This window comes from Adiantum capillus-veneris, chromosome 22, assembly GCF_014529385.1.
Source record: "Adiantum capillus-veneris isolate H3 chromosome 22, ASM1452938v2, whole genome shotgun sequence".
NCBI classification, from domain to species: Eukaryota; Viridiplantae; Streptophyta; class Polypodiopsida; order Polypodiales; family Pteridaceae; genus Adiantum; species Adiantum capillus-veneris.
This window is the reverse complement of record NC_140952.1, coordinates 45,030,838-45,102,926: the sequence shown is the minus strand read 5'-3', so window position 1 is coordinate 45,102,926 and position 72,089 is coordinate 45,030,838. Positions and strand designations below refer to the sequence as shown.

At 40.5% G+C, this 72,089-nt stretch overlaps 3 pseudogenes; all 3 read right to left on the bottom strand.

Annotated features, from left to right (window-relative positions):
* Positions 1–25,162: 25,162 nt before the first annotated feature.
* Positions 25,163–26,537, bottom strand: LOC147429251 (uncharacterized; annotated as a pseudogene).
* A 20,436-nt stretch (positions 26,538–46,973) lies between these two features.
* On the bottom strand, positions 46,974–48,284 carry LOC147429250 (uncharacterized; annotated as a pseudogene).
* A 353-nt stretch (positions 48,285–48,637) lies between these two features.
* LOC147429249 (uncharacterized) lies at positions 48,638–49,287 on the bottom strand (annotated as a pseudogene).
* Positions 49,288–72,089: the final 22,802 nt, after the last annotated feature.

The following is a 72,089-nucleotide window of genomic DNA, read 5'->3' as shown; positions in this document are numbered from 1 at the left end:
GAAAAGCTACATACTATTTAATTTTTGAAGAAATTTACTTTCACAACCAAGGGTATTTTATGAATTTTTAAAATTTGAGAGGTACTTGGGGAATTTCCACAAATTAGAGGGGTATTTTGGTAATTTTGCCAAAAACGTAAGGACATTTTTCAATGTTTGCGTTAGGTTTTAAGGTCTAAATTTAAAACCCGGACTTGCCAAACATTTTCCTTTACCAAAAAAGTTTTACGATCAAAATTTGAAGCATTTACCGGTATTAAAACTAAAACCCGGGCTTGCCAAAACCAATTTTGCTGACCAAAATAAATGAGGGCACCCTTCAATTTTTGAGCTTTCAAGGTCAAAAGTTGGGCTTAAATTTGAAGCATTTGCCCATATTTACACTAAGACCTATAAAATTTACACTAAACTTCTAAAATTTTTAAAGGCAAGCTCAAGACTTAGCCGAGATTTTACAATTTTAGCAGGGGAAAAGGGGTGACGGTTAAATTCTCTTTATTAATCTCATTCAAATTTGATAATCCTCTCTCTCTCTCTCTCTCTCTCTCTCTCTCTCTCTCTCTCTCTCTCTCTCTCTCAATTTGGTTCAAACTCTTTGTCTAAAATAAAAGCAAAGAAGCTCTTTCACTTAACTTTAAATAGGCCGGGTCAAACAACCGGGTCCAATGTTATTTGAACCAATTGAAATTGTAAAATCCGATTGGATTTGGAGCTTGCCTTTAAAAAAACCAGAAATTTACACAAGTTTTAGTGTCATTACTAGAAAAAGGTTCAAATTTTGACCTTAAAAACGAGAAAATATCAAGTTTGCCCTTATTTTCACCGGTTAGGAAAAATGTATTTTTCTAGCCTGTCTGAGCAATATATTGAATTTTATTTAAATATCACTATTGCTAGGTGGGACTCCGCTCTAACTAGCTGAGCCTAAATCCTGATAGTTTGCAGGCTTTTTTGAGGTTTGTCACAACGGCGTTTTGGGAAGTAGACTCACAAGTCAGTGCCATGAAATTTCTTGCAGCTTTTGGCGAGCACTAGCCACGCTGGCAAGCACGTTGAGGTGGCAAGATTCTGACAACAGACGACCTCCTGCGACGTTGGAGGAGCGCTCGAAAACTATCCCCAGCCATGCATGCATTGTAGACTAGTGACTCTCATAGCCAATTGTGTTGTGCAACATTGAGAGCTCCTACAAGAGAGAGGGGCTCCGCCCACAACTCATGGCTGACTCTGTTGTGCAAGTGTAAGAGTTCCTACAGAGAGAGGGGCCCTGCCCATGATAGAAAATGCCTGTGTCGGTTCCCTTGTGTCCCTAGTTGCAAGAAGAAACGCTCTACAGATGTGCACCCCAACATACAACTGGTGTTTTGTCTTTCTTGATTCACCAGGGAGTCCTCTCTCTCTCTCTTTCTCTCTTCATAGTTGTATTTGAAGCACCTACACAAAAACCTACATAGCTACAATCTAGGACTAGAGTTAGGGCCAACACCTTCCCTAGCATCTAGATATAGATGTTTAACATTTCTATGCCCTATTTAAATTGTCCTTGGATTGACGAAGTTGTTGGTTCATATTCTTGCTAGACACAACATCTGCTCGCGTGGTACCAACCATATACCTGCATTTGATAAAGGGAGGGGAAGGTGACAATGTCACAATGATACTATGATTGCCGCATTACCGACTAGTACCATCACAACGTGCCATACTTACCAGAGGACACTACTTAGCCGCGTTATCGACCAAGTTCCCCACGATAAGCATCAATCCGAAGAATGACCTTACACACGCACACACCCCTCGTGTAGCAAACTACCCACATCTAGCCGCGCAATGCGATTGTGAGCAGCTGCTCACACGATTACACACACAACCATTCACACACAACACACACACACACACACACACACACACACACAGTGAGTACCTATGAGTGGAGAAGAATGCAGGAATGAAATCCCAAGGGACCCCTTGGGCCCCTATATATACAAAACCGCGGCCCGTCGGGATGCTTGACAGCCCCGAAGTCGAGAGAAAAAAACAAGCGAGAGAGATCTGTGGAGAAAGATAGGAAAAAGAAATGGTTTGACCAGCATTTAAAGAACAAGGATATCAAGGTTGGGGATAAAGTCCTTATGTATGAAGTGCCTAACGAGAATAAAAAGTTTAAGTGTGCGAGAAAAGGACCATATAGAGTATGCAAAATCACCCCACAAGGTACCATTTGTGTGGAAACTCTTGATGGAGTTGAAACCATTGGATTCCTCAATGGGAGTACATTTAAAAGATACTATGATCCTTTAAGCCAAGAGGAGCTACATGCCATCCATAAAAAAAAGGCAGTCTCAAGACACAAGCAGAATTGAAAAAGATACAAGCTCAAGCTGAGGCTAAGGAGCGACAACAACGTATTAGTCACCAACAAGAGGCCAACCTTGGAGTTACACATGCATTTCAAGTTGAAATAGAGGATGATTGGTTGGAGTTTGACACACCTCTATGATAGCTTATTGAGTTAAATAGAACGTATGTGGAAAGTGCTATATAGCACCTTATTGGACACAGGTGCTAAATATAATCTGCTATCATATGGAGTGTAGTATCAGTTAGGAAATCCATATCTATTCGAGAGTACCATCCAAGTCAAGGGTATCAATAAGAAAAAAACTAATGTTTTTTGAACCTGACACATTCTGCCAGCTATGACAATGGGATCGTAGCTCAAGACTTTTTGGTCATGCTTGTTTGTTGGAACTATGAAAGGAAATATAAACATAGGACGCAAGTGGATGCTAGCAACCAAATGCACTACTGATTGGGGGACTTGGAGTGTCACAACATAGAAACCAACTCTTAGCCCTGCCACTCAAGCGATAGTCCCTTAGATATTGCCTCTTGAGGAAATACAACCCAAAACATTGCATGTCCAAGAGGTTGAACCATCTGTACCTATAGCCCATCTCTCTAGAGATTCAACTTTGGTAGCTGAAACAAAGCATGAGACACGCTCCAGACATTGCACAGCCTTATAAGTCTAGCATGCAGAGGTTTTGTCCCGAATTTCATAACATGCAGTCATGAGTGATGCAATGCATGTAGTCATGTGTGATACAACAATGGATTTCTATCCCATGTATATGATGCATATTAGAGCCGGCATGGCCAACTATTTGCTACCATTCAAGAAGCCATCAGGGGGTCTCTCTCTCTCTCTCTACCACAAAGGTTTGGGTGTGAATTTTTTCAAGGCAGGGCTTCTAGGCAACTGTGGCATTTGCTGTTGGCTGAATACTTGCTACAAGGCACCATTCGATAATATAAGGTAGCTTTGTGAGTGCAATTAAGATATACATCAAGCAAGTACTTTCATAATTTTAATTATGATGTATTGACAAGGTTAATTCTTTGTCAATGATCAACAAGGCCTTTAAGATTTTTAACATGCATGTCATGTGAGTGTCAGGAAATATCAAAAGGATTCAAACCCAAATACCCTTCCTTGATTCATTAATCAACTGCTATTATGATGAATTAGCATGTGAAGCAAGGATGTACTTTGCATAGTGGCTTCCCAAGGTTCATGAGCTATCAACATATAGACTTGAGTGCACTTTGTACATGTACATGAACGGCCTACGTGTCCATTTGAACCAAGCCAAAAGGGCTTACATGGTACATGTGACAGCTCTCAGATTTAAGCAAGGATAATAAAATCAAACTGAAATTCACTCTCAACCAAGCACGTGCTTCTAGATTTTGACCCAACTAGCACAAGATGGGTGGCAAGGCTAGACAATTTCAACCTATTAATTTGCTGTGTTTTTAACCTTTAATTTGGAATGTTCTCTTTCTTTGCAATACATAATGAGAAGCGATGATTCTACCCACTACTCATTGGCTTAAGATTAAGGGCAATGGCACATAATTTGGGGGCATGGGTAATAATGGGTTATAAGCTCACATTCTACTCAATAGTAATTGAGACTCGTATCTTTGCTTTTGTTCCTTTCATCTTAAGTCATTGATAGTCATTATATATCATTGGTTATATGCACAAGGTGCATACACTACAGACAATGATTTTTGTCTGTAGTAGATAGGCATGGCCTCAATACCAAACAACTAGCTCATGAGACAACATGATTATTAACAGTAGTTTTGTAAGCCCACATTGGGTAATTGTCCCCATATAATTTATCCTTAGCACTAAACATCTTGAACACATCTGTGTTGTTGTGCAGCCATGGCGAATGCCTATACCTGAATACCACCATCACACTGCTTAAACTGCCCAAGTAATGATGCAACAGCCCCAAATCTTTCATCTTGAAAGTAGCGTTCAAATCAGCCTTAAATTCAGCAATATGTCTCTCATTTGATCCAATGATCATCAAATCATCTACATGTGCTTTCTTATACCAAGCACAAGGAGATTGCTTCAAGCCATACAAAGCCTTCTTACATCTTCACACTTTGTTCTCTTGTCCTTTCTTGACAAAACCGCAAGGCTATGTTACATAAACTTCCTCAAATATGTCACCATTCAAGAAAGCAGTAACAATGTCTGATTGATGTACATCCCAATCAAATGCGCTGCCAATGCACATAGAAAATGCATAGTAGTCATACGACAAGTGGGCGCAAAAGTCTCTTCATAATCTATCCCTTTTTGCTATGCATAACCCTTTGCAACAAGTCTAGCCTTATGGCGATCAATCTCACCATCCGGCTTGCGTTTCAACTTGTAAACCCACTTCGTACCAATGGCCTTTTTGCCAGGAGGCAAATCACATAAAGTCCATGTGTCATTTTCTATAAGTGCATCATATTCTGATTGCATGGCAGACATCCAATTTTCTGAATTCTGTGCTTCATCAAAAGACAGAGGTTCCTCAACATCATGTAGGCTAGACACAACCAAAGCATAACAATCTGATGCCTAAGATGCATGGCGAGAGCCTAAACGAGTATGAATAGACAAAGGTGCATCCAATTTCCTGTCATGCAAAGTGTGCACCAGCCATTTTGGCATACCTTTAGCCTACTCATTTTCAGCCCTTTCTTCATCAAGTACATCATGTACATCTGCATCGTTAATAGGCTGATCTATAACATTTTCGGAATCCCCCAAAGGCTGTACATTTGCTTCATTGGAATTTACATTCAAACTTCCACCAATAAAAAGAGGCAATAAAGCGTCATAAAATATGTCCTGTGAGCTTACATTACTCTCTCTAGTACATGACAGCAAGGGCTGAACAGAATCTTCCACAAACACTACATCCCGTGAAACCAGTATACGCTTTGTTTGTGGATGATACAACCTGTAACCTTTGCTTTCAGCACTATAACCAACAAAAATACATTTGATAGCCTTATCATCCAATTTTCTACGTTGTGTTTGTGGCACCAAAGCATATGCCAAACAACCAAAAACACGCATGTGCTCAATAGAAGGCTTTCTATCATGCCATGCTTCATATGGAGTAATAGACTGCAAATCTTTTGTAGGACACCTGTTTAGTATATAAGTGGCACACATAATGGCCTCAAGCCAAAAAGAATGCGGCAAAGCTTGACTTTTGACCATAAATCATGCCATTTCCGTAAGTGACCTATTTTTCCTCTCAGCAACACCATTTTGCTGAGGTGTATAAGGTACTGTACATTGGTGTTTTATCCCATGACTAGCCAGAAATGCATCAAATTCATGAGACATATACACCTCGATCTGAACGGAGGGTGCCCATAGTACATTTCAATACATTTTCAGCCATAGCCAGAAATTGTTTGAAGCACATAAAAACTTTGGACTTTGCTTTAAGTGGAAATATCCATGCATGCCTAGAGTAATCATCAATGAAAGTCACGAAGTAAAGGTAATTGCCCAAGGACGGAGTTTGCATGCGCCCACAAACATCACTATGTACAAGCTGCAACCTGCATGTGGCCCGAACTAAACCATCCTTTGGAAACTTTGAACGATGTATCTTACCCAAAATACAGCCTTCACAAACATGTTTGATAGGTGCTTCAAGAGGCGACAAAGAAGCAACCATATCAGATTTCTGCCAACGCAGCAAACTAGCAAAATTTAGATGATCAAAATGTGCATGCCAAAGTTTTGCATTTGAAATAGCCCTTGAATCTGCAATTGCATTTGCAAAATTTTTTCCACACTTGTCATACAAAGTGAGCTTATACAACCCACGACACAAAAGGCCAGATGCAACAATCTCATCACAAAAACTGAGATCATGAACTATACATCTGTCATCCACAAATTTGACTACAAGTCCAAGTCTAGCAAGTGCAGATACAGACAAAATATTCTTCTTGCACCAAGGTACATAAAGTGCATCAACAAGTGTAAAAGAGCTACCATTTGTAGCAGCAAGTACAATCTTTCCAACTCCCTGAACCGGATAAGAGGCATTGTTGGCACAAGTGACTGAATTCCCATGAGGGACAGACTCAAGAGAGGTGAACAATTCATGATGTCGGGGGATATGTGTTCGCTATGTGAGCCAGGCAGGCGCCGGGCCTCTAGCTGTGGGAGGTGTGAAAGACAGAGAACAAGAACAATAGATGCAACTGAATCTGGAAATCATCGTAATTATCAATTAATTGATTAACGCTTGAGTACAACTTAATCTTTAGCCAAGGCGGGCTGTTAACAGCACCGTCACTTGGATCATCTGCTTACGAGGAGTTCAAGCTCCCGCTTTACAAAATTAACGGGGCCGTTAACGACACTGTGCCTCAACAAGATAATTAATCAAACTTCAAGCTGACGACGGTGATAGAGATTGCGTTCTCTCGCTTTATCCGCCTCATTTACCTTATTCTGCTCAGTGCCTCAATCTTTATGCTTCAATTATTGCCAAATTCTCTGCAAACTATCTCTATGTAGCATCTCTGATCGCCTCTGTCGTCCTTTTTATGCTTAATTGAGAGAAAGATTGAGAGAGATTTGCCAAAATCCCCCTCCCCCCCCCCCCCCCCCGTCTTTCTCATTCTTCAACTCCTTCACAGATCCTCAATTTTACTCCTTCACTTTCCCTTAAGGGATCTACCAAACTTTCCCCGATAGCTTAGGGGTTTATAGTCGACCAAGCTCTCCTTTGCTTAGCTTCGAGAACGAGATCAAAAGAGAGTTTGAGAGAGCTTTGCCTTGGTCAAGACTTGCTTCTTTCATGCCCTCAAAATCAAGAGAGAGATTCTCCTTGTGAAAACCGAGAGAGAAATCTTTGCTTGCTTACTCCTGAATTTGCTTGCTTTGGCTTCCGCCCTTGCTACTTCGACCTCAAGCAAGCTCCCTCTCTTCTCCTTCTCCAAGCTCTTTCCTTGCAGTGCTCTTCTTGCTCGTCCTCTTCCCACACAATGCTTCCTCCCTTCTCCTCTCTCGTTTTTTTGCCAACACTCGCATGCAAAAAGTGTCCCTAATAATAGCTCTCTTTTTCCCTAAGCAGTAGCGCCGGCATCACTACGCGAGAACGTCTATGATGACGTGGCTGTTGCAATTTTGACTAGCGCCGTTTACGGCGGGATCAACACCGAATATTTTCATGCCGCTATGCTGAGCAATTTTTGTCGCTTGCTGGATGTCACCCGAGCTTCACCGTGGCCAGCGCGAGCCCATCTCTTCTTCCCTGTGCCTCTCCTCACTGCCTGCACACGCCATGTATTTTTTCTTTTCCTTGGTTCACACTTTATTTTTACACTTAAGTGGGCGGCCTCCTCATGAGGTCATGGGCAGGCACCGGTTTTTGGGCGGCCAAGACCTTTTTGTCTCAACTAATTTCCAGTTCGGGCAGCCAGGTCCCCTCCTTAGACATACATAAAGGCACCTCATTTGGTACGCATGCCGGCCGAAGCATTTCCAACTACAAGTGAACATCAAAAACAAATTGCCAAACACGACATCTTCCCTCAACAATCATTGACTAACAATATCTTCATGAATTTTACTGTGTATACAAGCATCTCAAATAATGCCACATGGTTCAAAGATGCACGTATACGTGATCGCACTTGTTGGAAGGCATTCTCTTCACACTCGGTTGTTTATAGCTTGCATCAGCTTCCCAAATAATGCCAAAATTATCCAACTCAGCAGTGCCGGCAGCTGACACCGGCCTCAATCCATATCATCTCACCAACCTGAACTCTATCAGACGAGCTGTAAATTCCTGTAGACTTCTCAAGCTGCATAGAATGCACACAAACCCTGCTGATGCTGTAAAATTCCCAGACGGAACACCGACCGAGCGGATCAAACTGGTACGGAGCCGGGCCCCGACGAATCTTTAATGGCTAATATCTTGGCAACCGGAACTCCGATCGCTGATCTGTAAAGACCGATGTGCTGCACAAAGTGAGCAGTTGAGGCCCGTGCATTCATTTCATTTCTTTCACCTCAGTTGCAGTTTCCCAATACAGTACGGATCTGCAACTGACTTAAACTTCAAACTGCAATAACTTCTTCATCGTAGCTCCAATCGACGAGCGGTAAAGACAGACCGGTAGAGCACTTCAAGCAGTGCAATTCTAGGTCATAATCTTCCATCTATGCTTACTTTAATCATACTCATTTTTGGCATCATTAAGGCATCTGTTGGCCCTTTCAAGCCGCATCTGGCATACATTAATCATTACACTTGGCCTGTTAACAAGCGTTGATCACTGACCATTAATCAGGTAAGCTTTAAAGAAGATTGATATGTATTTTTCTAGCATCTTTCTTAGCATGGGAGCGAAGCTGCACGACAACGATGTGAGGTAATGTGCTTTGTAGCACCACTACCACACATGTGAATCTGCAGCAACTGACAAGCATGCATCATGGAAGCAAGATTGTAAGTGCACTCTGCGCTAAAAGCCCATTCTGCATCAACATCAACATCATAGTCTCCTTTTACAGAACACTCAACAATGGCTGCATTTGTAGTGGAACCAACATTTGCAATGGAATCACCCTCTTTCTTCTTAGCCTCTTTGGCCTTCAACTTAGGACACTGCTTGATCAAGTGCTCATTAGCTTTACAATAATGGCAATGCATCTTCCTTTTGCCCTTATCGCCAAAATTTCTAGACTAAATGCTACGAGCAGAAGCATTAGGAACATAAGTTTTGCCACTCGCAGCAGAACCATAAGAAGTGGCTACATTGTTGTTACCACCCTTTCTTTGAGAAGCAATAAAAGCCTGTTCAACTACACGCTGCCTAGTCCTGTTTTTTGTGGAAAGTGACTCTTGCAACAACAATGTGCATAATGCATCAAACTTGAAACTTCAGGATTTCCTTGGGTCATCAGTCTCCACGTACTAGAAAAAGTCTGGTATGAATGTGGTAAGGCATCAAGAACAGTCTGCACAAGGGAACTGTCTGAAATGACTTCACCTGCAGAAATAAGTTTCTCATTGATATCCTTAACACTAGCAAGGAAAGTGTCCATATCATCTTCTGCATGCAGAATCTTCGATTCCAGCTCTTTACGCAGCAAAGCAATTTTAGCCTCATTGCGGATTGCATAAAGACCATCCAAAATATCCCAAGCCTGTTTGTTGATTTTGCTGAATGGATGTGAGGAACAGTGGTGTGTTTCATAGAAAACGCAATCAATGTATGAGCCTGCACATCCTTTACATCCCAAGGAGATTGTTCTACCATAGGCAAAACAACTCTAATAGCAGCAATCCTTGCAGCAAGACCTGCAACATCCTCAACATCGCCTACATCGTTAAACCAAGACGTACATCAATGCCCTGCACAATATTCTAGACGCCCTTTGACGCAAGAACATGTTGCATCATGTAAGCCCACATAGGGTAATTATCCCCATCCAACCTGTCCTCAGCACAACAAACATCTTGAACACATCTGTGTTGTTGTCAGCCATGGTAAATGTTGCACCTGATGTGAAAACTACCGAAAAGAGGATAAATGAAGCGGGAACAATACGTGCTATATAGCACAAACCATAGAAGACTGTAAGGCACCTGTTATGCAGAAAACCGCACTGACAAAAACCCTGCACAAAATGACGAAATAGCATGTGGGTGGATGCATGAATAGGTGGACCAAAAACCTTGTCCTAGACAGAGGTTCTATAACCGGTACATAAAACCATCTATATTAGTTCAATTCGATATATTCTTTTGAACATATTTTTAATTAAATATAGAATTTCCACAGCTTTTTGTTAAATATAGAAGACGGCTCTGTACCTCTTAACTATGCACGTCAGCCAAGTCTTTACACCATTACTATTTCCACACCTCTCTTTCAAATATAGAAGACGGCTCTTTAGCTCTTAACTATGCACGTCAGCCAGCTCTTTGTCTTCTCGCTCTCTCGTTTTCCTATCTCTCTCTAACTCTCTGTGTAGGAGCACAGATTGCTGTTTTACTTTGTAGGCCTATCACACATCTATTGTTGTCATATACTGCTCTTGCTCTCTGTAGGACTATCATCTCGCTCAATCTCTTCCTCTCTAGCATGGAGCAAGAATCTCACACTGTATGTGACTGCTCTCAGCCTCACTGTGAAGTGTGTGCTAGGTATGCTATTGATGTGGTCAAGGAATATCATGCTAGGAGAAAGAGGGAGCAGCATGCTAAGAACAAGCTTGAGCAGGTAGTGATAGCCGTTTTTCGGCTCTCCATAATTTCCATAGTAAGCTACCTCACCCTACCAAAATCACACAAACACTATGGCTAACCCTACCATTTCACTGTAAATAGGCCTGTGTGAGTTAGGGGACTTTTCCCATATCTTCTTAAAAACCCTCAGCTAGCTAGTCACTGGGCTAGGTGAGCCAAAAAAATTTAAAAAATAAAAAAATAAAAGTATATTATGGCCTCTTTGTGTGTAAATATTTCATTGTATATATGGCCTAAATATAGGGATTTTTTATAATTATTTTGGTATTTTATTTAAATATTTCTACTTAGGTGTGTGTTTTATTAAACCTATGTACACCTTCTTTCATCCTCTTACACCATAATTTTATTTTTTTGCCAATATGTACATACTCTAACCTCATATTTTTCCTTTATACAAATCACTCCCACATTTTCACCCTCACCCTCGTGAAAATAAAAAATTGATTTCTACTCATTGGTTACTTTTATTATATTATTTACTTGCATACCTTTTCCTCTTTCACCCAAAATAATTCAAGGAGGGACCATATCATATGATTCCAAATCTTTCCATATCCATAACTCCACCATATTTTTATTATTATTTTTACTCATTATTCTAACACCATGTGCTCATTTAGCTAAAGTCCATGAATAGTCCATACACTAGTCCCACCATGTATATATTTCTTATTTCACCAATAATCCTCCTCCATGCATGGGTCAAGGGCAACTTGAATGCTTTGTATTATAATATGACAAAGGAGGGGCTCACTCTTGGATGCATTGTACAAATTCAACAAAGGAGGGGGCCACTAAAAGACTTTTGCAGGCATAAAAAACAGGCTTTTTGGTGAGAATTTTGGCACCTATCTCCACTCCGAATTTGGAGCGGTGGTCAATAGAGAAAATGTAAACCACGCTCTGAATAATCACCTCAAATTTTTTCATGATTTTTGGAGCTACCAGCGGTGAGCTATGATTTTTTGAGTGGACCCCAGTCTGCCCACTTTCTCACAAGTAGCCCTTAGTCTTCTCTCACCCTTCCACACACCTACTCACTCTTACACATCCCTCCCTCTCCTTCCCTCACTCAAACCTGCAATTTCCATGGCTTCTCCCACCCTCTTCACCATCACCCTTCTCTCTCATCCCTATAGTTCTTTTATAAACCTCTATATACATACACCCTCTCCATGTCTCTCTCTATTGCTTCCATGTTACAATTTCATTTACCTCTCCTAAAAATATCTAAAATTCAGCATCTTAACCATGATAACTTCTGCAAATTGAGGATTTTCATCAACAAATCCTCTTTTCATCGTGGTGGTCAACCGTGGCGGCGGCGTAAAGAAGTGAAGAAGAAGAAGAAGACCAGCGGTCATTTTTTCCACAATCTACACAAGGGTGAGTTCAAGCTTCTTCAAAGCTTCACCATCTCAATAATTCTCTTCCTTCATCAAATCAACTCACTCTACCCATTGTAAATGTAACATTAACTTTCTAGTGATTACTAACGACTAACATACTAACACAAAATAGCATTGACCTAACCATAAAAGACACCTCACCTCAAGACATGTACAAAGTAACTCTCTCTCTCTCTCTCTCTCTCTCTCTCTCTCTCTCTCTCTCTCTCTCTCTCTCCTTACTTACTTTCACCTTATCTACCATCAATAATGCTCTCTTTTGAGCCCACACCCATGACTCAAGCAGACAAAGAAGGCCCGCAATGTTTTGATATTCAAAAAAATCATAATCCTGATTTGTTAGCTTGTAAAGTAGGATTTTCAATAATCTTTATGAGGGGTCTCCAACCTATAAATAGACCCCTCTCCTTCTTGTAAAACAACCGCCAACATCTCACATAGGACCCCAACACTCTATGCGTGAGGAGAGACTTAGGTGTAGCAACCACTTGTGAGCTTCACTCTTGGTGTGAGAGAAGCCTTCGAGCTACACATTGCAAGTGAGAGAGTGTGAGTTCCACAAACCTCAAAACCACTATTGTATATGCTGCTTCATCATCAATAAATTGAGTTTTGGTGCATCAAAGGCGTGATTCGACGTTCAAATCTTCGTCCTTCCATTTGTGCAATACGGTTTGGTGAATTCAAGGTGACTTGTGTATTTGAGTTTTTATCGGTTGATCTTGATTTTAGAAAGTGTTTTAGTGTGTTTTTCATTGCCAGTTTTGTGTCCATTGTAAGAGGGTATTGTGGTGAGAGGTCTCCCACACCCTAAGACAGTGTGTGTGTGTTTTGGCAATGTTTTAGCAATCACTAAGCATTGGGTGAGTTTATACAAGTTCTACGATAGCATCATAACGAACCATCTCCATTTGCAAGTCACAAATAAGGTATTACGCAAGATCCTTTTCTCTCTCTCTTCCCTTTGCTCTAGCTCTCTCTGGTCCAGTTTGTGCGTGTCTTGGTGTGAGGTTGTTTGTGTGTGTTGTGTGGTGCATCTTCTTGGTTGTGCCAAAATCTCTCTTGCGTCCTAGTTCGCATACCATAACTAGGTGGTGCCCCTATCTTGTTTGGGTTTGGCTGTGGGTTTGTTGTTGTGTTGTGCTTGTGGTTGCCCCAGCCCCAATTGAGCAGCACGGGAGCCTTGAGGGGTGTTTAGAGGTGGCCTCTCTTGTTGCCCGCCCCGGACCGCCTCAATTTTGGTGCCCCCATGGAGGAGCGATTGTGTGCTTAGTGTTGTTGTATTCCATGAATGCTTGAATTTTAGCATAATCAAGTAGATTTCATGAATCATGAAAACATGTATGACCGAGTTTAATTTCAAGGAAACAAAAATTGATCTAGAATATGGTTCGGATTATGGATAACATAAGAAAGGAAAAAAACATTTTCACATAAAAGTCTAGAATTCATGTTGAAAGACCTTTTGTAGTTAGTTGATGATTGTCTGGAACTAATCTTTGTGTGGTTCTAGCATTGAGAGACTATGACACGCTATACCTTTGATGATATCCCAATCTTCTTTGGAAATCCAGAAGAAGATGTTGATGATTTTCTTGTTGATTTTAGAATGGTTTGTCATATCCTTGGTAAAAGGGATGACATTGAAAAAGGGGATTTTCTATTGCTATGCCTTAGAGGCAACGCTGAGCAATGGTTTTGGAGTATGTCTTCTCAGATTGAAGATGGATATACCCAAATTTCCAAAGCTTTGAAGGCCAGATTCTCTAAAGTTCCAACAACGGAGAAAGCATGGGCTTCACTACGGAGACTTCAACAACATGGTGAAGACTACTATGCTTATGAGGATATTTTTTCTCGTCAATGGGAAGGATGTGGATTTAGTTCTACATTTCTAGATTATGTAAAAATGGATCAATTTATTTCGGGTTTGTCTCCTTTCCTAAAGACTAAGGTTACTTGTAGTGGACCCTCTACCTTTGAAGAAGCGGTCACTATTGCCCGAAGGAAGTTTCACAAGTACTTCTACATCAAAAATGGTTTCCATCATGCTGGAAGAACCAACCATCATGAAAGTGTTTCTATCAAGGAGTCATCTCTTTTGCCATACTTGTCTCCTTCTACTCCGACAAATGTTGAAGAAGTTACTTACATGCTAGATGATTATTCAAGTGCTAAAGTGTGTGGCCAAGATTCAAATGTGGAATCTCTTTCTTCTACCTTTATCACAAGCATGAAAAAATCAACACAAGATATCTCAAATGGCATTGATGATTCAATAATGGATACATCCAACCTTTTGGCGGAGGATCAATTTCTAGTCCGAGCAGACGAAGCTTTTGTGCAACATGACTCTATGGAGAATGAAGACCTTGAAGGTAACCTTGATCTTATGGAATGTTCTGAGAGTGTATCTTGTCTAAAAGAAGAGAGTGAAGAAGAAGATGAAATCATAGGTGGAGAGATCATAGACCACATTGATCATAAAGAGATGATTGTGTACATGGAATGCCAACTCCAAAACAAATTAGAAGAGTGTGAGTTGAATCCATGTGAGGATAATCTTGAAGAAGTGTTTGAGGATGTTGAAAAGCATTGGTATGACCCATGTATGTTAAGCATGGAGGAACCTATAATGCAAGAAGCCAAAGTTTTCGCAAAATCAAACAGTAATCCATCAACCTTTGAGGTGGTACGATGTGAGGAGTTACAACCTTGCCAAAGGGGGGGCTTAGAAGGGGATGAAGAACATGGGAGAGTAGTAAAAGATAAAATCATCAAAGGAAACTATCAGAAGGGTATCATTCTCTCCAATGGTGTTTTAGTGGGTGGCTCTTCATTCATGGGACAATCTCTTAGCAAGGAAATCCAAGCTTTTGAAGCCCCAATCATCTTCATATTGGGTTTCACCTCTTCAAAGTCAACTTCTCCTCTCTTCACATATACCTTTCATCGAGGGCACCATACCTTTTTAAGTGGAGGAGGACATGAATACTTGGTGATGAACGGAGGTTTCCAAACCTTCTTCATTTGGTTCTTTGGTGTATGGAGGTCGCACATTGTGATGCTTCTGGTCTTCATCATAGATGAAAAACTTGTTGACTGCTACATGTGGATATCTCATCAATCAGTACCAAAATCTATTCTCTTCCAATGTGTTGGAAGCAATAGAAACCTTCGTCTATTATCTACTTATGTGGTAAACTATTTGCAATACCTTCCAATAGCAGCTGGAAGCATGGATCGAGCTTTACTAAATCATGAAGGCCATATAATTTTTGACTTGGTGAGCCTACCCAGGTTCAATGAATTTTATGAGCTACAGTTCAGGAATTCGCTCATACAAGCTCTTGAAGATCGTAGCAGATACATCAACTTTACACAGGAGGAAGAGCAACCAATCTTTTATATCACATTCATAGTGATAGATGCAATGATGGACAACAGTAAAATCTACAAGTTTCTTCAACCGAAATCAGTAAGTGATTCCATACCATACATCTCGCTTTGGGAAAGATATTTCAAGATCTTTGATCCTGGGGGGTGCTTATGGAAACTTTCTCAATGGAGGAGGTTTACTCCATCACTTCATTTCATCTTGCTATTGGCTCGGAGAACCTTCCATATCACACAAGGTTTTTTAATCATACAACAAAGGTTCTTCAAAGATAAGAGCACACAAAGACAGACGTTACATAATATATATGTTGTATGATCAGATAAATGGTACATGAATGTACCATTATCTAAGGGGGGGGCTAATGATAGCCGTTTTTCGGCTCTCCATAATTTCCATAGTAAGCTACCTCACCCTACCAAAATCACACAAACACTATGGCTAACCCTACCATTTCACTGTAAATAGGCCTGTGTGAGTTAGGGGACTTTTCCCATATCTTCTTAAAAACCCTCAGCTAGCTAGTCACTGGGCTAGGTGAGCCAAAAAAATTTAAAAAATAAAAAAATAAAAGTATATTATGGCCTCTTTGTGTGTAAATATTTCATTGTATATATGGCCTAAATATAGGGATTTTTTATAATTATTTTGGTATTTTATTTAAATATTTCTACTTAGGTGTGTGTTTTATTAAACCTATGTACACCTTCTTTCATCCTCTTACACCATAATTTTATTTTTTTGCCAATATGTACATACTCTAACCTCATATTTTTCCTTTATACAAATCACTCCCACATTTTCACCCTCACCCTCGTGAAAATAAAAAATTGATTTCTACTCATTGGTTACTTTTATTATATTATTTACTTGCATACCTTTTCCTCTTTCACCCAAAATAATTCAAGGAGGGACCATATCATATGATTCCAAATCTTTCCATATCCATAACTCCACCATATTTTTATTATTATTTTTACTCATTATTCTAACACCATGTGCTCATTTAGCTAAAGTCCATGAATAGTCCATACACTAGTCCCACCATGTATATATTTCTTATTTCACCAATAATCCTCCTCCATGCATGGGTCAAGGGCAACTTGAATGCTTTGTATTATAATATGACAAAGGAGGGGCTCACTCTTGGATGCATTGTACAAATTCAACAAAGGAGGGGGCCACTAAAAGACTTTTGCAGGCATAAAAAACAGGCTTTTTGGTGAGAATTTTGGCACCTATCTCCACTCCGAATTTGGAGCGGTGGTCAAAAGAGAAAATGTAAACCACGCTCTGAATAATCACCTCAAATGTTTTCATGATTTTTGGAGCTACCAGCGGTGAGCTATGATTTTTTGAGTGGACCCCAGTCTACCCACTTTTCTCACAAGTAGCCCTTAGTCTTCTCTCACCCTTCCACACACCTACTCACTCTTACACATCCCTCCCTCTCCTTCCCTCACTCAAACCTGCAATTTCCATGGCTTCTCCCACCCTCTTCACCATTACCCTTCTCTCTCATCCCTATAGTTCTTTTATAAACCTCTACATACATACACCCTCTCCATGTCTCTCTCTATTGCTTCCATGTTACAATTTCATTTACCTCTCCTAAAAATATCTAAAATTCAGCATCTTAACCATGATAACTTCTGCAAATTGAGGATTTTCATCAACAAATCCTCTTTTCATCGTGGTGGTCAACCGTGGCGGCGGCGTAAAGAAGTGAAGAAGAAGAAGAAGACCAGCGGTCATTTTTTCCACAATCTACACAAGGGTGAGTTCAAGCTTCTTCAAAGCTTCACCATCTCAATAATTCTCTTCCTTCATCAAATCAACTCACTCTACCCATTGTAAATGTAACATTAACTTTCTAGTGATTACTAACGACTAACATACTAACACAAAATAGCATTGACCTAACCATAAAAGACACCTCACCTCAAGACATGTACAAAGTAACTCTCTCTCTCTCTCTCTCTCTCTCTCTCTCTCTCTCTCTCTCTCTCCTTACTTACTTTCACCTTATCTACCATCAATAATGCTCTCTTTTGAGCCCACACCCATGACTCAAGCAGACAAAGAAGGCCCGCAATGTTTTGATATTCAAAAAAATCATAATCCTGATTTGTTAGCTTGTAAAGTAGGATTTTCAATAATCTTTATGAGGGGTCTCCAACCTATAAATAGACCCCTCTCCTTCTTGTAAAACAACCGCCAACATCTCACATAGCACCCCAACACTCTATGCGTGAGGAGAGACTTAGGTGTAGCAACCACTTGTGAGCTTCACTCTTGGTGTGAGAGAAGCCTTCGAGCTACACATTGCAAGTGAGAGAGTGTGAGTTCCACAAACCTCAAAACCACTATTGTATATGCTGCTTCATCATCAATAAATTGAGTTTTGGTGCATCAAAGGCGTGATTCGACGTTCAAATCTTCGTCCTTCCATTTGTGCAATACGGTGTGGTGAATTCAAGGTGACTTGTGTATTTGAGTTTTTATCGGTTGATCTTGATTTTAGAAAGTGTTTTAGTGTGTTTTTCATTGCCAGTTTTGTGTCCATTGTAAGAGGGTATTGTGGTGAGAGGTCTCCCACACCCTAAGACAGTGTGTGTGTGTTTTGGCAATGTTTTAGCAATCACTAAGCATTGAGTGAGTTTATACAAGTTCTACGATAGAATCATAACGAACCATCTCCATTTGCAAGTCACAAATAAGGTATTACGCAAGATCCTTTTCTCTCTCTCTTCCCTTTGCTCTAGCTCTCTCTGGTCCAGTTTGTGCGTGTCTTGGTGTGAGGTTGTTTGTGTGTGTTGTGTGGTGCATCTTCTTGGTTGTGCCAAAATCTCTCTTGCGTCCTAGTTCGCATACCATAACTAGGTGGTGCTCCTATCTTGTTTGGGTTTGGCTGTGGGTTTGTTGTTGTGTTGTGCTTGTGGTTGCCCCAGCCCCAATTGAGCAGCACGGGAGCCTTGAGGGGTGTTTAGAGGTGGCCTCTCTTGTTGCCCGCCCCGGACCGCCTCAGTAGCACGTGAGGAAGATAATGATCAAAATGGTGCTGATGATGCAAAGCGTCAAAGACTTTGCAATGACCTTGTTATGCTCTTCAATCGGCGTACAAAGACCCTCGATGTTGCATCACGCTCATATATTTTGTGCAAGTTTGTCAATCATCCTTCTCTTGGAGACCTTGAAGTGCCCAGGGCACAAACAACCTTCGTTGAAGCCATACGCAACACAATAGATGCAATCAAATTACCCAAGAGTGGACAAGAGCTCTTTCTTAAAAGGTTCATCACCACAATGCTTATGAATGTTGAGTGTACATCTACCTCAAAAGTGAATGTTTCAGCTGCATCTAAATGGCTAAATTTGCACAAGAGGAACTGCATAGCTACAAAGAATCGGTTGAGGGCAGCAGGTGATGGCAATTTGCCAATCTCTTTGTGTGCTCGACAGCCCATGGATCGTGGTTTCATAACACCTTATGAGAAAGAGGATATCCTCTCTTTTTGGATGTCTAACACTCGTGTTTCACCCAATAAGAAGGATGTGTGCAGAAAGCGTATTGGAAGAAATTCATATGTCAAACATCCTGTGCATCTTCTTGAACAATCTCAGGTAATAACTTGCTTCACTATGTCCATTTTTGTTTTCTAATATTTGCATTCATGACCTATATTCACTATAATTGGGTTGATAAGAGTAGATATGAAATCGGATATGAATGATTCAGTTATAAATGGAAATAAGCGGAATCTGTATTTGGTCCTAGATTAAGAGTAGATAAATATTGGATGTGAAGGAGAATATAAATGGAAACATAGTTTTTATCATATGCGTATGTTTGCTGAAACATACGTTTGCAGACGCATACTTTCACACGCGTATGATATGTATAAACGAACGGGACTAAAATTGAAAACCCCAAATTTCCTAGCGATTGTACTCTGCGAGTCTGCTCCTGCCTGCATAGCGTTCATAGTATGCCCTTCCTTGCTTCGCAGCCTTGCCTCATCTCTTCCACATGGTAGTTTCTCCCCAATATTGACAGCTCCAAGTCAGCACTAGTAGCGAATTCAGTTTGCAGGTTTGTGCTAGGTTCTCTGTACACAATTGGCTGAACGAATACAGTTTGCAGGTTTTTACTAGGTTCTCTATGAAATGGGTCATGAACATCTGGAATGTGGAAATCGATGCAACAGATCGGAAGGATTGAGCGAATGTAGTTTGCATTTACTAATACACAAGTGGCTGAGGTCAAGTATGAAAGTATGGTTGCAGTTTTACCATACTTGAACCATACTTTCATACTCGTATGCGTATGCAGTATGGTTGCAACATGAAAAAACTATGAATGGAAATATTGAATATGTATTCGGTCCTAGTGAAAAGTAGATAAATATCGGATATGGGTTTCCATGACCAGTATAAGCATCTTAAACAACTCTTGATATGGTATGTGAAAGATGTACTGGTTAACCTAACCAGTTATGTAATAACTACTACTGATTTTAAATGAAAAAACTGGTTTACATAGCCAATAGATTAATTTTAGCAGGTTAACACTTTTTTCCCACTAGTATAGAACTTGGTCAAGTGTATATATGTGGTATGTGAAAGATGTACTAGTTAACCCGACCAATTATGCACTTACTAATACCGGATTGAAATAAAAAGACCAGTTATATAACGAGTAAATTAATTTCAACTGGTTAACACATTTTCATAGTAGTTTACAGCTTGGTCAAGTGTATATGTGGTATGTAGTAGACATGCTACTTAACATAACCAGTTATATAAAAACTAATAGCGGTTTGATATTACAATACCGGTTTACATAACCAGTAAATACATTTAAAATCGTTTACACATTTTATGCCAGTAAACATCTTGGTCGAGTGTTCACATGTACTATTTGTCATGTCAGATAGGTAAAAAAACATATCGATTTGAAAGGAAAATACTGGTTTATATATCCATTAAATTTTTTTTAACACTTATTTCTCACTGGTATACATCGTGGTTAAGTGCTCACATGTACTGGTTAGGTAAATAACATACCGGTTTTAAATGAAAAGACTGGTTTACATCAGCAGTAAGAACATTTGAACTGGTTGACACTTATATACCAGTAGTACGTACCAAGGACATATGTTCATATGTACTGGTTTGAAATGAAAAGACTGTTTACATCAGCAGTAAGAAAATTTGAACTGGTTGACACTTATATACCACTAGTACGTACCAAGGACATGTGTTCATTTTTTTAACACTTATATCTCATTGGTATACATCGTGGTTAAGTGCTCACATGTACTGGTTAGGTAAATAACATATCGGTTTTAAATGAAAAGATTGGTTTACATCAGCAGTAAGAACATTTGAACTGGTTGACACTTATATACCACTGGTATGTACCAAGGACATGTGTTCATATGTACTGGTTTGCCTAACCAATCAAGTGAAAAAACATACTGGTTTGAAATAAAAATATTGGTTTATAGTAATGTAACAGTTTTCTTCAAAGATAATAAAAACCTGCAGTTTTCTTCAATGTTCTTTAACCATATATGTTTTTCATTGTAGGTGGAGCTCTTTCTCAACTTCAAAAAACAATACCCTGAAATTGTAATAAGGCAGCGTGCGTTTGAGAACATGAAGCCATATTTTGTGCGGAAATTGAGAGACCGATATACTTGTTGCTGCATTTCACATGTTCAAATGTCCTTCCTAAAGGATGCCATAAATCACATGCGAAGTTCTGTATTTGGTCTGCATGGAAAAGCTTGCCAATGTCAATGCAACATATGCAAAGACAATGGTGGATGCAAGGCACCAAAAAACCCTATCAAGAGTGTAACAGCCTTATTGGACTCTATACTGTGTCCAAAATCAGATACGTCCACCTTCCATGTCCTTGCCTGCTTGAGTGGTCAATGTAAAAGGTGTGGCCCGTATAAGTTAGATTTTTGTGCTGCAGAGGCTACATTTATTGCTAAAAATATTGTGGTGAATATTTTTGAGGACCTAGAAGTAGGAACTGCACGTGACGGTCAGAAGAAGAAAAGGAAAGTCTTGTCGCATAAGGAAATATCATGCCAGGATCTCTCAGTCATGTTCAACGACCATCTTAAGAAATACATAATGCATAATTTTGTGTATAGATGGCAAGCAAAACAATATAAGGAATGTATACAAAGCTTTCCAGAAGATGTTGTTGTGTTAGTTGTTGACTTTGCTGAAAATTATAGTTTCAAAGAACAAAATGAGATTCATTCCATGAACTGGTATTCAAATCAAGTAACTATTTTTGTGCACATAACATATTTCCGAATTGCAGGTAATGACATCACACTAGATTAGTATTATTTCTTTTGTATTAAGCCTTCAATAATTTATGATTTTTATATTATGCAGGTGACATCCACAAGACAATTCACTTCTTCATTTCAGATGACAAGCAACATGACACACATTTTGTTCAACACTGTTTTCTGAAACATGCAGAATGGCTAAAGCAATTTGGTCTAAACATAAGGCATCATTGGGTATGGTCAGATGGAGCAGCTTCACAATTCAAAGCAAGAAGACCATACTATTTCCTTGCCAGGTATACCATGTTCTAACAAACATTATCTGAAGGTGGTTTTAATATAGAGACCTATAATATTGGCATTAAAGTTGTAATAAACTGCTTGTCTAACATCAGTAATCCTATAATACATGTTTTTTTTAGTAATTTTATTGTGCCAAGAGTATATTAATCTTCTTCTATCCATTGAATAAAATGCAGATACAGTGTTTTTACAAGATGGAAAATGTCTTGGAACTTTTTTGGATCCGGCCATGGTAAGGGAGAACACGACGCTGCGGGAGTAGTGATAAAAAGGTCTTTAACTCAATACCAATTGCAGCAAAACTACCCAAAGATAGACTGTGATGCAGATGTTGTGGCATTATTAAGACGGACCTTGTCAGATGGTGATACAGCCACCTATGCATCCCACGCCCATTATGTAAGCAAAATGTTTTGGGTGACTGAATTGGGGGATGTCGAAAGGGGAAAAAATGGGGATGTGAAGGTTGTTTTTGCATATTCAGAGCATGATACAACTGCTCAATACAACTCCAAATTGGGATGTAAAAAATACCCGCTCAATGCACTCTGTTTTTGCATATTCAGAGCATGATCTGCAAATGCTTTGAGAACACGTTCACTATCTTGTTTCTGTAGTGCATGTAAACAGAAAAAGTGGAGGAGATGTGTGAGCAAGTCACACGTTCCTTTCTGGACATACCTTATTTTGGAGCCTACAAAAGAAGGGGAAGAAAATGACGATGAAATAAATGAGGATGCATCGTATGAAGGACACTATGACACCCTCAATCAAGCTCTTATTGTTGGTGATAATTTTGCTATTGCCGCACCAAATGACAATGAAGAAAAAGTGGATTTCTATATAGTGAAATGCACTGCAGCTATTGAGGAGTTTCATTCAGACGTTGAAGATGACTGGGGCAATATCATTGGGCGAGGATCCTATGCTATCAAAGGGTTTTACTATTGCATGGTAAATGAGCAGACATACGAGCTTTTGGACGAAAAGCCAGCCGTGTTCATATATTCACATCTTGTTTGGGCAATCAAAATCCCCATGATACCCCATCCCAGCAACTCAAAACTATATACAACATCACTTGATGTCAGTGAGTCTATCTACAATAGTATGCCTTTTGACCTGTAGCAATCATTTTGTTTAAATTTTTTGTCCAAACTTCCTTTTTAAAATATAAAAATGTCTTTGTTTATCCGTTTGAGTCACTACATGTCCTTACGTTTTAAATAAAATGGTTCTATAAAGGCGACAATTTAATGGTTTTGTACTGGTATCATACAAGTTGGAGATTACAGTATAAGTACAATACCAGTACAAACATGATGGCAGAATCCCTTTCTTTGACTCTGCCTTTAACTGTAAACTGAATTGTGTTTGAAACCAGTCACTTCTAAGTATCATACCGGTATCATACAAGTCCCTCTCTCTCTCTCTCTCTCTCTCTCTCTCTCTCTCTCTCTCTCTCTCTCTCTCTCTCTCTCTCTCTCTCTCTCTCTCTCTCTCTCTCTCTCTCTCTCTCTCTCTCTCTCTCTCTCTCTCTCTCTCTGTGTCACTTCTCAGTATCATACCGGTCACTTCTCAGTATCATACCAATCACTTCTCAGTATCATGCCGGTATCATACCAGTCACTTCTCAATACCATACCGGTATCAGACTCTCTCTCTCTCTCTCTCTCTCTCTCTCTCTCTCTCTCTCTCTCTCTCTCTCTCCTCTCTCTCTCTCTCTCTCTCTCTCTCTCTCTCTCTCTCTCTCTCTCTTTGTCACTTCTCAGTCACTTCTCACTATCATACCGGTCACTTCTTAGTATCATACTGGTATCAGACTCTCTCTCTCTCTCTCTCTCTCTCTCTCTCTCTCTCTCTCTCTCTCTCTCTCTCTCTCTCTCTCTCTCTCTCTGTCCCTCTCCCTCTCTCCTTCTATTTGCAAGATACTTCAAATATAGAATACAACGTATTTCCGTGCAACTTGCTTGTAAATGTATTATACATGAATTCTATTACATTGATTGACAAGAAGGCTGAGTAATTTTCCATTTACATCCATCGACAAAAAAATACATCGACAAGTCGCCCACTTCACAGACTTTATGAAGCTTTTGTTTTATAAAAACAATATGTTCCTTTCTTTTGGAAAAAGTCAATCCTCCATTTCCAATAAAAATGACGTACATAGGTGTCGTGAGGTTGTCCGTCTTCACAAATTACAGTCCTCTTTGTATACTCGATTCTGTCCTTGGAGATCAACCAGTGTGCCAGCCAGTTTATGACAGTGGTTGACAAAAACAGGCCCGCACTTCTTTAGACTGCTTTTCTAGCTTGGGAAAAACAAGAAATGACCCCAATGGATTAAACATTAGCTTATATCCAGAATCATCAAAGATAGTCAGGTGGTAGGTTAGGAAAATTTTCGAGATTCTTGTGGAACATCGGTTTATCTGTCGTGCCCAATTTAAAAGGGGCCCTTGTGCACTGCGCCTGACTTACCACTCTATTGAATCTTTTGTGGTGGTCTGGGAACACTGTCGCTAGCGTGCGTTTGAGCTCCATATCCACACTTCGAACCATCTGAAACAAAAATTCAGAAACACTTCTGCATCAGGCCTTACCCAAAACTGTGTATCCCCTTCAACAACATATCGCATTTCTAGCCAGTAGGGCAATTCTTCACTATATTTTTCATCAAATTTCTTGACCAGTAATCCATCAAGGTCGAAAATGAGAACCCTACGCTGGACGCTCAACGGAGGTGGAGGCCTTGGCCATATTAGTGGGATTCTTTTACACAGTCTATACCATAGAGGAAACATGAGCACTGCAGGAGACAACACCCAATTCCATATTGCACGAATGTCAGCCCTGCCATTCTGCTTGTCAGCCCTGAACCTATCTGCAAGGCGCCATTCTTCAACTAAAAACATATCTACAGATGTAAAATTACAGAAGACTCAAATTTAAATATGCAATTACGACATATCTACGGATTGAAATCATACAATAAAAATACACAATGTTCAAAAATTAGGCACAAGATGAAAGAGACGTCGAATGGGAAAGAAAGTTATATTAATTTCAGAAGTGGTTACATAAAAAGAAACATAGAGGGGGAAAACTATAATCTTTTGCAGGCTCTGGGTTTAGGGTCAAAAATTGTGCCGGTATTCTGCATCTCCTTAGTGTCTTCTATGTCCATCTCCTCTTCTGGCTACCCCTGGCTCTCTTCCTCTTCCTTGCTTTTTTGCTCCATTTCAGGCTTCTCATCTGCAGTCTTCTCGATTTTTCTTTTTTGGCCTTTCTTATATACTGAGCAAGGGTCTCCTCGGGACTTCCCTCCAGCCTGACATCTACATGACCATCAGCTTTAGAAAGCTGTGCAGCAAAAGATCACTTATTAGAACCTTAATCAATGAAAAAACTTATTCTTGCCACGTTGGCCTTGTTTTCTCGGGGTCTTTGATCTTGTCACCCGCACGCGAGTTTCTAGCAACACATCGTCTTCCTCATTCTGGGTTTTCCCTTCAGCACCAATCGTACTCTGCTCCTTTACCTCAAAGTTTTTTTCTTCTTCTGTTGTTTTCGAAACAGGTTTCTCAACATTACCAGGGACACTTTCATCAAGCAAAACCTCCACAAGTGTCTTGTATGAAGGCGTCACTGCATCGTTCCCTATGTCTTTACCGGTAGTAGTTCTGAAGCAGCTTGACTCTGGAAAAACATCAAAGAAGACAAAAATCAACCACCTGATTAAAACAATGGTGTGTTTCTTACCCGTTGAAACAATTTTCTCACCTGTTTTTGGGCATGTTTGAACTGGCTTCTTCTTTAGAAGGTATTGGTCTTTTGCAAAAATAACTCTGGGGCAATCCTTAAGCAGGCACTTTCCTTTCTCATCCAAGTGAGCATAGCAGAATGCATGGTATACATGTGAACAAGGCAATAGAACAACATGGCTTGAGAGATTTTGATCATGAATTTTTACACCACAAGCATTACACACATCAATGAGAACAACACTATGTCCAGGAGTTGAAACTCGTGCAGGCCAGACTATGGTTTCAGGTAGCATTGGTTGACTAATCATGTCTGTCACAAACGTGACATAGAGACCAAAGGTTTCCTCATGCTCCAAGCATTTGGATAATTCTTCCTATAGACAGGAGACCTCTGTTATCAGACAATGCCAAACAGGTATAAAATTGGTATGAATGCTTGAAGATCGGTATAATAATGTTATCATATCGGTATGATTACATCCTTCCAGTATGATGTTATCCCACCGGTATGATGTTATTATACTAGATAGTATAACATCATACCGGTAGGATAACATTATACCGGAAGCATAACATCAAACCAGTTGGATTTTATCATACCGTTAGGGTGTAATCATACCTGTCGGATCTAACCAGACCAGTCGGATGTAACCATACCGGTAGGATATAATCATAGCGGTAGGATATAACCATACCGGTAAGATATAACCATACCGATAAGATGTAATCATATCGGTAGGATGTAATCATATCGATAGGATATAATCCTAACAGTATGATAACATCCTATCGGTATTGTCATCTACCTTAACCGAATTGATGTTATTGTCATACTATTATGTTTTTTTTATTATTCGGTTTTGTGGTACCACATTCTACCCATCCCTGTATGATAGAGCCATAATACCGGTATTGTAAAACTTATAATACCATTTTCACTATTAGAGTTTCAGTACAGTATGGTTATTAAAATCATACCATTACTTTAGTGTTAAACTACTGTTTTGTTTTGTTACTATATCGATATTATTTTGTTGTTATACCTGTATTATGTTGCTTTCATACCGTTATTGTGATCATTGATAGAACTTATAGTAACATGTTCACCAATAGAATACCAATACAGGTATTGCAACTGTTACTTTGCACGTATGTTACCATTATTTATAGTAATCAATCTACTTTATAGGTATTATTGTGTAATCATTCCACAATAGTATATAGACTATAGTATATTGTACATCCAAACCAGTACTTTGCAGGTATTATACTACAATCAGATGGAGTTAAAAGCATACCTGTGCTTGCTATAGGGTGGCTTTTGCTTGGTCAAATTTTTCTTGGAGGCTGTCAAGCAAGCTTGTTGGTACATTGGCATCATGAGGGAAGTGCATTCGGATGGTGTCAAGGGCACCCTCGCAACGGTGCACATCAACAACAGATTGACCACAAAATCCTTAGCCTTCTGAGACTCAGCTGATACATTGTCATGAGATTTTCTAACCTCAACAAGTAGTTCTTGCAAGGAAGTGGATACTTCAACACTAAACGCAAACTGAGTAGTCGCAAAAAGCCCACTTCCGGTTGGTGTACTTCCGGATGGGGTATTTACTAACAAGATGGCAGAACCACTTGGGGTTCCTGTGGATACTTGGGAAGTCTCTAACTTCCATTGTTCTCTTTTCCTATCTAAGTGACCTTGATTGGTCACATTCTTCACCACCTCAGATGCAAACTCACCCACTTTACCGGACCTGTGCATGCGAAATAAACATATCCACGTGCAAACTTGACTCCCAGCAGATATTTTGGTGGTTTGGATTGATACACCTGCTTGTAGAGCTCGTAGAGTGCCTTGTAGTGATCCGGCCTTGCTGTTTTTATCGGCACTTTTTTCTCCTTCACAGGAAGACACGTGAAAACTTTCATCCAGTCGAATATGGGCACATCTGCATCTATCAACTTCCTAACATCTTTCCCCTCAAGACTTAACCCATATTCCCTGTGAAAATCCTCCTTTGTCGTGCAGAATGCCTTTAATGGCACCTCCACATCCTTGGGGTGAACAAAGCGGCTGATTTTGGGAGGAGGATGTAACTTCTGTCTCTGAAAAGAATAAATCCATATTCATTACTCAATATATCCACACCTCAATACTCTACTACACATACAGGTCCGCTGTACACAACATAGAGAGAGATAGAGAGAGGTGACATACCTTCGTGGGAGAATGTCAGGTCTTTGTGGGGGAGACTTGCTGAGCTGCATGCCTTGGGCTCTTTCTTAGGTTGCTATCCATAGCGAAAGATAAGAAGCGTGCACTGGGGACTATAGAGTGAGCTGAGAAAGGTGAAGAAGGAGAAAGGAACAAAGATATGGAGAAGTATAGTCATGCAAACATTCGACTGAACATTCGTCTGACGTGGGCTCCACACGTGTTTTTGAATCCTCCACACGATTATTAAGATCTTGTATCCTCCACACGATTATTTAATTCAAACAATTCTTGCCCATAACACGAGTTTCATACCCCCTAAATTTTTAAGCCTCCAAAAGCAACTTTCAACCGGTTAAAACTGGGCCACCTATTCATGCATCCACCCATGTGCAGCACTGCCTATTGTGTAAATGGAGGCCGAAATGATCCCGAATCAGAAATCTAAGCAGACTAAGCTCTACGAGCCTCCCCCCAATATTTGTCGACCTACGAACGCTCGCCAAACCTCATAGAATTCGGAGAAAGTGAGCAGGCATGTGCTGGAGCTACTGGCAAATGAGCCCGAAAGGACACAAACTTCTCTAATACCAATTGTTGGAAATAGGGTTGCAAAGAAACACACACATCTTGGAGAAAACGAAAAAAGCTCAAGGCACACAATAGAGAGTTTACTACTTAGTGTGCAATGGAAAGATAGATAGCCCTAGAGTGATGGGCATATATACAATGCACGGGGGAAAAAACCTCCTAAAGAGGGGAAAAATTCTCGGCGGTCCTAGTGTGTTCACACACATCACTACCACATGTATATGGTAACAGTTTTGTAGACCAAAATTGCATCAAAGTGAACCAATTGGGCTGACAGGTGAAGATTGACTAAAGGATTGGTTTTCCACTTTAAAAGTTAGATCTTGAAGTGTTGAGTAATTGGTCCAGACAACTCATCAAACGGAGCCCTTGTGAGAAAGTTATTGTAGTTTAAAGATGGAAGTGGTTGCAGATCTGAGACGGCAGGGCAGATGGGAACATGTGGTCAAAGGTGATTTGAAGTGATTGATGCATAAAGCTTGATTTATGGAGCCTGTTGGTCTTTGTATATCGGCAACGAAGCCAGAATAAAAAAAGATATTAGCAAATGAATGTTTTCAGGGGGCCGATTCTAAGCCAGTTTGATCACTTTGGAAAGCGTGCCATTAGATGTTTTTGGAGCTTGACAAGATTTACAAGGGTAGTGGACACCAAATGGGACTAGTTAAAAGTTACGGTGCATCAATCAAAGTTTGGATGATCAAGATATGCCAGTTTAGAGTTCGGCGGCAGTTGGCAGCAAAGCGGTCCCAAATGTTTTTTTTACTTTTCCTAGCCTTGGTTGGTGGGTCCGATGGGGTTCATAACCGACAAGAACAGTGGGCATCGGAGTTCTAGTTGGCAGCTCATGCTGGCACTTTACGACTCGGGTAGGGGAGTCTTGAGCGGCAAAGGGCAAGCTTTTAAAGTTGGGGAGGGAAGTTGCTCCTAAAAAGGGTTTGTTTTTTGGGAATTTTCAGAGCCTTGGAAGGCTTGGCGACCTTGGAGACGTCACATGGCATGAGAAAAACCCACATGCGGTGTAACGAGCTCACATTTTGGGCTACTTAGGTTGTGATGTGACCTCCTTATGAGACATGAGTTGAGTGAGAGAATGCTCTCTCAAGGTCAGTCATGGTGGCTCTATGCGCAGCCTGTTGGCAGCCCTTTGGGTGGTGCATGCATCACACTCGGTGCTGTTTTGGATGTGCTGTTTTGGATGTGTTCTGGAAGAGCTAGTGGCTCTGGCCGTCTTGGGTGGTGTTGAATGTCACGTAGGTGCTTACATGGAAAGGTCCCTGCTGTAAGGACTTGGTCCCACGAAGCCCATTGAGACACAATGTTTTGAAGCAAAGAACCCCCCCCCCCCCACAATGATATCACTAGTGGTACATGCAGAGGGAGGGGTCACACCCAGGGGATTCACTCTATATATAAAGTGGGACGCCACCTGCGGCGAGCGAACAGGTTTGATAAAACCCCTATATACGACTCATATTAGGGGACATGACCCCCCTTTCTATGATTATACAACAATTAATGAGGAAAACTATCATACACCTATCTTACATATAAAATTTAGGTCTCACATGATGTAACTGAGTAAAACTAGTCAAAGAGTGTGTAGCATAGTGATTGGAAACATACTAACAAACCTCTTCTGTTGATAACTAGAGGTACCCTTAATGTGTCTTACCCTTGGACTTTCAAACTATCTGCCTGATCAACCTGCACTCTGGCTACTCATCCAATTCTGACGCATCCAAAGCTAGTGTAAATAAATCCTTGATCTGCTCCAAATCAACGTTTATCTATGACCATCTTGATGCAAAATTTGATGTGTGACTATAAGAAACTTCCCCAAAATTCATCCAAGTTCTAGTGCACACCGGTGAACAATCGTTACAAATAAGCAAACCGGGTCAGTCTCCCCCCCCCCCCCCCCCCCAATCCCCCCCATAAATATGATACCCCATCCCTTATTTTTAAACTTGCGAGATAAATTATTGGGGGCCTGCCCCTAACTTATACGCTTATGTAACTTGTAAAAAAAAACCCCTCGCCTGCACTTACGTGGTGCGGTAAGTTTTCCATGGTGAATCCCCCAGGGGGTCACATTGATGGAGCAAAAGTTGTTGTGGACACACTCACACACACAAGGAATTTACTTAAATTGCCCCCCACACACACCACACTCAAGAGCTCAATGAAAATACAATCCACAAGCTCAATTCAAACCCCAAACACCTCGACCTACAAGCCCTTGCCTGCCCGCAGACACTACAAGTTGACTCCATTTGATCAACGCTTGAAATCATGCTTGACGGTGAAAAAAATATACAAGAAAAACCATCAAAAACTCAAAAAATTCAGCCACAAAAGGCCTCTCTCAAACCATTGCAAAACCTTCAGCAAACTCCACTCTATGTTTAGCCCCAACTCTAATGGCACCGATACAGGGTCACATAGTCTTGCAAAAAGCCTCCCCTTCTTCCCTCAATTCCTCACACACACACATACATGGAAACCTTATAACTTCCATAGACTCTCCCAAGTGCAAAATTGAAGAGAAAAAGCTCTCATTCACTCCTCCACACACTCGAAAACAGGATGTGAATGCGACGGGATTGCACTAGACCACTTGTAGAAACCCTGATTTCTCCCACACACAGAGAGGTGAAATTCTTGAGTATTGGCTTCCAAAGTTTTTATTTAGCATGAGCACTCATGGAATTGTGAGTGATGTGGCAATTTACCCCTTTTTCACACCATTTTTGACCATTTTTTGGCCTAGCTCTGGCCAATTTTGACCCGCGGTAGGCATTTTTCACGAGAAAAACCCCAAATATGTCACCTATTCTAGTATCTTTAGAAATTCTAAAAGTTGGTCATTCATTTTGTCATATCTTAGTTGTAGTAACTCATTTAAAGTGTTCAAGGGAGTTATAAATCGACTCAACATACTTTGTATTTATCTAGTTTTGGATATAAGACGTTTACAAAAATTCTTACAAAGGGACAATAATGTAGATAACCAATATATTCTTGTTGGTTTCATTAAACCTTTTGCTAAATCATGTATTAATCAGAGGGACAATTGGACTCGAGGGAGGTGCGACTATGGAAAACATTAGTGTTATTATGAAGATATGTCCACTTTTTTTTTTAATAAGAAAACCCTTCTCTAAGGGAGGATTAATGTCAGGTCGAAGGTAGGATTGGGGGGGCAAGGCTTGTTATCACTGCCAAATTTGTATGTTTTTGAAGCCTTGTTATCAGTGCCAAATTTGTGGGAGATTCTCACAACCACCGTCACCCATAGCGATTGATGGTCGTAAACAATATGAAGTCGTTTGAATCCCTGACTCCAAAATCTCTCATCAAAGACTTGAATACCTAGTACATTGGAAAGGTTATAATGCAAGCGATGAACGTGTGAGCCTACATCTAACACTCATTGTGCACTGGGAAAAGTTTGTGAGTTTAATAAAAAATATTCATCAAAGACTCCCCTACATCAAGAGGGACAATCACTCCTCATTGTGCTAGAGGAGGGAGTACTATCATGGATGCAAGCTGTTAGAAGAGCTCTAGAAAGTTCTAGATTCTTTGATTCTAGAACATTCTAGAAACATCTAGAATCTAGAAGGTTCTAAAAAAATCCAAAAGAATTTAGATTAAGGATCTGGAAGATTCTAAAAGGTCTTAGAAGATTCTAAAGGTTCTAGAAGCATCTAGTATATTTTAAAAGATTCTAAAGTACTATCAAGAAGATTCTAGAGGTAGCTAGAAGAATCTAGAAAGTTCTAGAATAATTTTAGAAGCTTGAGGAAGAACCTAGAATGTTCTTAACCTCCTCATTCTTTAGTATACATAGAGGTCTTGAGCTACAAGCCCCTCAATCTGGCCAACACCAATTGTGAGGCTGTTGCGAGGCAAGCACTCTTCCAATGCTTATCTTATATTCGAGTCTTGTTCTTGTAATCAAGTCTTGTCTTGTACTGTAGCATTATAATGTGAGTTTTGTAATCAAGTTCTCTCAATCAAGTATTAAGTCTTGTAATTAAGATTACATTCATGGTCAAGTCTCAAGATCTTGTATATTGTGAGTGCCTTGCCTCCTCTTTCTCTCTTCTAGCTCAAGACGCGCTCATAACATGTGCCACGTGAGTTGCAAATGAAGTTGGACCCAAAAGATGCAAACCATGTGCTATATTGGGTATTCCTTGTAGAAAAAGGGCTACAAATGTTACAACCCTATCATTGGTATCATGAAATTTTTAGAATGCAAGAAGAGAAGATGAATTTGATTGGAAACCTTGCCAAACTATGCATATGCATGGTTCACAAATAATGCAAATGTACATAGCATATATAACTCACTGTGTTTTTTTTACAATGGTTACATGTGCACATGTTTTTTGTAGTTGGGTTCCTAGATATGATGATTTTTTTTATTGGGATCCTTTAAAACATGTAAAACTTGCTTCTCTAATGTAAATAAATGATGTGTAATGTTACCAAGTTGGTGTCTCTCTTAGAAAGTTTGATATTTGTAGTCACACACTATATGTGGAAACATGCATGAAATCCCATTAAGAATGAGTGTAGAACCCATTCAAAGTGTACCCATGTGGGTACCATATCACTCTTTGCAGGTGATGTGGTATCTTCCCCTAATCGTTATCGATATTTTTGGTGCAAAAAATGCCATTTTAGGTAGACATTTACCAAAATTAGTAGTAAAATGGGCTAAACTTGAGAAAAAGAGGATCAAAATTGGCCAAAAGAATTCCATATCAATTGTCGTGATCTATGCTTTGAGAATTTTTCACTTTTTGAAGTAATTATGGAAATTGGATTTAGATGACCAGTTGACCAGGGTCCCGGGGGGTTGGGGGGGTGGTCTATAGCTATTAATCTCAATCTGGGCTAGGAGTCAAAACTCCATTATGACTTCAAAGATGGCTTCCCCATAGGTATAATAACCAATGTACCTAGGTGGAACCAAGAGCAAATCTCATTTGGTGCCTCGAATATGGAAAATTGGCTCGGATGGCCACAAAGTGTCATTTTTGACCCACGGCCACAAATCAGCTACAAGTTGGACGAAACTCAACAGGTTAACTCAATATGACCTATGGGAGGGGCCCATATGCCTAGAGTGCAAGGCCCAAAACCTCTAAAGTGAGAGTATCGAGTGCCAAGAGGTGCTAAGACTATAGGACAACTTGTGGATCATAAAAATTGCACTTGGCTAACTTTTCCATCATAGGTTAGCGATTGATAGTTTTGAGGCTAAGTTTTACATTTGCTTTCACTTTTCCAATTTAGCACTCTTTCACATGTGGAGTTCAAGACAAAGCCCCACATAGTGCGCAAAAATCACTTGTTCACTGACTCCAAGACCAAAAAACGCACTTACTTTGCACCAAAGCCAAAATCTTACACAAAACACAAGTTATGTGCCCAAAAATAATCAAACCACATTCAATGCTTTGGGACATCATGACCAAACACCCCAAAACTTCAAAGAGTCCAAAAGTTAAAAAAAATCGAACCTAGCTATTAATTGCAATTAATAGTTCAGGAGAAAAATGATAGAACTTGGAAAATTTTGCTCATCACCTACTCCTACATTCACTAGCCCACACATCAACTTTCAAACCAAATGGACATTCCAAAATTGTGCATCATCCCTTTTTCAATTTTAGAAATCTTCAAGCCAAAAATTGATCAAAATCTGGTCCTTTTGCATCCAAATGCTTCCAAAAGCGAAATCCCATCATTATTTAATGTCTTGAAGCCTTGTGCAGAGAAAAACCCCAAAAATGGAACCTAATTGGTGAAATAGCTATTAATTGCAATTCATAGCCCAATATGAAAATGTTTGTCCAAGTGTTTTGAAAAGTTCACAAATTTGTTTTTGTAGCTTTTGGTGATGATATTTTGGCTCTCAACTTTAAAATGATTAATCACAATTCATGCGGGGCACAAGGCCGTAATCCTACTCTAAAATGTACCTAATCGCAAATTTCTGTATTCTTGCACCCAAGATCAATGCAAAGCTCACCGGCCGGAGCAAAGAAGAAGTACATGAAGCAGTGATTACAAGAGCCTCCCCCCTACAAGATACAAGTAGATTCCATAGGGGCCGTAAAGAAGTCCTATGCACCTTCAAGAGACTAGAAGGGAAAACACTGGAAATGCAGCTAATGCCAAGAGAAATATTTGATGTAGGGAAGGAGCCTGAATTGGCCGAAGCATACAGGCGACACGAATTACTAGATTGTTATAAACTTGTGCCATGTGGAGTGGATTTTCAAAGAGAGTATGAACTCCAAATCTCCATTCAAGAGAATGGCACAACCAAGTTGGCAGACCTAGCAGGACAAGTAGTAGAAGTACAGATTAACAAGGAGATTATTGCAGAAGCCCTAAATCTACCCGCATCAGGCAAACATTTGAGTTCAAGGGAAAATAAAAGGATAGGTGTATTCTCCAAAAATACACAAGCAACAACACTTTTTGATATGGTCCATAAAGAGGTGAAGGCCTAGCTTCTCTTTTCACTCAACATTTCCATTTCATAGCAAAGAAGACAAGTAGGTATAGAGTTCCTAACCATGCAGTGGCCTTGGCTTTTACAATAGTTTTAAAGACCACGTTACAGGCACTACTTGACCATGCCCAATATGTCCTCAATGCACTCAAGGGCACAAAAAAGAGCGCAGGCATCAAGTACTTGGGAGCACTGGAAGTCCAGACAAGGATAGACTACCATGTGGTGGGGATGACAAACAACTTACCAGCTACACCTGACTAGAATACATGGCTCATCACTGGAGTCAAGAATGAGGATGAAACGAAAGAAAAAAAGGAAGCACAAGCACCCAAAATGAGTCAATCAACCAAGAGGAAGACCTTGTCTTTTAGAGAAGAAAGTGAAGAAAGCAATGAGGGACGAGGCAGTGAATCTGACGGGGATAAAGCTCTAGAACGTGCATTGAATCCCTCAGAGACTAAAGAAGAGAAGAAGAGGAAGACCAAGGGAGAACAAAAAGTGAAAGAAACTACAACTAAAAGAAGAAAAGTGCCAGCACCCATCATAATTGAAGAACCGACACAAAGAACTGCCCACCTTGAAAGAGAAAGAGTAGCCTTTGAAAGATAAGGGGCTTGAAAAGATATTTTAAAGAATTTTGGAAGCCAAATCCATCCAAGCTCCAAAAAAACAATCCTACCATTCTAGCCAAGTTCCTCACACATACCTTGAAGAACTCTACGATAAAGAAGAAAAATTACAAGAGGGAGGGCTAGCAAGAGCCACCATTGCTCCTTCATTTCCTTTAGAAGCTCAAGAAATCGCAAGATGATCAGTAATGATTTCACAGACAAGCCATGCCTGGGTTGTCTAATATCCATTACCGATTATTTTTGAATCATGTTGAATCATGCAAAGTACGTTTGCCAATTACTTCGACCCTCGATAATTTACCAAGCCGCGCCTGGTTTCTTGTCTCCATGGATAGTTGTTTGTCGTTTTGAGTACCGATCGTTTGGGTCAATTCCCTTTGCATGCCAAATTTGCAAGCCGTGCCAACTATGTTTAATGTCGAGAAAATCATACTAAACCTGTGATGCACGATGTCTTGCTGCAGCTTCCCCTTGTGGATTTCCTTGGCCATGTGGCTTTGCACGGCTGCACAATGTCCTACTGCAGTATCCCCTTGCGGTTGTCCTTGTCCATGCGGTTTTGCACGGCTATTATGCTGATGTGACAGGCCCCTTGGGTGGCCCATGGGTACCCTAGGGTGCCCAATAGTGGGAAAAAATTAAAAAAAAAATCAAACTTGGCTATGGCAGCACGCTGTTGTCTGCATAGGGGGAAAACCAGAGAGGACGCATGCTATGGACCTTGTCAAGCCATACTGCTGTGACGAACTCCCTCCTTGGCCCATGGCAAACTTGGAAATCTTAACACAACCCGGTTTTGTGCAGGTTGAAGCCTCCCGCCTCCCTCATGCAAGTGGCCATTCTTGCATCCTCTCGACCATGACAAGCCTTGCCTTGGAGAACTCGTCATCAAGCTTCCCATGACCTAATAGAGAGAGAGAGAGAGAGAGAGAGAGAGAGAGAGAGAGAGAGAGAGAGAGAGAGAGAGAGAGAGAGAGAGAGAGATAGAGAGAGAGAGCACATGCAACACCTTGCCTTCCTCCCTCCTCCATAGCTCTCCCCTCTCCTGGCTCTGATACCAGTAAAAGGCCGAGGGGAGATTGAATCTTGGATCCTCCGCCCAGGCAACCTTTTATAGGAGGGCCCATGGCCTAGGTCCCTGGCCCCCCTAGGTCGGTCATGCCCTCTAGCCCTTGGCCTGACACTTAACTTTGTTGACATATGTGTAATGCGTAGTTCCTTCCCATTAAGATGCATACCAAAAGTACTAATAAAGTTTGCAATTCTAGATCATTGTTTTACTATTTTCTCCCGCTTTACTCCATGTTGATCTGGTTTGAGACTGGCTAGTCTAAAATTTCAATCACCAAGCTTAGGCAAACCTTCTTGAAGTGCTACTAGCAAGGATTTGTGATGTTGCATAGCGCACGCGCGCACTCACACACACACACACACACACACAAGAGAGAGAGAGAGAGAGAGAGAGAGAGAGAAGAGAAATATGATGATGAAGAAATATACATGAGACCTAAAAATTGTAGCCAATGAGTCTTGATTCTTGAACACAAGTGCTTACATGCTCACATACTTTCTCAAGGAAGGAGAGGGGGGTGATATTTTTACTATTGTAGAAACAATCACAATGATATCAATACGAGAGAGAGAGAGAGAGAGAGAGAGAGAGAGAGAAGAGAAAGATGATGATGAAGAAATATACATGAGACCTACAAATTGTAGCCAGCGAGTCTTGATTCTTGAACACAAGTGCTTACATGCTCACATACTTTCTCAAGGAAGGAGAGGGGGGTAATATTTTTACTATTGTAGAAACAACCACAATGATATCAATACGAGAGCGAGAGAGAGAGAGAGAGAGAGAGAGAGAGAGAGAGAGGAGGAGGAGGAGGAGGAGGAGGAGGAGGAAGAAGAAGAAATACACATGAGACTTAGAAAATGTAGCCAATGAGTATTGATTTTTGAACACAAGTGCTTACATGCTTGCATACTTTCTCAAGGAGGGAGAGGGGGGTAACTTTAATATTATAGAAACAACACAATGACATCAATGTGTGTGTGTGTGTGTGTGTTCACCCAATGTTTATATGTATATTCCCCCCTTTAGTAATAGACTAATAGCATTGATAGAGAATGATTCAAGGCATGAGAACTACTTTGCAATATGTTTTGCAATATTTTAAACTTCTGGTAATACAAACGAGATGTCCCTATATATAGAGAGCACAAAAGAGGAATAAATCATATATCTAGAGAGTGATTGTAGTGATATGAAAAAGGGTCCAATAAGGAAGAGGGAGGCTAGAAGACTACGGCTAATCTTGGAGTGATTTAGGGAGAGAATTGAGGGTGCTAAAGGTAAAAATACCCCAAAGATTAAAAAAAACTTTAACCTTACTGAATGCTTATAATGCAAATATTAAACTAGGACTAAGGTACTCCTAGGCTAGGTCATTAGACTTGATCTCCAACAAACCCTCCTTCAAGTTGATAACTTAGCACAACACAAAAAAGCCTTGTGATACACCTACTCAAGGTTCACTCTAAGGATACAACACACTTATAATTGTGTGGTTCTCTTAGGTGGATACAACATGAGAGTTCATCCAACTTAAGGAGATACTAAGTAGACTAAAAGAAGGTGTTTTGAGATACAAAAAGACTTTTGCCTAGCTTGTATAGACCTTTAGAAGGCCCATTCTTCTTCTACATACACTAGCTTTGCCTCATCTGAGGTAGTCTTTTCTTCATCTTCATCTTTTGAATCTGACTCTCCAATGTACATTGCTTTTATCCGTTGTTTAAGGAAACACGTTTGTCCATGTGATTGCCTTTGCCACAAAATGTGCATACAGTGCCTTTCTTAGAGTCTTTGAATAATGTGTTCCTTTTGAGGTTCCTTTGAGCTACTTCCTTTGTAGAATGGTCCTTGACTTTTGTTTCCCTCCTTACTTTGAGTAAGTTATGCTCCTTTATATTTCAAAATATTCATGTTTCTTATTTATTCTTATTTCTTCTTCTAAGAGAGATGCCTCCACCTCAGCTAAGACGGGTGTAGGGAGATTTGTTAGGGTGGTAGCAAGGCTAGCATACTCATCAAGAGCTGAAATACTTTTGATGAGAACAACTATTTTGATATCTTCTTCCACATCTTTGGTTATTCCTACTAACTGTGAATGTAAACTCTTGAATTTTCTTAAGTGTGCTGACATAGTAGTGTCGCGCGGCAGGTTTTGTAAGTAAGAAATCTCTATGAAGAGCATGATTTTAGATGTCATGGAAGTAGTACCAAATACTTTCTCAATTAAAACCGAAGCTTCCCGTGCAGTAGTGCAATAACCAATGTGATGTATAAAGACATCTTGTAACCCTGCCCCTATAATACTTAGATCTTTTAAATTTCTTTTGCTCAAATGTTGAGGAAGTTTCTCTATTGAAGTCCCTGAAGGTTCTCTTCCTACAATATCCCATAATCCTTTTTTCAAAAGTCTGAATTTTATTTGTGTTTGACATGTAAAGAAGTTTGTCCCGTTGAATTTGTCATTGGCTTCCATATTAGGAGTGGTCTTAGTAGAGTACTACTCTACCACTGTCTAAAACTCCATACAAAGAAAATTATTTATTTAATTGGAAAATGCTTCTTGAACATAATTTTTTTTAAGTTGTGGTTCAACATACCAAGTTTTGCAGTATGGGCAAAATTTCTTTCTAGCTATCCTATAAATTATAGGGCCACGTATATGTGTAGCTTTGGAAGTTACTTCTTCTTCGTTACGGTTTATTGGTGCTTTGGTTTTGTATGTGATTGTGCTGATTGTAGACGAGCTTTTACTCATTGCCAGAGAAGGTCTTACCTCTTGAATTTATTCAAGGGAAATGTCTATTCTCTTTTACAAGGGTAAATAAACCTTTTGATTCTTTTGCGGAGTTGAGTAACTCCTCCAAAAAACGTGTGTTCCTTTTATAATGAAGATTATGAGGCAAGGCAATCCTTAGGTTGAAATTCTATGAGGCAAAGCTTTTTGAAGCAAGGTAGTATGAGGCAAGGAAATTTTTATGAATTTGCTATGGGACAAACGCTCTATGAAGCAAGGAAGTAACGCTATGGGACAGGGCCCTTTAGGTAACTTTACAATGACTTTATAAAAATATGGAGGCTACTATAAAGCATTATTGCAGGCATTGACGAGGGCCGCTCCTTGTAGGCGAGAGCTACGAGCTTAAAGATTTCGAGTGGAGGGTGTGTAGGGGATCGTCATGCCATGGATTGCCAATCCGTACGGTTATCTTTTGTCACATTGATTGTGCAGGATGAGCTACCATGAGAGTAGAGCCCTGCCGTTGACGAGGTTAGGAGGCTGTGTTGAGCCGTTTTGCATGCAATTTGTGTGTGGGATACCACCAAGAGCTTGATTGAGCATCACTACGATGAACTATGGCGAGGAGAGCTCCTATGCAAAGATGCAATCAAAAGCCAATGATGTTGTTCATACCTTCTAAGAGATTTGATGCAGCGTTTGAAAAATGAAAAGTGAATTGAAGCTTGCCAGGTTGTAGATTGAGAATCACACGGAGTTGCCTTCGCTAATTGTGAAGTTGTGGAGATTTTTGATTGATGACAGTACAGAGTTGTGCTGAAACAATTGAAGACTTGAAAGCTTTCTGCCTTCTCTTAAGGCTTGAAGTTGTACTTGCTTATGCTATGAGTGATCACCACACCATTTAAAATACAAGGTTACGCCTTGTGGTTTTGTGATTTGAAAAATTTGCAGAGCAGCTTTTCATTTCTTCTCTGTGAGCCTTGAAAGGTTATCATTAATGAAAACTCAGAAGCACTCTATCAATCTATATTTAGATTAACCAAGATTTGATACCATATTAGACTAATAGCATTGATAAAGAATGATTCAAGGCATGAGAGCTACTTTGCAATATGTTAAACTTTTGGTAAAGAACACACACAGATACAAACAAGATGTCCCTTCATATAGGGAGCACAAAAGAGGATTAAATCCTATATCTAGGGAGTGATTGTAGTGATATGAAAAAGGGTCCAATTAGGAACAGGGAAGCTAGAAGACTACGACTAATCTTGGAGTGATTTAGGGAGAGAATTGAGGGTGCTAAAGGCTAAAAAACCCCAAAGAGTAAAAAAACCCTTTAGCCTTATTGAATGCTTATAATGCAGATATCAAACTAGGAGTAAGGTACTCCTAGTCTAGTCCATCAGGCTTGATCTGCAACATTTAGAAACATGGCCACATTTAAGTGATGCCACTAAGCAATGTGCCATATTTAATTGAGACCACCAAGCCTTCAATTCACTCCATCCTGTTTAGGTATGCCGGGCTCTTTAAATGCCACATGTGGCTATTCACAATGTATATTTCCATGTTTACATGTAGAAAAAACCTTATTAGAAAAAGTTTACTTCTTGGTAAAGCACAATGTTATTTCTTATTGAAAAGGTCCATGGGTACAATAATAATCAAGTATCTCCCACCATACCATGGTTAGGATATATGATGCTCCATCACACTTATACATTCATTCCCCAAAAAACCTCTTAAAAGCATGTTACTAATGGCCTATGATATCCCACTGCTACTATCCTTGCTTGAAGGTGTATGCATTTGTCTTACTGATCTCTGCACAGATGAAGAATTGTCAGCATAATAGAAGGTTCCCGATGATGTCTCAAAGCAAGTGATAATGTGTTTGTGTGTGCATGTGCGTGCATGTTAGAAGGTTCCCAATGATGTCCTGTAGCAAGTGATAGTGTGTGTGTGTGTGTGTGTGTGTGTGAGAGAGAGAGAGAGAGAGAGAGAGAGTCTGAGATTCATCATTCTTAAAGGTTAGATTGATCTGTGGGACTAGATATATGTAGCATGCTTGAAGACTGGATATAACGGTGGCAATTAACAAACTGGATCTATGATGTGTCAGGAGAGAAAGAAGTGTAGACCATGGTCTAGCAAAATGTAAGAAAAACAAGTTTGATGTGAGCACTTTAGTAAAGTATTATTCTCCTACTCTCAAAATTTTGAGAGGCATCATGTGAATACAAAAAGAAGCTCTCCTACACTTCCTCAATGTCCAGTCTTACATTTAAAGGAGTAAGAGCTAAGCCAAATGGTAGGTATGGTATAGATTGTGCGGAAGGGAATAGGCTCAAGCATGTAAATGGATGAATATAGGACTCTGATCTCTCAAACAGAAACATGCTCTTGTAATTTGGGGAGAGAAAGATTAATGACATATAGGATTTCATGTCACAACTTGAATTTTGCACCACGTCCTTTAGTTTAGCATAATGGATGAAACTCCTGCAAAAGTAAACAACTGAGAGCCCTCGTTTTTCTTTCATTTCCATCACATTAATGGCATGAAATTGTAATGAACAAATAGTGTGATCCTTATCATATTAGGTTGTTTATGCATTGTTGTGATTAGGTGATGTTGTAAACTATTACCATGCTTGTGCATAAAACATAGATAGAGATGGAAGCAAGGTCTCTATAGAGAAAAATAGATGGAAGGGTCATCACATTCATTAATATTAAAGAATCCAGCTTATCTTTTTGAAACTTGAAGATTTCCTAGTACATTGGAGATTATGAGATATAACCTTTTCACGCCTCTACTATTAGACATGAGAAGTATTATGATTACAGAGTGTAGCAGCTATTGGCCTTCATATTTTAAAACCTTTTTGACTTACCCATTGTGTACTTTTAGACTTGATAGAACTTTTTCCAACCCTAGGTAGACCAATGAAAACATGTCCTCTATATATAAGAGGTTATGATGTGCACTACTACGATGTCTTGCAAACTAGAAAGACACAAGTAATAGAGTGGAATAGATACATTGTATCCAATTGTGTTCCCATTGTTGAAACCAATTCTAGAATCCACTCCATTTTCAAACAAAGTTTAATAATTACATTGAATTCTCTAAGATTTCATCTCTTCATAGCATGCTAGACCAAGATAGACCAAAAGGAGGTCTCTCTCTCTCTCTCTCTCTCTCTCTCACACACACACACACACACACACACACACACACATTAAATTTATAGCTTGCACTATTCTACACTCATTTCCTTCATATGCTATACTAGATATAAATAAGATTCTTGTCCATTCTTCAATATCCATTTTGCTACCGATTTTCCTTCTTCACCTTGCTTTGAGCTTTTTGGTTAGGAACTCGGGTCTTCTAGTCATTCAAAGTGCATGGCGGGTCTTTGTAGTGCACAAAGAGAGAGAGAGAGAGAGAGAGAGAGAGAGAGAGAGAGAGAGAGAGAGAGAGAGAGAGAGAGAGAGAGAGGTGCCATGTGTGAGGGCCTACTTGATACTTGGAGTTTTTCTACTATTGTACCTATCTTCATGTCAGAGGACCGCATGGAGTCTAGGAACAACCTCACTATCATGATTGGATACACATTGGCATGATTGTTCGCATTCATCCTTGAGAAACAGTTGAGTAGATGGGCATAGAGACAGGGTGTATGGGCAGCAGTACAAAAGGGTTTCAGGAGAGGTTTCTCTACTCTTGAACATATTCTGACACTCAAAGACATTATTGAGGTGAGATCATGTGGGAGATGGCTCTATTGTTTCTTTGTGGATTTTTGCAAAGCCATTGATACAGTGCCCAAAGGTAGATTGATGCATATACTGCAGGAGATTGGGGTACCCAAAGAGTTAATTTGGGGAATCATGGCTCTATACAAGACAATAGTGGGGCATGTACACAGTCCATAGGGGATTTTTTATTGGGTTCTCTCCACTATCAAGGTGAAACAAGGGTGCCTGCTATCTCCTACACTATTTGGCATGTATGTGGATGTTGTTGACTACATTGAGAGGGATGGTGATAGATGAGCACAATTGGCAGGGACATGGTTCCCACTATTGCTATATGATGATGATATTCTGTTGATTTTTTAATTTCCATAGGGGATGCACCTCTATTTAGATGCTTTGTACACATTTGCCCATGATAGTGAATTGTTTGTTAGCCTAGGGAAAACCAAGGTTATAGTGTTTAACACCACACCATAGTGGGTCAAGAGGTCAACACCCACTTTTACATATGGTCAGGAGACGGTGGAGTATATAGATGCATACACCTATCTTGGGATAGTCTTTAGTGAACCAATTTTTTCATTGAGGAGAGCAGGCAGCAGAGACTAGATTCACAAGAGCTTATGCAACCTTGGAGAGATTGGAGAAGACAAATTCAGTTTCAGGAACCTCGAACAAAGCTATGGCCTTTTGACACTCTAGTATCTTTAGCTATGGGGTTCAAATTTGGGGACTCTTAGTGGACCACCATGGTAGATCTGGTAGATCTCATGGATGGCGATGTATGAAGATGCCTCTAGTCTATTGATCTCAACTGATTTGGGCTAAGGAGGAATGAGACTACAACCTATATTCTTTATTCCAATAGTTGTTGATTAATCCCTACAAGCTAGATGTGCTATTGTCAGCCGTACACTTCACTCTTCAGCTTCTCTAGAATCTGATGTGCGTATTGAGTGTTCTCGTTGATGTCTTCTAAGACTTTTGTTCCTGATGTGGAGGTTTCTTTTTGTTGCTTGTCTTTGTATTTAGCCACTTCCTCTAGTGTTTCCTCTATGGTTGGCTGGATACTTGGTCATGCTTTGTTTTCTTCTTCTTGTGGGGGCTGATCCATCACCTTTTGAATCTCTTCTACTTGTTGAGATTTTATTTCTACTTTGGATTTTGATTGGCCCACTTGATCTATCTCTTTGGTTGTTTGTTGTTCAAGAGTTCCTTCTTGAGCTGCTTGTTCAGGCTCTTGATTCTTCTCGATTGGGTCACTCTCCATGTGTTTGTGCCTCATTGATGGGCGATGGGGACCTTGCAGTTTCTTGAGCTTCCAAAGGAAATGAAGGAGCAATGGTTGCTCCTGCTAGCCCTCTATTTTGTACTATTTCTTTTTTATCATAGAGTTGTTCAAGGTATATGCGAGGATCTTGATGAGAATGGTACATAGGATTCTTTGTTCAGAGCTTGGATGGCTTTGGCTTCCATAATTCTTCAAAATAGCCTCTCAAGCCCCTTCCCTTTCAAAGGCTTCTCTTTCTCTTTCAAGGCAAGAAATTCTATGTGTTGGTTCTTCAATTATGATGGGTGCTTCTTAAGTATGGAACTTGAATTACCCCTTGTAATTTTTTGTATTGGAATGCACATTTGTAAGGCCCCCGTTATGAGGAGAAGCCATCATGCGTGAAGAAAAATCACTCCTCAAAAAACCAAAAATTCACGACCAGTCTCAATGAAGTATTTATTTTCTTTGGAATATTATGGCCAGACAACGGCCAAAAAGTGATTGAAAAACGGCCAGTCTCAACAGAATATTCCTTTTTGCTGGAATATTATGGTCAGACGACGACCAAAAAGTGGCTGATGACCAGTAGTCAATGGATGGTGGCTAGTGGTCAAAAGCCAATGGTGGCTAGTGGCCGATGGCCGAATTCAATGGCCAGTGGACAATTTCAAGGCGGACTTTTCTTCTCAAGGACGACCACAACCCTTTTGGCCTAAAAAAGGATACCTCTTCTACACACAAAAATGCATTGTGGAGATTTGTGGTGCATTGTGAAGTTAATGTGAGGTGGTGAGAGTGAAGTAAGGTGGGAGCTCTGTTAAGGGTATAATCCTTTTGTAACCTACTTCTTGTTTGAAGTACTAAAGCCATTGAGTGGCTGCTTTCCCATGAATGTAGCCCACATTGGTGACGTATATCGTCTGTCCTCTCTCTCTCTCTCTCTCTCTCTCTCTCTCTCTCTCTCTCTCTCTCTCTCTCTCTCTCTCTACTCTATAATCTCTCATGTGTGAAAATTATCTCTCTCCATTAGCTAAACTACTCTAATATCTTCTTAGCTACGTCCTATTTCCTAACAACTGGTATCAAAGCAAGGTTTGCTCATAGCTAAAGTATCTCAAGAAAAGAATTCCTTAAATTGAGTGGGAGTAATGGCGGAGGAAGGAAAGCTCAAGATCGAGAAGTTCAACGGCAAGAACTCCAACACTTGAAGATGCAAATTGAAAACTATCTCTATCAAAAGAGCCTTTATTTGCCACTAGACGATATTGCAAAGAAGCTCGCAACAATGACAGATGAAACAAGGATTGTCCTTGACCGAAATGCATTCGTAACAATCCGGCTAAGCTTGGCATCAACGGTGACCTTCAATGTTTCGAAGATGAATACCATGGAGGACTTGAGATGAAGTCACTTGACGGCCTCTACAAGAAACCATCGACATCCAACAATATATTTCTCATGAAGCGCTTGTTCAATCTAAAAATGATAAAGAATGGTTCAGTTGCAGAACACCTTAATGACTTTAACACCAACATAATTCAACTTCAATCAATGAAGATCAATTTCGACAAGGAAGTCACTACAAGAGGTTGTGTGCACTTGTGACGCTGTTAGTGACGGAAATACATTGGGTTTTTATACTCCCCAGTGTTGCTAAAACCATCGCTAACAGCGTCGATACGAGAACATTGCTATGAGCGTCGCTATAACCGTCGCTAGATGTGTTTCTATAGCTATCACTATATAGCGACGGCTATAGTGACGCTTACAGGCCACCAATAGCGACGCTATAGAGCCTTATATAGCGACGCCCGAGAGAAAAAAATTTGGTGGCAGGGCATTGAGTGCCCTACCATCCATCAACCATAATGAATGTTTCAATAATAGAGTAAACCTAAATGAATCCAAGATAAGCCCAGATTCACCTTTGAAAGAAAGTCCAAGCTTAGATATAGATCCAAAGTAGTCACCCTTTCAAGACAATATAACCATTAACTCCATCATCCATAGTATTGTTTGCAGATTAAAGATACAAAACTGACAAAAGTAAATTGATGAAAGTAAATCAATGACAATTGTACACATCATAGGCAAAATCACTTGATTGTTAAACTTTGCAAATGTAATAGTTACAACACCATTGTCATTATTGAGAAAATATACATGGTTTTCTAATAGTTACAAAAAGACGTATAAATGTCATCTCATGATACATATGCTATGACAAAAGGAAACTAATGCTATCTAGCTACGGCTAGACTAACATCGTTTAATCAGACGTCTCATCGCGTCCAAGCAGCCTATTTATCAGATTCTGCAAAAAAAAACAATAAGACAACTTTTTGTAAGCATAAACATATAATTTACAAAACAATACAACAAATAGAAAAAAATAAAGCCTAATACTAACCATGCCGCCACGAGAACTCAAAATGTCCATCAGGGTGTTTAAGCCCTTTCTCCCTGCGTACTCGCGTTTGTATGGTGTGCGGTCACGTCCTCTCATCGATCACTGTCAAAACATACAAAGAATCCATTATGCTACAATTAAAAAAACCCTAAACCCTAAACTATCAAACCTAAAGAGCAATGCAAAAACACTTACAAAATCGGCCTCAAATGATGTCCACCCGCCGCTCCCCAAGTGGTGCAAGCTCCCTGCCTCTACTTGCGCTTTGGCTGCCTCCTTTTATTGCTTCCACTTGTCAGGATTCTCGCATGCTGCTTTCTTCGCATTCTTCCAATCTTCTTTGGCCAGCCAATCTGGTCTATTCTACCCATGCTTTATTGGCTTTTGCACTTCAGAACGCTTGTGCTTGCAGTATTCACGCATTTGAACCTTCGTCAGGTCTTCATTGAAGTGATCGTCCCGTGTCAAAACCGGAAACTTGTCATGCAGCATGCTGATGACTCTGTCTTTTAAATCACTTGGTACTTCACTCCAGGCGTTTAGTATGTAGTGTCTAAACACCTGAGAGCAAAGACCGCGCATGCGCGAGACCACCTTCTTGCCTTCATCATCCAAGATGATAATGCCGCTGAAGTCGACGTAGTAAGGCAAGCCCTCTCGCCGGTGACGCGTGAACCTGGGTGTTCCGATAGGGCTCTCTAGTAGCATGTCAATGGGGGTACGGACGTCAGGTGTCTCCATTGGATTTTAGGCCCCAAAGCAAGGAGTGTCGACGACTGGGGTGACTCTTGGAGGAGTAGGTAGTGGTGTGTAGCTACTAAAAACGGTCGTCAGATGTGCAAAAACTGGCATAGATGGCGATGCCATGGCTGGCGTTGGGGCGGGCAAAGAAGGAGAGGGTAAAGAGCCTGGTCGAACATGAGGCGGTGTCGAGGCATCGGCGGTGGCATCCCCACAACAACCACCGCCACCACCACTAGAGCATTGGTGCCTAGATGAGTGTGAAGATTATCTCATCAACACCGAAGCTTTGGAGCGTGTTGAATGCTCCGAAACAGAGGGAGATGCTAAAGGAGTAGGAACGTGTGATTGTGCTCCAGAGTGATGACAATCTACGTACCACTGCCTCTGCTGGGGTGACAAAGAAGAAAGAAACTCATCATCATCCATACGTGCATTAAACACACGAACATTTAATCTTAATATTGAAACAATGAAGAAGAAAACATGGACAGGTAGAGAGAGAGAGAGAGAGAGAGAGAGAGAGGACTCATAAAGGGGGAGGGATTCCTGTGTAGAGAGATTTCGTTGAATTTTTGTGAATTTGTAAAAGCACTACGCTCTCGGTGCGATGGAGACTGAAGCTGCAATCGCGAAGGTCTACTCATAGATGATGCTTGCCCCACCACTAAATCTAGTTGATCGGGTGAAAGAGACGCTAAGAAGCAGTAGTAGTGCTTCTTAGCGTCTCTTTCACCCGATCAACTAGATCTCTTCCACCCGATCAACCACTTCTATGCAATCTACAATTGTTGTAGCTCTTCCAATAGTGGAAGAAGCTACACATCCATATTCTTCACTTTATACCGCCCCGGAACAATCAAGCTTAGCCATAGGTGCCCCTTCTTCGTAGTCAACCATGGGGGAATGTTGTAGTTGACGATGACAACAGGCCATACACTGTAAGATGTTGATCTTTGACCAAATGGATTTACGCCATCCATAGGGAGGCCTAGGCGCAAATTTTTATCTTACCTCGCAAAATCTGACCATGTTTCGTCTATATGTTCCAAAGCTGTGCAATCTGCAGGAATCCGTAGCACACCATCCGAAGATTTATTCTCCTCATGCCATGATGCTAGGGCGGCCATGGACTTACATTCAAAGAAATGCTTGATGTGAGGAAGCTGAGGAAAATGTCGCAAAACCTTTTGTGGAATTTTTATTACGTGGAGATCTACTCGATATGTCTCAGAATCACATTTCGGACACTTCTCCATGTCTATGTATTCCCCTCCAAAAACAATGCAGTCATTAGGACAAGCGTGGATCGAATTGTAATCCATGCTTCCTCTCTGGAATCTGGCATCACATTATCAGCTCGTAGTATGTGCTCTTTGAGCAATCTACATAGCAAAACAAATGCGGTACAATTTTGTAAGTAATCTATCATATCATTATACATCTAGAGTTTTTTATTAAAGTAAACACATTGTAATAGATCAATTGAAAAGCGTTTTGACGCTAGTGTCACTCGATCCAAACTTTGTCCGCATGTTGAGAAGAACCAGGAGCACCTTCAATCTAGACACACATGCTCCATCATACAATGGTGTATTGGCTTCACTTTTCATATCATCATAGATAAGCCTTTCTGAATCCATGATCGTCTCGATCATTTCATTGATCTCGGGATCAAACATTGCCATGTTGGGAATTTGGTCTGTATGACCATCCCACGAGCTGTCAAAGTCTACATCTTACCTCACATATGCTGCTTGACCAAAGTGCTTGTGAACACGTCTATTGGGTTACAAGATTGCTACCTGTTGGGCAGCGTCAAAGTCCGACGAGTTAAAATTGGCAACAACTTGATCTATAATAGATGGATCGAACTCGCAAAATTCATAAACGTGCTGCAAAGAAACGTGTCTTGTCCGTCGCACAGCATGCTTGCATTGATTACAAGGACATAAGATCCTCGTTGAGAGATAGGTGTTTCGGTTGGATGGCCCCACATCCTCGTCACTACTCATAATGAGGGTAAAAACCTTATAACCTGGACATAAATTTAATCTTCTATTGGCATCCTCCATCTTTTATTTCTCTCTCTCTCTCTCTCTCTCTCTCTCTCTCTCTCTCTCTCTCTCTCTCTCTCTCTCTCTTTGCTCACACTGTAAACTACCTCACATTCTCTAGTCATGTCCAATCCCCGTACATCTCGGTCTAGAGGTGCATGGATATTAGAACCACCGGGTTATAATCTTGTATTTATTGGTCAATGCCTATATTTGTGGGTATGAGAAATCTACACACCCACATCTACATGATAGAGCATGTAGTGGACAAAACCCCTTTGCCTCTTCTCTAGCTGTAGCATTTCACAGCATCTTAACATCTTTTCACAGTAGATCTTTGTTTGAGGGATTACTTAGCACATTACATGTTGGCCTCCAATCTGAGTATCATGCCATTGAAAGCTTTCCAAATTAAGGTCGCATCCGTAGAGAGGAAAGAGGGATCACCGTTCGTCTAACTCTAATTTTTTTTACCGTAATCCCAAAGGTAGATTAATATAAAAACTCAATCCAAAATCTAATCTTAAATCTAAGCTAATTGAGCATGTGGTGATTTGCGGCTAATTGAATATGGTTAGTGTGTGAGTTAATAGGTGTCAGATTCTGATGGGAATATACATATTGTTGTGTAACTAGAGTTTGCTCTTTGGGCAAAGCGCGCCTTCATTGACATGCAGTAAAATCTAACCTAAATCTAAAAAAAGTTAGTCCATCGAACATAAATCTAGATCTAATCTAATCTTAAACTCAAAATAAACCTAAATCTAATCTAACCTTAAATCTAACCTAAACATAAATGTAATCTAACTTGAATCTAAATTTAATTTAGTCAATTTTAAGTTTTGCCTTAATCTTAAGTCTAAATCTAATTTAATATTAAACTCAACATAAACCTAAATCTAATCCAATCTTAAATCTTAAACCTAAATATAATCTAACTTAAATCTAACATAGCTAGCTAATATTTAATATTTTTCTAATTTTAAATCTAACCTAATCTTAATCTAACGTAAATTTAAATCTAACTTAATCTTAAACTCAACATAAACATAAATCTAAATGCAATCTAGCTTAATCTAATTTAAATCTTAACCTAATCTCTTTCTCTCTTTGTTTTCTCCCCTTGCCTCTCTCTTTCGCTTCTCCTCCTCTCTCTCTCTTTGATTTTTTATTCTCTCTCTCTCTCTCTCTCTCTCTCTCTCTCTCTCTCAATGTGTGTGTGTGTATGCATTCTTTGTTTATGCATGTGTGTGTGTGTGTGTGTGTCTGTGTGTTTTGTTTTCTCTCTCTCTCTCTCTCTCAAAAACACAATGTGTGTGTGTGTCTGTGTGTGTGAGAGAGAGGGAGAGAGAGAGAGAGAGAGAAACAAGGGAAGGGAACATGAGAGAGAGGGGGGGGGGGGGGGGGGGGAGAAGAAAGAGAGAGAGAGAGGGAGAGCGCGGGTTACCTCTTTGCTTGAGCGTCGAAAACTCAGATCAGAGATCTGAATTTTCGGGCGCTCTTGGTTTATTTTTTTACTCCTATCGGCGTCGCTATGTAACAAATAAAATAGCGACGCTCATAGCGACGCCGTGGATTTTCACTTTTGAGCGTCGCACACGAGCGTCGCTAATGTGAAGTACCTCTTATAGTGAGTGCGAGCCCTCCTTATACTATCATCTCTATCGGAGAGTTGTGACAGCCTTGTGTGATGGATGTAAGTAATTCTATCATGGACACAAAGAATCTTAAGTTTGACGATGTTGTGGATGTTCCCATAAGAAAGCATTAGGAAAAATATGAACCCTCTAGGGACCCTTCGAGATTAGGGTTAATTAGAGGCCAGCCAATAGGAAGACACACACACACATTGTGTTTTTGAGAGAGGGAGAGAGAGAGAGAGAGAAACAAGGGAAGGGAACATGAGAGAGAGGGGAGGGAAGGAGCATACCTGGCTCTCCTTCTTCTCCTTGTGTATGTGTATGTATGTTTGTGTGTGTGTGTGTGTGGGGGGGCGGGGGGGGGGGGGGGGGGGGGGGGGGGGGAGAAGAAAGAGAGAGAGAGAGGGAGAGCGCGGGTTACCTCTTTGCTTGAGCGTCGAAAACTCAGATCAGAGATCTGAATTTTCGGGCGCTCTTGGTTTATTATTTTACTCCTATCGGCGTCGCTATGTAACAAATAAAATAGCGACGCTCATAGCGACGCCGTGGATTTTCACTTTTGAGCGTCGCACACGAGCGTCGCTAATGTGAAGTACCTCTTATAGTGAGTGCGAGCCCTCCTTATACTATCATCTCTATCGGAGAGTTGTGACAGCCTTGTGTGATGGATGTAAGTAATTCTATCATGGACACAAAGAATCTTAAGTTTGACGATGTTGTGGATGTTCCCATAAGAAAGCATTAGGAAAAATATGAACCCTCTAGGGACCCTTCGAGATTAGGGTTAATTAGAGGCCAGCCAATAGGAAGAGAGTGGTGGACACACTCTATACCCTCAAAAAAGTAGGGGAACAAGATAGCCTACACTTCTTAATGGCCTCTTACCTACTATTGAGAAGCTAAGGGAGGTGGTTAGGGGAAAGGGAAGGGGGGGGAGGGGGGGGAGAGGGCGGACCACTTTGACCTCTTTTTCCCCAATTTATGGGCCGGATTTAAAAATACAATAAAATTTTCAAATTTCAAGTTTTCCCCTCCTTAAAAGGTCCCCAAACCTATTTCATGGTCAAAAAAGCATTTTTGACCTCCAAAAGTAAAAAACATACACTAAAAAATCCAAAAGTCAAAAAACAAAACATCATTTCTACTCTCCAAAGTCTTTCCAAACCTACCCTAAAGCTAAAAAAATATTTTCTCTCTCTAGAAACCCTTTTCCAAGCTCTCCATTGCTACAACAACCACATGCACCCCCTATAGTCCAACATTAGCTCTCTACTAGCTTTCTCCCACCTCCATTGTAGAACCAAGCAAGCTCTTCCCCCATCTCTTCCCCTTGCCCACCACATAGTTTCACACCAAGCTAGCTCCTCTCCCTTGTCTCACCTCCATTACAACAGGAAACAAGATTCTACTCCTTCTACTTTCATTCGCTCACACTACATGGAAACCTCTACTCCCGACGGTGGAAAAAGTATGAGCTCACATGACTTGCATACCACAACAACATGAGGTGTGAATAGTGTGTGGGCATTGCAAGGGTTTACCTCCAACATAAAGATAGAATGGTAAGAAAATTACCCTTGTAGCTTACATTCAGCGTTTAACATCGTCTCTATCTTTAAGTTTATCATGATGGAGAGAATTAGACTCTTTATGGCTTTCAATGTTTAGGCTTCACACCTCATAACATTGGGGTGTGTTATTTTGTTGATGGGCTTTGGTGCGCCATCTATTTTTGTGTAGCATGTGATTGAGTCTCACAATGCAAGTAAGTTGTGCTATCTATAAAGAGTCATCAAAGATTCTCCTTCTAATTTCTTCTTTGTATAGTTGTCACTAGATTATTAGAATGATATCATTTTGTTATAAAATCATTTTGTACTTTATAAATTTGTGCTCACAAAATCTGTTGTTTACTTACAGAGTCAACTTTTTTTGAGAGGACATGAGCAACCAACCATGTGCAGAGATGGAAATCACTCTATTTTAGGTACGTCAGGAACCTTTCACTACCATGTTAAAAGATTGTGATAAGAATAGTAGGATCTGTGTAGAACCTTGAACCAATAGGTACTCTCTAGGAGCTCTTAGAAAAGGTATCCAGAAAGTACTACTATTGTCCCTAGTGTCATAGACACACAAATACTCAAGTGTATATGAATCTCTAGATGAGGAAGACAAATACTTGTAAGAGCAGCCTAACAACAACAACAGTGTCTCTGTTTGTAATTATTTTCATTAGGCTCGATTCTTCCATAAATGGTTTTGTATTTATACTCATTTTGGTGCAATATAAATATGTTTCTTTGTTAAATAGTGTCGCATTGAGTGAAAGTATTTAAATTAGATCATTGTAGTTTCATACATATTTGAGAAACATTGTTGACCTTTATGGATATTTTGATTTTCCAGTAAGATGTTTCAAGTCTCAAGTCTTAATCACTCCACCATGATGAAATTCAAGCAATATTTTGATTTCAGTTTAATCATTAATGGTTATCCGTATTAAAGTGGATCATAACCTTTGTCAAGATGTCCTCATTTGGGAATGTAGAATATATATCTTAAGCAGCATTTCACAAGTTGAGAAAGCTAAATTCTTGCTTTCCAATATGTTATCGTGTCCATACTATGCCTATTCCAATCTTGACTTGGAGAAAGGACAGCTTGAGACGGAGGTGTCGATGTATAGCGATGATTGATAGGTCAACAATTAACTTATCATTGATTCGTGTTTCAACATACATATATTGTAAATCCTTTCAATTTCCAAATTTTTTGAGTAGTGTTGACATGTTTTTGGTATCAAATCTTCTTAAATATCCCTATTCATTAGTTATTTGTAGCTATTTGTTTGGTATTGCTAAAGATGATACCAATAGCTATCACCTTGTGAGCTTAACTGTTAATTGTGGAATTGATTTTTACTTTCTAGCTCATTTGGATAGAGAAAGTGTAAACATAAATTATAAATATATGCACATTGTTAACATAGAAAATATGTACCATTTGAACCTATGTAAACTGCTAATCAAGAAACCTTTGGTTGGATACTATAACAATAGGGGTCACATGTGGTTTCAAATACCAAAGAAATGGATTTACCAAAACATTCCTAGGAACACGCGGTGGAAGCAAGGAAGTAATAATTGGCCCCTTTTTTGGTTGATTTTTGGTGATGAATGTTTAGTGCATAGGATTTGTGAGGCCTTTGACCCGGGGAGTTCACTGAAGTATATGTATTCAATAAAGTATATGTAACATAGCACATGTATTCAATAGAAGGAATTTTATAATCTTGTAAAGTTATAGAAACATGTGTAGATAAGGCCTATAAGGGTATTTTTAATCCATTTTGGTGAACGTCCGTGATATAGGAAAAAATTACATAGTGAATGCACCGGGGCCTTTGAGCATAGAGCAAGGAGGGGGGGGGGGGGGGGGGGGTTTGCTCTGAGTACATTAAAAACTACACCTCTATCTCATGGCCATGCATTAAAAAAAGGCTCTGAGTACATCAGAAACTACACCTCTATCTCATGGCCATGCATTAAAAAAAGGCCCTATCTACCATTTTAAGGCCCTAGGGACCCTCAACAAGAGGCGCCACAAGGGCGTGCAAAATGGCCAAACAGGGACCCCTGTTTGGCCATTTTGCACGCACTTGTGGCCCCTCTTATTAAGGGTCCCTAAGGCCTTAAAATGGCAAACAGGGGCACATGTTAGTTGTTTGGCTATGCCTTTACCAAAACAATCCCAAGAACATGGGGTGGACACAAGGAAGTAAAAATTGGCTCCTTGTTTGATCAATTTCTAGTGCTTAATGTTAAGTACACACAATTTGTGAGGCCTTTGACCCACCTTTGAACACAGAGCAAGGAAGGGGGGGGGGGGAGGGGGGGAGGAGGAGGGTTGCTCTAAGTACATCAAACACTATAGATCTATGCCATGGCCATGCATTAAAAAAAGGCCCTATTTTCCATTTTAAGGCCCTAGGGACCCTCAACAAGAGGAGCCACAAGGGCACGCAAAATGGCCAAACAGGGATCCTTCTTTGGCCATTTAGCACGCCCTTATAGCCCCTCTTGTTGAGGGTCCCTGGGGCCTTAAAATGGAAAACATAAGCTTATTTTACATGTTTGGCATGATTCAAGTAGCAAGTTTTTTTGTTTTCAACAGCTTGTAGCTCCCAATCAGCTCCAAATTTGTCTGGGCTTGTCTTACATGAGTTTGTTCATCTCATCGCGCTCTTTGACCATCATGCGATGCAAAAAAGTTATATCTTTCTCGGATTCTTCAAAAATCAACGTGCAAGTTGACAATTTCTAGAAAAATGATGTAAAACAAACATTTCGTACTGTTTCTTTAATCTACAGGCTCCAACGAACATTAAAACCATGGAATCTAAAAATATGCAAAGAACCAATGTTTTTCATTATATTAAGGATTGTATTTCCTTCATGCAAAACTTTCTCAAAATCTCACCCTAACACCTTCAAAAGAGGCTGCTAAGGAGTACCCTCAGTTAAAATTTGAAATTGAAGGAAAGCAATCAGAATGAACTTAGACTGTGTACAAACTTTAAAACAACCAAAATTTCCTTCAAAAAACAATTATTGCTTAAAATTTGAAACTTGGTCCCCCTTGGACTCCCCACAACTATAGAAATCTAAGGGTTCAAGGAGAGATATGGTATCAAAAGTGCATAGTAGGAATCTCACCGAGGTTTATTCCTTAAAGATCTCTTGCACTTTATCATGTCTTCTCATGTTCAATCTTACCAAACGAAAAACAAGGTGAAGATTTCACGATGGCCTCAAGAAGGCATCATTTTTTCCTCTAATAAATGATTATTAGAACACATTTGACATGTTAATGGACCTTGTGTTCATGAAAAATGTGTCCCAACTTAATAATCTGCCGTTTTCAATTTCAAAAATGTCAATTGAGAGTAAGGGAAAAAGGCAAATTTTTGCCCCAAAATAGAGAAAAATAATATAAAAACTCGAAAAATAAATCTAATTTTTAAAAAATTCCTCTTAGTAAATTCAAGAAAAGGAGTTTTATATGTCTGAAAAAATGATATTTCTCGAACACTTTAATGGAGAGAGATTAGAGAGAGAGAGAGAGATGCACGTGTACACACACACACATGCTCATTTTCATAATAAGAATATTCAAATGAATATAATAAAGCATGAAATGACTTGAAATGTCACCTAGAAAAGTTAATGTGAGAGTGACCATTTGATGGTGAAAGAATTGTAAGGGAAATATGAGAATTTTTTCCCCAAAATAGAGAAAAATAATATAAAAACCCAAAAAATAAATTTAATTTTTAAAAAATTTCTCTTAGTAAATTCAAGAAAAAGAGTTTTATATGTCTGAAAAAATAATATTTCTCGAACACTTTAATGGAGAGAGATTAGAGAGAGAGAGAGATGCACGTGTACACACACACATGCTCATTTTCATAATGGAAATATTCAAATGAATATAGTAAGGCATGAAATGACTTGAAATGTCACCTAGAAAAGTTAATGTGAGGGTGACCATTTGATGGTGAAAGAATTGCACGTTTTGCTCTACCACTTCCCTATGGCCTTCTTGGCAAAAAAAAATTCACTTTAAATGACTACAAATCTTATTTACCTTATCAAACAATCTAAAATATGGTAGATCTAGAGTGCTCTTATACATCAAGAAACAAACAAGTGAAAGGGTCACGACGGCTTTCAAAAACAATAAGAAAGTGATAAAATTGTTAGGTTGAATTAAACTGGTATCAGTGTTTGGGAAAGGATTGCCTCAGCTTAGTCTTGAGCCGATTGCAAATCGAGGGTAAACGGAAGAAAAAACGATGAAATATGTGAAAAAGTCGTCCAAAATTTTTACAAATCTCAAAATTTCTGCTATTATTTTTTATTTTCTCCTTTGTGAGGAAGAAACTCAATTAGCAGCCGCTTAATAAAAGAGACTTTCTCGGACATTAACACTTACTAGAATCAAGCTATAAAATGCAAGAAATGTAAAGCTGTGTGAAGTTGTGAAATGAAAATAACTAATTAATTTATTAGAATTATGCAAAGTGAAGCTTCACTTTAGCATTCTAAAACAATAGAATGCAAAAAGAACATTTGTGTAAAATTTATTGAAAGTTATGCAAGGTGAAGCTTCACTTTACTTTAGCATTCTAAAACAATAGAATTCAAGAAAAGTAAAGACATGTCAAGATGTGAAATGAAGGGTAAGTCTCCATTATCATGCAGTGAAAACAATAGAATTCAAGAAAAGTAAAGACATGCAAGATGTGAAATGAAAGGTAAGTCTCCATCATGTAGGATGTGAAATGAAAGGAGTCTCCCTAACCCAACACAACACTAAGGGTTTCTTTTAGAAAGCAAAAAGTCTATTTTAAAAAAAAATTAACTTTGATAAACATACATTCATGAACAACTTCCAAGGGATAGTGCGGTCATAGTTGTTGCATCTAGTCCATGACATGGTATGGTCATGGGGTGACCTAGTAGGTTAGACAGACATTTGGTTCAGTTTTGAAAAAACCTATTTTTAAAATATCTTTTTCATGTCTTTTGTGCTTTTCGGTGCTTTTTTCCAAAAAGCAAGGCTTGATCCTTAATCTATGAATCATGAGATAGCTATGGTTAAATTTTATAAAAATCTACTTTTCATGCTATTTTTAGCTTTTTGTGATTTTTTAGTGAAAATCAAGCCTGCTTTTTTGTTTCGATGGACAAGGGAGACCCGTAGTTTAATTTTGTATCTTTCTTTTTCTTTTTACGCTATTCGGTATTTTTGAAAACCAATGTGCTTTTCAGGATGACCTAAATATAAAAATATTATTTTAGTCACCATCGGATTTTACAACAACCTAGAGAAAAAATGAGATTAAACAAAAATTATTTTAAAAAAAAGCAACACTATAAATACGCTCGCCAGTACGGGAAAGTCATAATTATATCGGGATACCATGGGGCAACTAGTTTAGTTACGATTACATTAATCGCCAAGATATTGTCCAATTAATCAATTTTTACTATAAAAATTGAATGGTAAGTGGGAGAGTTGATTACCAAAAGCAATGTCATGTATTTATCAAATTTGCCAAAAATTGCGGGCTAATTTGGGTTGAGAGGTAGCACTACCTCCTGGCTTGGGGCTCACTCCGGCTTGGTAGAACACCTATAAATTGGTATAGAGTGCTTAATTTTCAGCTTCGACAATTGCGTCTACTACTACATGGAAATACATATCTAATATAAGGAGTGGTACAAACTCTCCATCACCATCTCCATAAGATCTTCTCTCTCATTCACGGGAAGAAGAAGAAGAAGAACATTCTCTCTCTACTTGTTTACTAACTTCTCTTCTCTTTTCACGATATTCACGGTTTCCAATGGCTTTGTGGTGAAACCTCTACATATCTCCTAACACAAATCTCTTGCAGCAAAGCAAGAAGTCTTTCGATAATCCATAATCAATTCTTAAGCACGATAAGAAGCTCTAAAGTCCATAGCCATCATTTCTTTCTCTCTCTATGTCGTTTTTTGAGTAGATGTTCTCTCGATGGTTGCTTTTTTGTATATGAAGGCATGTATGGACTTATCGGGTGTGTATGAGGTTGATCCATTAGTCATGTCTAACATGCTAATTATTAAGTATGGATCCTGATTTACCCTTGTAATTTTCTATGGTAAAAGCGCACATTTGTAAGGCCCCCATTATGAGGAGAAGCCATCGTGCGTGAAGGAAAATCACTCACCGGAAACCAAAATTTTCACGGACAAGAATCAGGGGCAACTTTAGAGGCCTCGGGGGCGCCCCCGAGGCCCCCGAGACTTTTTTAGCCGGAATATTCTTTTTCGCCGGAATATTATGGCCGGATGGCGGCCGGAAAGTGGTCGGAAAACAATCGGTCGGTTGGTCGGTGGCTGGTAGTCAATGGCCGATGGCCGGTGGTCGGAAGTCAATGGCCGATGGCCAGTGGTCGGAAGTCAATGGCTGGTGGCCGGTGGCCGAATTCAAAAGCGGACTTGTCTTCTCAAGGGCGGCCACACATGGACGGATTGGAGGGTCCGATTTGGACTTATTCGCACAAGGGCGGCTACACATGGCTGTCTCTCATAAGAGAGGGTAGCCCTTTTGGCCTATAAAAGGAGGCCATTTCTACACACATTTCATAGTGTGAAGTTGATGCAACAAGGTGAGTGTGAGGTGGTGAGAGTGAAGCAAGGAGGGAGCTCCATTAAGGGTATAATCCCTTTGTAAACTACTTCTTGTTTTGAAGTACTAAAGCCATTGAGTGGCTGCATTCCCGTGGACGTAGCCCACATTGGGTGAACCACGTATATCATGTGTACTCTCTCTCTATCTCTCTACTCTATAATCTCGTGTATATAAATCTGTCTCTCTCCATTAAGTAATCTACTCAATTATCTATTTAGCTACGTCTTATTTCCTAACAACTGGTATCAGAGCCAGGTTTGCTCGTAGCTAAATTATCTCAAGGAAAGGATTCCTTGAATTGAGTGGGAGTTATGGCGGAGGAAGGGAAGCTCAAGATTGAGAAGTTCAATGGCAAAAACTACCAACATTGGAAGATGCAGATTGAAGACTATCTCTACCAGAAGGACCTCTATTTGCCACTAGGCGGTCTTGCGAAGAAGCCCGCAACAATGGCAGATGAAGCATGGATTGTCCTTGATCGAAAGGCACTGGGAACAATCCAGTTAAGCTTGGCGTCAACGGTGGCCTTCAATGTTTCGGAGATGAAGACCACGGAGGACTTGATGAAGTCACTTGACGACTTCTACGAGAAACCATCGGCATCCAATAAGGTATTTCTTATGAAGCGCTTGTTCAATCTAAGGATGGCAGAGAATGGTTCAGTTACAGAACACCTAAATGACTTTAACACAAACATAAGTCAACTTCGATCAGTGAAAATCAATTTCGATGACGAAGTGCGAGCTCTCCTTATACTATCATCTCTACCGGATAGTTGGGACAGCCTTGTGATGGCTGTAAGTAATTCTATCTCTGGCACAAATACTCTTAAGTTTGATGATGTTGTGGGTGTTCTCCTAAGCGAGGAAATGCGAAGGAGAAGCACAGGAGAATCATCAAGTGCTGCACTATCAGTGGAAACAAGACGAAGGCTTAAGGAGAGGTTCAAAAACCAAAAGGGTCGTGATCGCTCAAGGCGGAGCAAGTCACGCACAAAGTCAGTTCTTGAATGTTGGAACTGCGGCAAGAAGGGCCACGTCAAGAAGGATTGCTGGTCCAAGAAGAAGAAGGAGACAGAGTCTCAAGACAACAAGCCAACATCGGAGGCCAATGTGGCAGGTAAAGTAGAGCAAGATGCTCTAATTCTCTCATTAGACAATGTGTCTAATTCCTGGATAGTAGATTCCGGGGCTTCATTCCATGCGACACCACACAAGCAACATTTCCAAGACTACACCAAAGGTAATTTTGGGTAAGTATACTTGGGAGATGATGAAGCTTGTGAGATTGTCGGCAAAGGTACAGTTTCTGTCAAAACTGCTAACGGAAATGAATGGAAGCTTAAAGATGTTAGGCATGTTCCTTCTCTTCGCAAAAATTTGATCTCTACAGGACAATTGGATGATGAAGGTCACAACATTGCATTCGGAAACAAACGGTGGAAGATCTCAAAGGGATCTTTGGTGGTTGCCAAGGGTGAAAAAGTCGGTACACTTTACTTGTGTACTGTTAGCACGCAACCTTTAGCTTGTGCAGCAACTACAAAAGTTGACAGTGCGGTGTGGCACTACCGACTTGGGCATATGAGTGCCAAAGGAATGCAAATCCTTCAAACAAAGAAGCTTCTACTAGGTTTGAAAGAAGTGGACTTAGAGTTCTGTGAAGATTGTGTTTATGGTAAACAAAAGAGGGTAAAATTTCAAAAATCAGGAAATGAAAGAAAAAATAAAAAACTTGAGTTGGTTCATTCTGATGTTTGGGGTCCTGCAAGTACACCATCACTTGGTAGCTCATTGTACTATGTAACATTCATAGACGATGCGACTAGAAAAACATGGGTTTATGTCATGAAGAATAAATCCGATGTATTTTCCATATTTCAAAGGTGGAAAGCCTTTGTGGAGAATGAAACAGGTACCAAGGTTAAATGCCTCAGATCCGACAATGGAGGCGAATATTGCAGCCAAGCTTTTGAAAGATTTTGTGCTAGCAATGGCATTCGGAGGCAAAGGGCAACCCCAAGGACACCTCAACAAAATGGGATTTCGGAAAGGATGAACATGACAATCATGGAACGAGCACGAAGCATGCGGCTACATGCAGGCCTACCACTTGAGCTTTGGGCAGAAGCTGTAAGTACGTCTGTGTACTTAATCAATCAGTCACCCTCAACGGCATTGGATGGGGGAGTTCCAGAAGAGGCATGGACAGGTAAACCGGTGAATTATACATTTCTCAAAGTGTTTGGATGTGAGGCTTTCATGCACATAGATAGAAGCCTAACATCAAAGCTAGATGCAAAGTCCAAAAAGTGTTTCTTCATTGGCTATGGAGAAGGAGACTTTGGGTATCGCCTATGGAATTCTGAAGATGGTAAAATCTTAAGGAGTAGGGATGTAATTTTTAACGAACAAAATATGTACAAAGATTACTTGGAAAGAAAACAAACAAAAGAAATAGGTGATGAGTATGTGGAGCTTGAGGACGGTGAAGACTCAAGGACTGCAAACGGTGACAATGTGCAACAACGTCAACCAAATGAGGAGCCTCAACCTATTCCCCGAAGATCTACAAGAGCAAGTAGACCTCCAGAAAGGTTTGTTCCTTCCTTCAACCATCTCTTGATCTCAGATTCTGGAGAGCCGGAATCATATGAAGAAGCTATGCAACATGAATCCAAAGAAGAATGGACGAAGAGCATGCAAGTGAAGATGGACTCACTACATCGCAACCAAACATGGGAGTTGGTTGAGTTGCCTAAAGGTAAGCGGGCACTTCAAAACAAATGGGTGTACAAGCTAAAGGAAGAAGAAGGTGGGAAGAAAAGGTACAAGTCTAGGCTTGTGGTAAAAGGTTTTTCTCAAAAGAAAGGTATTGACTTCAATGAAATATTTTCTCCTGTTGTAAAAATGAACTCAATTAGGCTTGTCTTAAGCCTTGTGGCTGCTCATGATCTAAATCTCGAGCAAATGGATGTAAATACGACATTCCCTCACGGTGACTTAGAGGAGGAAATCTACATGCTTCAACCAAAGGGGTATGAAGTAAAAGGTAAGGAGAAAATGGTTTGCAGATTAAAGAAGAGCTTGTATGGTTTAAAGCAAGCATCAAGACAATGGTACTTGAAGTTTGATCGATGGATGTTGGATCATGGATTCACAAGATGCAACTCGGATCACTGCATCTACACGGAGAATTTGGGAGATGGGGAATTCATCATCCTAATGTTGTATGTTGATGACATGTTGATTGCAAGTGCTAACATGCAGGACATCAAAGACCTAAAAGAGGAGCTGTCCAAATCTTTTTCAATGAAAGATTTAGGTGCTGCAAAGAGGATACTTGGTATGAAAATATCAAGGGACAGGACGAAGAAGACAATAAAGCTATCTCAAGAAGATTATATCAAGAAGGTACTAGAAAGGTTTGCAATGCAAAATGCAAAACCAGTTTCTACACCTTTGGCTGGTCATTTTAAACTAACGAAGGATATGTGTCCAAAGACACAAGAGGAGATAGCCTATATGTCTAAAGTTCCATATGCTGCAGCGGTAGGTTCTCTAATGTATGCTATGGTCTGGACAAGGCCAGACATTGCACATGCAGTGGGAGTTGTGAGTAGGTTCATGGACAACCCAGGTAAAGAGCATTGGCAAGCTGTGAAGTGGATACTTAGGTATCTAAAAGGGACAACAACAAATGCTTTGTATTTTGGAGAAACTGATATTTTTCTAGAAGGGTATGCTGATGCAGATATGGCAGGTGACAAAGATACTCGAAGGAGCACTACTGGCTATGTGTTCACGGTTGGAGGCACAGCAATAAGCTGGGCTTCAAAGCTGCAGAAAGTGGTTTCACTTTCTACCATGGAAGCAGAGTATGTAGCGATAACGGAGGCAAGCAAAGAAATTCTGTGGCTTCACAGATTCTTAGAAGAGCTTGGATTCAAACAAGACAATTGTGTCTTGTACAGTGATAGACAAAGCGCTATCCATCTTGCGAAGAACTCAACCTTTCATTCAAGGACAAAGCACATTGAGGTGAGATATCACTTCATACGCACTCTTTTGGAAGAGGGACAGCTCAAGCTAGGAAAGGTGCATACAAGTGAAAATCCTGCAGACATGTTTACAAAGGTGATCAACAAGGAGAAGTTGAGCTTTTGCTCATCTTCAATCGGCATTCAAGGATAAGAAGCCAGAATGGAAAGCAGTCACAGGTTTGGTTTGGAGATCAGTCTCCAAGTGGGAGATTGTTAAGTATGGAGCCTGATTTACCCTTGTAATTTTCTATGGTAAAAGCGCACATTTGTAAGGCCCCCATTATGAGGAGAAGCCATCGTGCGTGAAGGAAAATCACTCACCGGAAACCAAAATTTTCACGGACAAGAATCAGGGGCAACTTTAGAGGCCTCGGGAGCGCCCCCGAGGCCCCCGAGACTTTTTTTCGCTGGAATATTCTTTTTCGCCGGAATATTATGGCCGGACGGCGGCCGGAAAGTGGTCGGAAAACAACCGGTCGGTTGGCCGGTGGCTGGTAGTCAATGGCCGATGGCCGGTGGTCGGAAGTCAATGGCCGGTGGCCGATGGTCGGAAGTCAATGGCTGGTGGCCGGTGGCCGAATTCAAAAGCGGACTTATCTTCTCAAGGGCGGCCACACATGGATGGATTCGAGGGTCCGATTTGGACTTATTCGCACAAGGGCGGCTACACATGGCTGTCTCTCATAAAAGAGGGCAGCCCTTTTGGCCTATAAAAGGAGGCCATTTTTACACACATTTCATAGTGTGAAGTTGATGCAACAAGGTGAGTGTGAGGTGGTGAGAGTGAAGCAAGGAGGGAGCTCCATTAAGGGTATAATCCCTTTGTAAACTACTTCTTGTTTTGAAGTACTAAAGCCATTGAGTGGCTGCTTTCCCGTGGACGTAGCCCACATTGGGTGAACCACGTATATCATGTGTACTCTCTCTCTCTCTCTCTCTCTACTCTATAATCTCGTGTATATAAATCTGTTTCTCTCCATTAAGTAATCTACTCAATTATCTATTTAGCTACGTCTTATTTCCTAACAATAATTTATGCACACAATGTGTTTATGATCATGTGTGTACATAAAAAGCACTTTTTGTTTCATGTCACGTAGGCAATAGGAACACTATTCTAGTCATATCTCACAAACCATTATGATCAAGTCAAACCCTTTAAACCATAGATTAAACGCATCATTTAGAACATTCCCTCTTTGGGTGTCATGTGAAAATACCACACGAGCTAAGAGTTATGATAAAAAAACATCTTGCTATCCACTACACTTAGGCAAAATTTTGGACTCCATGCTCCTTGGAGAACCACTATATAGACTCATCGGATGAGAAAACCCACTTAGCCCTCTTGCGTGGGTTAACAATACTGGTTGTGTCAAAGCAATTTTGGCAGTTGATTGCTCTTCAATCTCACAAGAGTTAGGTGACTCTAGCTTGAAAGTGTCAGAATTGATTGTAGCCTTGGAAACAATGAAAATCTGGGTTCCTAATAGCCTAATCTGCAATCCAGTGTGAGTGGTGTCCCTTTCATCCAATCCTAGACCCAATTTGAAATGCAATTACTTGCACTTGCCAATTTTTGATGGGCTCGATCACTTTGAGCTCCTCGCGTACGTGGACTGAACTATGAGATCACTTTCCAAAATTGTGCTAAACCAATAATGTTTTCTACCAAAGAGGTCAAGACCTTGTTGGAAGATTTTTTTCAACTTTCTAGGCCAAAACTTGAACTCTCGCGAGTTTTGTGACTTGATTGTAGCCAATTTTCACCAAAATCCGCTAATCTCGGCCCTCGAGTCGTAAATTTGCTTAGGAAATCTACCTTAACGGCTAAATCTTATTGAAATTCAGTTTTGAATTGAGCTTTTGTGTGAGGATATCTAAGCCGGTTGGCTTTTGACATAGATCCAATTTCCAGGTTTCGAGTTGGTTCGCCCCTTTTTTGACAAATTTTGATTTTTTTTTGACTGCTCACGGCTTGGCTTCGTCTGCTGTTTTCTCCCTCTTTCTTGCTATTTGCTTTTGTAATTGCCTTTTTCTGCTCGGCAAGCCTTGACGTGATTACCTTTGCGGAATTGTAGAATTTTATTGTGAATTTTAAAACCTTTTTCTGTTTTTTTTTTGGATTTTGTGTGACTTTTTTATTTTATATGAATTTTTTATACCCTTTAATTGTTTTTTGCGGCCAGTTCTTGGTTCTGCAGGGGCAAAAGCTTGTCTGGTCTTCTCGACATGGCGTGATGTTAGGTTTGCCCTGCTGGTTCTATTGCGAGGGAGGTTGGTGTTGGTGTGGGTCCGCTCTTTGGTCGGCTTGACACTCCTCCTGCGTACGCGTTGGTGCGGTGGAAAGCTTCAGATGGTCTGGCGGGGGTTGTGGGTCGGTGTGCTCCTGAGTTGGGCCTTTTGCAGGAGGTTCGAGGTATTAGGTGGTTACGTTTGGCTGGCTGTGTTCGCGTTCGGCTTTGGAGGATGTGGTGTGGTTTGTGGTGCATGTGGTAAAGCATTGTTGTTTGGTGCCAGTGAGGAGGTTTCTGTCTGTTAGGATGGGTTCATATGTTGGTTGCATGTCGACTTGGATTTGTTGCAATTGGTGGGGCACAACTTCTGGGTGTGGGTGGTCTGCCCTTGGGCTTCAAGCATGGCAGTGGCAGTGCCCTGTTTGTTGGTGGCACCCAAGGTTTGTTGGACATTCAACCTTCCCTTTTTGGTGTAGGCTCCTTTGAAGCCAGTGATGGAGCTCGTCTCCGCCCTATGTTTCTCTTGCTTCTTGTCTGCTACTTAGGTCCTGTTTCTTCTCTCTCCACTGTCAAGAGTGACTCCCTGTTCAGCCTGTGTCATCTGGCTCTAAGGCCAATTTGATCGGGTGGCTCCCTTGTTAACCGTATTTGGTTGGTATGGGTATGTTGTTGGTATTCATTTCGTTTTTGGTTGGCCTAGGCTCAGTGTTTGAGCAGGGTTGTAAATTTTTTGTCTCTTTATGCATAATACTGTAATGTGCACACAACAGGTATGGTATGGCTACCCCAAAACTCCTCCTTTGCCTGTGGGGCTTTCTATTCCTTATATAGGATTTGTCCTGTTTACATCAAGAAGAGCTCTTCTCAAGAAATGGCTGCCAACTACCTAACAGCCCTTCGACTTTTACATGGGCCCTTGCCATCTGGCAAGGTGACACTACACCTCCCCCCTGAAAAAAAAATTGAGTTACTGAGACAGAGTAGTGCCGGCTGGATGACAAAGCTTCATACGCACAACATGTGCAATCGTAATAGCCTGGTTGGAGTTTCGCTGGAGCTTGTATGTGTAGGTTCTGAGGCACTGTAAGACTGTGTACGGACCGAGCCATCGATGGAGAAGGGATTCGCTCAAGCCCGGGCGTCGTAGTGGATGATAGAGCCAAATCTGATCACCTGGTTGATACTCCCTATGGTTGCGACCATGATCATACTGTTTTTTCTGCCGTTGCTGGGCTTGTTGAAGGTTGGTTTGCAGGGAGCTTCGAAGAAGAGGTTGGACTCGTTGTAAGTGATGTAACCATTCGGCTGCGTCTTGTCGGGAAGGTTGCAGTTTGCTGAGATCAATGTTGTGAGGCAGATGAGGGTCCCGTCCATACAGAGCCCGAAAGGGGCTTACCTTTGTGGATGCTTGAACGGTAGTGTTGTAGGCGTGCACTGCATAGGGTAACACTTGATCCCAGGTTTGGTGTAGTGGGTCCACATAGGCAGCAATGACTTGCTTAATCGTCAAATTAAGTCGCTCTGTTAGGCCGTTTGTCTGAGGATGATACGGGGATGAGAACACTTGGGTGATTCCAAGACATGCACCTTCATGATTTCGCCTTTGAACTGTGTACCCTGATCAGAAAGTAGGTGTTGGGGGCATCCATGAGAAAAAATTACTTTTTCTAAAAGGACCTTGGCACTGTGATTGTGTGGCATCAGGGATGGCTTGTGCTTTGCACCACCTTGTGAGATATTCCGTCATGACAATGATGTACCTGTTCCCATCTAAGGAGTAGGGGAATGGACCAAGCAAATCCCAGCCTAGCATCTGGAAAGGCTCCTGAACCTGTATGGGTTCTAAAAATCCTAGGTTGGCTGGGGGATTTTTTGTTACCTGACATGTTGCGCAATTCTGAACAAAATGAGAGATGGTTCGCCGCATGTGTGGCCAATAAAAACAAGTGCGCATGCGTTGGAGAATGCGATGAAAACCCAAATGACCTGTCAATGGGTGTTTGCGATAGTACTCCAGATAGGGAGCCCATAATGCTTGCGGCAAATAGATCCTTGGAGGTTGATTATTGGCTTGATAGTAAAGGACCTGATCTATGATCAAGAATCTCTGCTGATTTGGGTGCAGATTTTGGGTTCTGAGCTGACAAATGATTTGTTGGATGGTGGGGTCTTGGTGTTGAAAATAGGCCATCCGGTCTAGCTGCACGGGAAGATCTTGTGGCAATGGCATTTGAAATTGCGCCGCTATAAATTCAGTGCGGGAAAGGCCATCTGCAATGGAATTTGTAGCGCCTTGGCGGTATTTGAGGTCAAAGATGTACTCTTGTAAGGCCAGCGTCCATCAGAGAAGCCGTCCTGGGGGATGGTGTTTGTGTAGAAGGTTGACTAAGGGTTGATGATCCGTCTCCACTGTGACTTGGGTTCCATGCAAATATGGATGGAACTTTGTAAATGCGCAGACAATTGCTAAAAGTTCTTTCTCTGTAGTTGCATAATTTTGCTCTGCAGTTGTTAAAGCTCTGCTTATGAAAGAAATTGGATGCCATCTGCTATTGGAATCTTGTTGCAATAATGTAGCTTCTAAACCTTGGTTTGATGCGTCGGTTTGCAATAGGAAAGGTTTATTGAAGTCGGGATGGGACAGCATGGTTGACTTTTGAATCACCTGCTTAAGTTCTTGAAAGCTGTGTTGGCATTTATCTGACCATCTGTATTTTGTGCCTCCATCTGCTCTTAATCCATCCTTCTTAGCCTTTGTTGCATTGGCTTAGCACCTTTCTTCAGCTCTATATGTATCTCTTCTCCTTTGAATCATCTAATCTCTTCATATGAAGTAATGAACAAATCAGAAAAACTAGCCAGCATGTGCAAATATATCTCCTTCTCCATAGCTGAGAGGTTTCCACTGATCATTTGTGTCATCAATTCTTACTTGTTCAACCTTAGTTTGCATCAGTCTTTTAATCACTTCACAAGCCTCTTCATTGTCATCTTCAATCTCATTTTCAAATGCAACTAAACCAGACTCCTGTATTTCTTTGTCCATCAGAAGAAATGCAACATCAACATCCTCATCACACTGCTAGTAGTACTATCACTATCCTCGTCAGTCACAGTGGAATAGTCTTCATCCTTAGTTTCATAAAGCTCCTTCTAAAGCTCCTCCAAACTTTCCTTGTGTTCATATTATATAGATTCTTGGAACTTGTCTTTCCATAGAGGCTAGTCGTACTACGTCTCCAATCTTGAATAGTCCCCAATGCACGTAACCATGGTCTATCTAGTATAATAGGATATGCTCCCAACCCTGCTGGCAACACCTAAAAACCAACCACCACCTTTGTATCATATGTCTCCACTTCTAAACTCTTTACAACACCCAAACATTTTACTTTCTAATGGTTTGCCAATCTGATCCAAAAGCCTGACACCCTAGTCACTGTAAGACCCATGTTCTCAACACATGAGTGTGTTATGACACATATTTGGGCTCCACCATCAACATAACCTTGTCCCATATTTTTTCTTTTGTGCCACACACTACTATTGGGCAAATGTCTGGTAGCTCATCCATCGCTAACACCGTCACTGAACCTCTCTCTGGCTCTTTTTTCATTGGGTTAACCATCCTCTTCCACTGTCGCTTTAGCTTAGGCACCATCTCTATAAGCTGTCCAAAAGTAACATTTTCTTTCTTTCTTGTCAGATTCTCCTTCAAGTCATAGCTTAATTTCCCTCCCCTAATGGAAAACCTGAAACTTGCAACGAGCCCTTCTTTTTCTCTTGGCCTTGACATCCTCGTCTTCATGGCTCTTTCCCTTCTTCTTACTAGGACATGGGGCACTTCTTCCTTCCTTATATTGTGTGGTCCTCTTCCCAATAGGCATCACTAATGTATTCTTCAGCTTTGCTGTCTTCTCCAAGGTGACCACTCTTATCACTTTTGTCTTTCCCTTTTCCTCCTGGGTTAATCCACTAACTCCTTCTTCTCCCTTAATTTCAATGCCATAATCATTTGACCTAGTTAGCACCTGTTTTGGCAATACATGTCTCCCCCCATTTTTGGTGGCTTATCACATTGCGGGCTGATGTGTCCCAACTCTCAGCAATTATAAGACGTGGGTGTCTGCCTCCAAAATCTTACCATTTCTTTGTCCAACACCATTCCTGGGTCTTTCTTCACCTCCTGGATGATTTGCAAACCTCCCCCGACCTCGATTATTTTTCACATTACCTAGCATGTTTAGGTTGAGATTCTTCATCAAATCTACCACTTGTCTCATGTCTTGCCTCAGCCCATCATCTTGCAGTGTTGTAGTGACCACTACTGGCATAACCTGATGAATAGCAGAAACTAGTGGTTCGTGATGAACCCTTGGCATTTGACCTTGCAAAGAATCCATAGGCTGAAACTCAGACCTCCTGGGAAAAGAATCTACTCCTAGCTGACTCATTCTTCTCATCTTCCACTCTTTGTTCTTCACTACGTATAGTGCATCTTCATATGTCCTAGGATTTTTTTAGATCCACTCTCCAATGTATATTCTCCCAAAGACTAGCCAAGAACCTGTCCTTCTTCATCATGTTAGGTGGGGGTACCTATGGTGCTAAGGCCTTGAACATCCACTCCCATGCTATTGAAAACTTACGTATGTACACATCTACTCGCTCACCTCCCCTCTTCACCAAACCCTGTACTACTTGCCACACTTTGTCAGGATCTTCTATCTTCACCAACTCCACTTCCAATCCATGCCTTAGATTGTCCCAACTTAATCTCACAAGTGGATCGCTCGCACGCAACTCCTCTTCAAATGCTTTGGACCAAACTCATGTATCACCCTTCAAACAAATCTCGAGAAGATGTAACATCTACGCTGGATCATGAATCTGATTGCTAGTGCAGGCAACCTCCATCTATTTTGAAAAGTCTTCCACATCTTCATTACTTCTTCCATGAAATTCCGGATAAGAGAAAACCATGGTTACCCAAGTTTTGATGCTTTGAGAACCCCTTTGAACACATGTGCAAGAACCCAAAACTTTTGACTGACTCAACCTCCAGAAACTTCAATGGAATGGAGCTCATCTTTAGATAAGGACAAACACATGCACATCAAATGAGTTTTCATAGTTAATCATCGGAATTACAACAGGCAAAGGGGATTCCAGTATCTCTCTTAATCTTCTTGGCCCAAATGTGTGGACCAGAATGTCATCCAAGTACACCAATACCACTCCTTTTTGTATCAAATCCTGAAAAATATAATTAGCCGTTCGTTGGAATGAGCTCCCTCCATTTGATAAGCCAAATGACATTCGATTGAATTGATAAAGACCTGTGGGTGTTCTGAAAGCCGTCTTGTGAGCATCCCTAGGGTTGAGTGGTATCTGTCAATACCCAAACACCAAGTCAAGTGAAGTGAAGTAGTGGGATTTGCCTAATTGGTCCAGCAGATCATCGACTCTGGACAGAGGGTAGAGATCATGTATTGTAATTTGTTAAGTGGTCTGAAGTCGATACAGAAGCGGTAGGAGGCGTCGTTCTTTCTGACCAGATGGGGTTCGGGTGCCCAAGAAATGTTAGAGGGGTTGATGATGCGTTTGGCCAGCATGTCTTGAACTGCGTCGTTGATGATGGCATTCTCCTTTGGGGACCTTCTGCGTGTGGCCATCTTAATGGGGCGATCATGAGTGGTCTGGATAGAATGAGAAATATGAAGGTTGACTGTAGAGGTTCTGAGGGATTTCTGGAAGAGGGTTGGGAACTGACGAAGGAGTGATCTTATGTCTATGGTACGGGTTTCGACATCAATGATAGTGCATTGGGTCTGGACAAAGTTGGGTCCTGACTGGGAGTACAGCAAAGGGCTAGGAAGGGTCTGGGGTACAACTAAATGGTGGGTATCAAATTGTAAGCGGGCTTTTTGTTTGATGAACCAATCACATCCTAGGGTGATGGGAAAGAGTTGTCTGGGGAGAACATAAAAGGTATGATGAAAGAGGTTATTGGA